Source organism: Pinus tabuliformis, chromosome 5_2 (genome assembly GCF_031772625.1).
Source record: "Pinus tabuliformis cultivar Carrire ecotype Pingquan chromosome 5_2, CPIR1, whole genome shotgun sequence".
In the NCBI taxonomy this organism is placed as follows: Eukaryota; Viridiplantae; Streptophyta; class Pinopsida; order Pinales; family Pinaceae; genus Pinus; species Pinus tabuliformis.
The window spans coordinates 215,086,324-215,158,412 of NC_142306.1; positions in this window are offsets into that span (position 1 = coordinate 215,086,324).

Below are 72,089 nucleotides of genomic sequence, written 5' to 3' on the forward strand. Positions count from 1 at the left end.
ATTTTGGTTTTGAAGTGATACTTCAGAACCTTTATTGACTTTGAGAGATTCCTCCTCAGAAATGCTTGGTTGTTGAACACTTGTAGAAGGTTGATCTAAGATTCTACCTGATCTAAGTTGTACTTCATTGAGAGGAACAACCATATAGGTAGGGAATGGTTGACCTTCCATCATGTAAGCATTTTGAGGGTTCCTATTATTTGGATTTGGTAATGGCTGAGAGGGAAGTTGATTTGATTTCTGTTGGGAGTGAAGTGCTAGTTGAGAATTTTGATTTTGTGGAGGAGGTTGTTGTTGTTGAGGGTATGGCAATGATAGTTGTTGACCTTGGTTTGGAAGTTGTGGAGCTTGCTGATTCTGAAATGATGGAGGATATTGATAGAATTGAGCAAATCTCCCATAAGGATTTTGCATGCTTTGCATCCATGCTTGGAAAGCATTTTGAGGTTGAGGCCAAGGTTGTTGCCAAGGATTCCAATTTGGTTGGGATTGAGAATTCATAGAGTTGTTAAACCCTTGATTCTGTTGCCCTTGCCAAGGTCTCCTTGCAATAAAACAGAGAGATTCAAGTGTATCTGGATCCTCTTGAAAGACTGCTTTGAGGCCAGGAATTGAAGGACAATCCTTGGTCTCATGAGTTTCTGAGCAAATTACACATGTCTCTACAACGTGTGCATCTAAGGGACATTCCCTTAAAGCATGTTTCTTTCTACATTTCGGGCAAAAGATAGCCAAAGCCTCAGCTTCTGCTTTTTGTTTATTGTGAATCTTAAGGGTATCAAGTTGTTCACTAAGACTCCCTAAGATGTCAGTTTTAAATTCATCAAGCATACTGCCGATTTCAGCCCTACTCACTGATCCTGTTGCAGATTTATTTGCCCTAAGGAGAGAAGGATCTCTAGGCCCTTTTTGCGTTTTTGATTTGCCCCTTGAGAGATGGATACAAAGTTCTGCTATGTCATTGAGAGAAAGTTGAGAAATATCCCCTTTCCCCATCATGTTTAAGATGTCTATCCATTCATCCCTGATGGCTTTTAATAAGAGGGCTTTTAAGGTCTCTTCAACCAAGGTATTCATTTTTTCTCTTTTCAAGTTATATTGAAATCTTTCAAGTAAATCTTCTAGACTCTCATCTTCTTTTTGTATCATTTTAAAAACCTCGTCCTTGTGATTAGTAGGCATGCAATAGTCTAAATACCTATCCAAAAATGTATGTTTCATCTCATCCCAAGTCCTAATGGATTGAGTGAGTAACCCCATGAACCATTTCAAGGCTTGATCCTTCAGTGTTGAAGGGAACAACTTGAGTTTCTGAGAGTCATCCAGGTAGTCATAAGTTCGACACACCACTTCAAACTCAAATAAGAATGTTTCAGGGTACTCAGTCCTTAACCCATGGAAGTTAGGGAGGACAGATGGTGATATGTTTTTCATAGCAGCTCGGGAATCCTCATTAACAATGGGAAACCCAAATGAATTATCCCCATTTCTATTTCCTCCTCCAATGGGACCTCTACCTCCATTATTGTTATTGTTGTTTCCTCCTCCTCCTCTACCTCTACCTCTACCTCCTCCTTCTTCCTCTGCCATGATGATTCTCCTAGGGATTTCAAAATCTTCTGGTTCCTCTACAAAAGGTGAATGAGAAGAGATTTCTCCTTCTTCTTCAGATGATTCCAATTCCTCAATTACAATTGGTCTTCTTGTAGGAGAAAGAGAAGAGTCTCTTCCTGGTTCAAACTCAATAGAAGGTGTAGGAGAGTCAACTCTTGGCTCTTGAATTCCAGGAATTCTAGGACTAGGAGTTTCGGTTGGAGATAAGGGGGGTGTCTCTTGTCTATCCCTTGAAGCATATGGACTTGTAAAAATTGAACTTCGAGCTCTAGCTAAAAACCTTCCTCTAGAATCTCTAGCTCTATGCATGTCATTTTTATTTTCCTTCAATTCAAGTTAATAGTTCTTTTTCTGATCTTCCAGTTCACTCCAGGTGCAAGAAGAGAGCATACTCAAGAAACTACCAAATCAATAACTTTCTCTTTTCTGATCCTCCAGATCACCTTGCAGTGCAAGAGGAGAGCATACTTCGATAGGTTATCAACTTCTTTCCTTGAATTTTTTTTTTTATGTTTTTTTTTTTAAGAATATGGCTACTTAATTTCACTTCCCCGGCAATGGCGCCAAAATGTTTAGTCAATTTAGTGTTCCTAAATTGATGTCATTAATTGTCAACCTGGGGCTCGTAAGCTGATGAAGTGAAGGTGTACTATATGTACTTAAGCAACCTCTTAAAGTTTTTGTCGTTTGGGGGTGTTGTTTGTGGGTGATTTATCTTCCTAAAATGGAGTGGTGATTTATAAACAGATGAGTGATGGTGTGTGTAAAGTGAATTCTAGATGAGTGAGAGTGTGTGATTAGTGATTTTTAACTACTTGCTGAAAAGGAAAAGCTTGAATGAAATAAATAACTGGAATTAACTTGAAAGAAAAGAACCACTTTTTAATGGCATTAGACACCATTCATGTTGCTGCAAAATAAAAGGTAAGAAAATCACTTAAAAGACCAATGATAAAGTTTATCTCTTCCTAACTCTCTGCCTCTAACACATAGTACTGTGTAAGACACGATTAGGAAGTAGCTAAAGATAAGTCTAAGAAATGATAAAAAAATGAGAAAATCTACTTTAAAGACTAGTTATGATATTCAGCTCTCTCTAACTCTCTGCCTCTAACACATAGTACTGTGTAAGACACGATTAGAGAGTAGTTAAAGATTAGTCTATAAAGCACCCAAAGCCAGCTGCAAGTTATTAGTATTTTGATCTCTAAGAGATAGACAATTTATGATAAAAGACATCATTCATATGTTAGCAAACCACTTTGAGAAATAAAGCTAAGAAAAATCAGCTATGAAAATAAAATAAGGGCAGCAACTTGAATCTGTCAACTAAAACTAGCACTAGATATTTAAGCAAATACACAAACACAAAATCAATCCCGGGCTTAAAAAAACCTGCAAAAGAACAATGTTGATCAGCTAAAAAGAAAGGCTGGAAATGAAATAACAAGAAAGGAAATTACGTTGTACATGTTTCAACTAAAAGAAATGCTGAAGAGAAATAAAGAAATGCTGCACATAAAATACATAAAATACTTTACAAGGCTAACATGAACAGGGGCCCTCCATTCATATCATCCAAAGAAAACTCAGAGAATTGTAAACTTCAGAACAGCACTGTTTCTATTACTCCATGTGTAGAAACATACAGTTCAGAGTGCTAGAACAACACTATAAAAACAGAGTTTTCAAATGCTCTAAAATAACAACAAGTTCATAAAGTTCAGCAACTAAAAAGTAACCTTCAGCGTATGCAAACGCTTAGTTTTATAGGCATCTGAAAGACGGCCTAATGCGTACAGCTAAAACTGGAAAACTAACTAACTGTCATGTGTAATTAAGGAACAAAACACGTCATAATGCTGTGTGGATGAGCTGGAGGTTCTGGTCGATATGGGCATTGAATCCAGAGTTGGATTATGTCCCCCACGGTCTGCATAAGACGGACAAGTCACCTTTTAGACTGACGTGACCTAGCAGCTTACGTATCACCGTTAAGCTACCTTTATTGACCGTAACTTGACCCTCGTTGACCGGAGGTACAAATGACATGGATGGTTGAACGGATAGCACAAGAACCTCGAGCACCTTGATTCCTAAGTGCCCATGTGGCTCATCTGGCAAAATGACACGTGGAACCTTTAGTTTAACAAAAAGGCTGCGGGATCATCAGATGGCTGCGGAATCAGCAGATGGCTGCGGAATTCCTGTAAATACATCAAAATCTAAACAAAACAGTCACACATTAGCAAAATCCCTAAATCATGCTTAATGCCATCATATGTAATGATCTGGTTGAGTTTATGCAACAAAATGGAGCAAAAGGGAGTGATGAATGAGGGAAAACTATGGAAAATGATGGACAACCAAGTGTAAAGTGGAGACTCTACAAGACCCTAGAGAGAGAGGTAGCATCTGCCCTCACTGCCCTCAGCACCCCAATAAAACCAAAACAAAAGAGGAAGAGGCAGACATCAATGTATTTTAGGGTTCGAAAAAGCACACAGATAAAAGCAAGAAAACCACAACCACCTTCAACAGTGCCCATTATAATTGAAGATTCACCCACTGTCAAAGGGGAAGAATCGCCCTCTAAAATCCCCATCACATATGAAAGAGTAACTCCCAGATATTCCACCTGGAAGGAAAGAGTGCAACTACAGGACTCAAAAACAGTTCTACAGGAGGCACAGACTATTCTACAGGAGACCCTGACAAAGCTACAGGAGACTGAAAAACTTGAGAAAAGGGTAGAATAATAGCCAAAGGGGAAGGAGGAAGCTACAGAGCCACAAGAACTTGACCCCTAGCCTAGTTTGCGCTCTTACTACAATCTTCTTGAGGGGGGAAGAATCATTCCACAGAAATTTTCAATCCCACTTTTCTTTGAGTTGGAGAAAGAAAGAATAAGGAGCCATATATGGATGCAAATCACCAAATCCAAGGGGGTAGAGGATATTGGCCACATGGAGAACAAGCTTAGAGAAATGGGCAGGGAGTTAAGTGTTGTAATACATAGAGAGGAAATCACAAGAACTCACTTGGAAACAGAAAATGAGTTGCTAAGAAGATAGCTGCAAGAAAAAGAGATACAATTGGCATGCATGGCCAGCTGGTCTATGGAGGCAATGCAGTGAAAAACACTAGCAAAATCATATGGATTATACCTCAAGGACCAATGCCTACAGTTTCACATCAAGAATTTGGCATAGAGAGGCACAATGCCTTTTGAGGATTACAGACAGTTCATGGACCTATGTGACCAAATCTCTTCAGAAGACAAGGCAAAAATAGCAGAGTTTTATTTTCATAACATGGCCGTCACAGACATGAATGTGTGGGACCCCAATGTTAGGCTAGGGTACCTGCAACTAATGGCCATGGCATCATGGATGAATCATGAGGTATTAAGGACAACAGAGATAAGGAAGTTGATGATAAAGGAGTAGAATGAACCCTTAATGATCAGATCTAAGCCATCAAACCCCATGGCTCTCATCAGCACACACCAGCTGCTTGCAAATAATCCTCAAATTTCCCCTAAGTATATCAATGATCAGGCTTAGGTCATTACACATTTTGAGGATATGGAAAGATTACTTGGGGATGACTGTATTCATGCTTGTATGAGGAGGTGGAACACACTACCATGCAGTTTATAGATCAAGAAGTATCACTCCCCAACAAGGATTAAAGAAGCATTAAGGAGAGTGCCACTATACAAGCACTCTATGCAGAGTTTGAAGGTCAATTGGATTGGCCTCAAACTGATTCCCCTACTGCTGCTAGGCCTACTAGAGGGTAGAAAAGAGGAAGAAGAGCAACAATAGTGGGAAGAGGTGGACAGAAAGGTAGGGTTCCATGACAAAGAAGAAGAGCTCACATCATAAGCATGGGATGTTAGGGAGGCCATCAAGGATGAGGAGATGGACTAGTTGCTCAGAGGATGAGCAACACATTCAGTAGGGGGTGATGATGAGTCCCATAAATGGGTAATTATATGAGCTCATTTTTCCTCCTAACTTAGCTTAATCCACATTCTCTTAGCTTATTGCATGTTTTTTTATTATATTTATGCTTCTAGAGTGAGTTGGGTTGGTTATTATGCCATGGAGTCTAATATGTGTTTAAAGCAATTTTTTGCTGAATTTTGGAGACAAAGTCAAAGATTTAATGGACAATTGGCAGAAAATATTCGAAGAAGACAAGGGAGAAGATTTATAGGAGGGTATCCCCCTCATTTATGACTCCCAACTTTGAATTCTCCATCATGCAGCTCGGAGCACAAACAACCACATCAATGCACTAGGAGGCAGCCGAGCAAGTGGAGGATAACTTCTGTTTATCTCAAGTTTTAGGAGCCAGGCCTCCCTGATTTTAAGGAAGTTATTGGGATCTTCAATTGTATAAGTAGAGAGGCCTAGGGCCTCAATAGGAATTTGGTCAAATTTTCGAATTCTTGTTGCAGCTTGGCTCTGCTCAATTTCGAGCTTACTTTTGTTGATAATTTCATGTAATCCTATTATTATTTCGATAATAAATATGAGATCCTTTTTGAGCTAGCACTGAGTTACCTTAGAGGGCTGAAGCTCTTGTGTTAAGGCCCAATCCAAGCAGCCAATATCCTCTTGTTTTGTATTTATATGCTTTGTTTTAGTTTATGAATTAGTTGCTGTTAGATAAATCGCTTTCTTGGTTAAGAATAGGTTGCTTTTGATGATTTAGAAGGTTGTTTCCATTTGAGTTTTCTATAGCAGGTTGAATAGTGATAGAAATAAGATACAAAAAGGCCATCAATAGAGCCTTGGCCTCCTTTCCTCCCTTTGGGACCATGAACCGAGGCCAAGACCCTCTTGCTACCACAAAAAACACAGATTTTCCTTCTCCATAGGATTTCTAGTGTTGCGGTTTGTTAGAAGATTAATGATTTGCTTTAGATCTATTTCACCATGCTCATTTCTATCTTTGCGATAAGTTTCCTACCATGCTTTCTTTCCATGTAGCATTTCTTAGCATTTACTTTCCTAGATAAGAGTTTAGACTAGCTTGATACAAAATTCTGTTTTTTTATGTATCTAGTTCCTTGCTTGCTTAATCTCATTGCTTTATTTTCAGTTCTCTTGGAGCAAATCTCTCCTCACAACAAGTCAGCCAATCAACCATCACCATCTCTCTTTGATCTACATTCCATAGGTCGCCCAAAGTTCCTCACAAATCTGTCTCAGTTTTCTACACTTTTCCCATAGACTTTCCTCTTTTTCCTTGAACAAATCCGACCATCTTTCTCTCTCCTAGTCATTCTTGATGGACCCTAAACACCTTAACACATCACCCTAGCCTTCAGCTACCCTTTATTCCCACTTTCCTACCTTCAAACCCTCCAAAAATGCTCTCAGCATCCTCCTATAGACCACTTGTAGACCTCATGTAGGTCCCCTGTAGCCTCCTGTAGATTTTCCTATAGGATTCTTTTTGAAGTCCGATTGTGGGAAAAGCCTCCAAAAGGCCACCTGAGACCTCCTAGGACCATCCACACCATCCTACACCTTTGTAAATCCCAAATTACCCTCCATAGCCACCTAATCACTGTCACATTCACAATCAAATAAATTACATGCATGACAATTTCACATAAAGATACATAAAAATCCAAAAAGATGTTTTTTGCTCATTTACTTCTAGAAATAGCTTGAGTAGATGTTGTTTACTTCCTGAGTAGGTAATGGCATTCATTTAATGATTTTTCATCTCTCTTTCTACAAAAGTAGGATTAGTTGGTTAAGTAGGGTTTGCTAGGTTTACTTTACATTTCAGTCTTCTTTTCCTTTCTGCAATTTGAGTAGCCTCTGTAGAGTAAGCTTCCTTTTCTTTCATCACATATAGAGCTTCTTCTGGAATCCATAGAAGTTGGCTTGAGCTCCTAGTGATCTTACGCCAGCTGACCAAGTGACAACCTGCAGTAAGAACTAGTACTTGTGCATACAGCACCGTCGCTTCCAAGTTTGTCACGAACTACCAGGTTGATAAAAGTAAAGTAGGAAGCCCAGGAGTTGCATCATTATTGCTACAATACTGGTGCTCACCAAGTTTCTCTCATGCCAATTAATGATTTACGTCATTGGCCAGTAATCAGGTGGTTTCTACCATGTTCGACTTATTGTTGGGAAAAGTATCCAATACGGAATGCCCCTATCCCACTCTAAGAGGTGATAGTGCCTTAGCAACAAACAAGGAAAGCTATCTGAGTATTCTTCTTTATGATATGCAAATAGAGAAAGAAGGATCTAACTAACCGGTGTCTTCCGCTAGTTTGTCGATCCAATCACTCCCTCTCTTTCGTTCGCTTCCCGCTGCCTGCTCTTTCACTGGTCCAGCTTCACACGGTTCCTGCAAGATCACAAGAGCAGAAGACTACACAAAAGATATAGATTCACATTCATAACTAGTTTAGGATCAGATATAAACTAAATATGCAAATATAACAAAACATCGTTGAAATACAAGCATATAGGAGAAACTCAAGTAACTTTATTGATATGATAAACAAGGTTCAAGAGGAGATACAACCAAGTGAGTCCCGATCCAGCATCTACCTCCCAGCAAAAGAATCCCTTCCTCTCCTCCAACAAAGCATAAATCACCCAATGTACTAATCTCAATCTCAAACCAACAACAATTCTCTGCAAAGTACAAAATTCCAGCCTCCTGAACCTCTGGGTGAGAGATCCATATATAGATGTGAGCAGAGAGGATGAGTCAACTCATGTTTTGACTTGTGGCTTCTCTCTGTCAGTTCTTGCTTCCACTTGGAGGTTGAGAACCTCTTACTCATCACTAGTCGAATTCATTGAGGCAAGTGTCATTGAGGAAGATTATGGAAGCTTCCAGGGTATTTACACCTCGTTGAATGAACCTGCCATTTGTCAATTCCCGCTCAGCGCACCCTGGTAGTGCTTCTACCTGCGTTGTAGTGCAAGTAGCCAGTGTAGACTTTGCATTTTAGCGCAGACAGTTAGTGGAGCTATTGAATTGATCCTGATTTGACCATTTCTGAGTGGTTTTTGGTGGAGAACTTCTGGGAGAAGCTGTCTTTGGTTGACCTTGTTCCTTTAGGGGTAGGAAAAACTCATTTAGGGACTTTGGATCCCTTGAATTATTGACATTTCATGCTCAATGTTGTAAGGCACAAAAATGTCTATAACAGTTGCCCCCTAAAGTATGAGGTCGTTTATCGGGTGAAATGCTTTATTAGGAGTGTTATCACAAAATCACTACTGAGGGCTGCAACCAAGCAAGATTTCATGTAACTATTTCAACCTATCTTTAGACCAAAGATTAGCCTCTTTGATCAGAGAGGGCTCTCTCACAAACTCCTGATAAAATCCTTCAAACAATAGATGGCTAACTCTTTATTTATTCATGAAAGCAAAGCTGGTTGGAAACACATCAAACTGGTTCTCATTGGGCTATGGAGTCTCATATATTAAGTAAACAAGGAAAACATAGTGATCTCATGGAAATCAAGGCTCTTTGCATTACATGTCAAACATACTCCATCAAAACATAGCTTGCTGAATACACAGGAAGTCAGAGCATATGATTATGAATTCTGAGTGATTGTATTACAACAAGACTATAAAAGAACATAAAGTATAAAACACCATCATTATATTTGAACATGACAATCCATCGAGAATCTTGAGAAGAGAATAACACTGTTTTACTATTACTGTCAAAAAAGGTCTTACAATGGCCCAAAACAACTCTGTTTTTCTATAGAATATCCAACCTTTTTTACATATGAGTTATTTCTATATATAGCCAATCAAAAAACTACTACCTGAGACTCCTCAACAAGCATGAAGGGAGCTTGGAATTCTGTCATTAATGACCTTAACTATATCATAAACAAGCTAATTAATTACAAGAGATATGGTGCTACGAAAACAGAGGACTCCATCACATTGGCACTTTAAGTCTATCTCCTCGTATACTTTGCTGCGTTCTTGGAGCTTGCCACCTGTAGCATTACAATAATAACCAAACCAAACTGAAAGCACATTCCATGGATGAACAGCCTCGGATGCCTGATGCACAGATGATTCATCAACCAATAAGAATATGAACCCTATATTCACGGTTTTTGCCTCCCCCTTGGTGTTCATGCATTAATGATCAAATTTCAAGCCATTTAATCCCTTGATAGTCCCGTGTGACTGAAGAAAACTAATGATCTGGCCATACCATAACTGGACAGGTGTACCACTTAACACCTCGGCAGCTCTATCATAACCCTAAAAATTTGGACATAAAGTAAAACTTTCAACAAAAGGCAAAACTTCACCTTTTCTTCGAATACTTACACCTGGCATCCTTTTTTAAACATCTGACTGACTTTCTATAGTCTCCATGCTGGCATTAAGTCATCTCTTTAAATATTTGCTGACCTCAGCATTCCAACTCAAGTTTTCAATATAAACAGTCATCTACAGCAGTTTCGTAGCGCGCTACGAAACTGCTGTAGGTCATTAAAATTAAACACATGAACCTTAAAGCAACAATAACTCAAGTCTGTGATTTCTCCAGTCATTCTATACAGGTGCAAGGACATCAAAAAGTCTCAAAAAGCTTTAAAAAGATGATAGCCAAAATATACCAAAATTTGGGAAGCACATTTCTCCTTTGATCATTTAGCTAGTTTGTCTAGCTTCCCTTTCAGGCTGATGACTTCTTCCTTTAACATCTTGTTCTCTGCTCTTAAAATTGCATTCATTTGTTTCATAATCTTTGCCTGCTTCAGAGCTGGCACTGTCCACACATATGCATCAGATACCGAGCTAGCCTGACTGATAAAACTTGTTTTACCTTTCATTACAGCTTTCTTATAACTTGTATATCTTACTGCCTTTTCTTTAAAAACATTTTGAACCTGAGGTATTTCTTCCTTTGTTGCTCCAGCTTGTTTCTTAATGGCAATCACATTTCCACTTTGACTGATAACAACCTTATTATCCTTGTTCTTGCTTTTAGCTGCTTGGACTATTTCAGAGAAGATTTCAAGTGCCTCTGTCCTAGGCATTTCCGAAGGTGCTTTCTCTTTCTGAGCTCTCTCCACTTCTTTAATTTGCCTTCTAGTCACTGGTCTGCGTGGTTTAAAGGCATATTCTTCACTTGGTTCTTCAAACTTTAACCTTTTAGAAGCCCTTGACTTTTTAGAACTTTCAGGTGAGGATTGTGTTAGATCAATATGCATTGGTGGTACCAATTGATCTTGCTCAAGTTCAAGTGGTTCAATTTGGATTGGATGATCTTGCTCTAGTTCAATGGCTTCAAGTAAGTCATTTAAACTACCCTTTGAAATAGGACTTTCTTCCACAGGGACTGACTTTCCTTTTTCTTTGCTTAGTTGGCCTCTAGTTCTCACCCTTGAAACCCTTTCAACTTCACTGGATTTAACTTCATCTTTTCTTTTGTGAGTCTTCTGTTTTGATGACTGAGGTGTTTCCTTAGGAGATGACTTAGGGATTTCCTTTTCAGATACTCTAGATGATTTTGGGGTTTTATCTACTGATGCTTCAGGTATTTCTTTAACTGCTGACTTAGGAGTTTTCTTCATTGATGCTTCAGGTGTTTCTTTAACTGCTACAGACCTCTCTGATTTCTTTGTTTTAGCTTTGGGCTTCTTATGGTCTGTTACTTCTCTTCTAATTTCAGCCAAAGTAGTTTCCTCACTCCTTTCTTCTCTTTCTCTTACAGGTAATGGAGTGAGGCCTGTTTTACTTGGGAAACCGGCCATAAACACAAATGAATCCCAGTCTTTACCAATTTTTTGTAAACTATCCAACACCAGCAATTTTACTAAACCATGATGAAAAAGGGATGTTTCATAAGCATCTTTCTTTAACTGAATCTTATCACACATTTTGCTAATACTCCTGAACAAGTAAAAAGGTATGTCTATTGAACTCTTACCAGTGAAGTGTAACAGAAGCTTGAAGTGGTAGGAGTAAACTTTATTGTACCTACCCTCACATGTCAGGTACTTCTGGATACATGTCAATAGCATAGCATAATTCTCCTTTAGATAGCTCCTTGGGACAGCTTTAGTGAGATCTTCATCTACATAAGGTGCTTTCAAAAACTCCTTGCATGGACCCATGTCAAACTTGAAGTTCTTGAACCATTCTTGGCCACCCCTCGGGATTTCTGTGACAGTGGAAATAACTTCAGGGGACACCGGAAACTCCAACATGGCCACCTTCGAATTCAGTCCCGTGAAGTTTAATGCGAAAGCCTTGGTCACTTCTGCATGTCCACCCTTCAATTTTTCACAAAATCACCAACAACCAGCACTTCGAAATGCCTTTGCTACCTCCTCATCCCTGAGAGTAATATCTAACCCCTCCGGCTCTGTTCTCACACATTTACCAGAACGGTGTTCCTTTCTTTCCATGCTTCTTTGAATATTTTTACACAAGGGACTGATGGTGGCTTGCAGCACGAAAACAATCTTCAGCTTTGGAGAGCAGGCTCGCTTGCAGTAGTCCGTTTTAAATCAAAGCTTAAGCTTTTCATATAGCAAACACGTTCATATGATATGAAGGACTCATTACGAAATGACCACTTCCTATAACATCCTCTAAACTGACACACAATTACATGACTTCGGACCTTATGGCAAAATAATGGCTTATCATGACATGGAGAGGGTGTGAAATGACAATCATGAACGGACTTGTGACTCATTACTCTCGGATTAGACATTCAGAGAAAAACGCTGCAAAAAACCCTGAAACCCCGATTTCGTAGCGCGGGTAGTTCAAATTTAACAGGATGCGCTACGAAATCGCTGACAAACAGAGCGCTACGAAAACACGAAAACATTATTTCGGAGCTAAACTGACCAATCACACCCGCGCTGCGAAACTGCGCAAGTACCAAAGACATCATACCCGCGCTGCGAAACTGCGCAAAGTACCAATGACATGACATGCTTTAACTAACAATGATGGAGGGTGTCTAATGATTTTTCCTTTACACGAATTCACATCAATAACTCTTGAATTTCAAATTTGAAATTGACATATACTAATAAACCTATTTACAAGACCTCAAGACTTTATAAAAACTTATGGACAATCTTATATACATGAACTATAGTTCCTAGTGATAACAGTGGCTCCACTAGGGATAGTGTGCCCCTGTGGTACACTAAGAACACGTAGTACCAGTGCCTTATCCATTTATTTCACTCACATCTGGCTGACAAGCATTCCTCTCAAACTTTGTGGGCCTTCTCCTCGGGCTAAAGTCTTCTAGTTCAGCTTGTCACTTATTACTAACACAAAACACTTCAAAAACAATGATTATTTACAATGATCATGGGTTACTTGGCAGATTTTTCACTGATAATAATGCTTTAAGAACCTGCCATTGACAGGCCCACCAGCATACTGTGATCCATCAACTTCTTGTAAAATATAAGTATTGTTTCCATGGAAAGCAGAGATTAAATATGGCCCCTTCCATAAATTCTCAAATTTGCCATGTTTGCCCTTTTCTTCAATCTTGGCTTCCCACTTCAAAACTTTGTCATCAATCTGAAAGGTCACATCTTTAATCTTCTTGTCAAAAGCCCTCTTGACTCTATTATGATTTTGTTGATAATCTTCAAACACTTCATTCCTTTTTTCTTGTAATGCTATCAATTGATTAATCCTCCGCTGTATGGCATTTGGCTCTTCTTCAAGTCCTTGAATTAATTTCATAACTGGGACACCAAGAGACGTTGGAAAAATAGCTTCTGCTCCATACACAAGTTCATAAGGTGAGGTTCCAATAGATCTTTTAGTGCATATGCGATCAGCCCACAATGCATACTTCAGTTTCAAGTGCCAAGTTTTCTTGTTTTCTTGCAGCAATTTTTTGATAATCCTCACAAGACTCTTATTTGAACTTTCAGCTAGACCATTGCCTTGTGGATAATAGGCTGTTGAGTGACCAAGAGAAATATGGTATTGGTGGCAAAAGTTTATCATTCTCTTAGACTTAAAAGCCTGAGCATTATCTGTGATAAGCTTGAGTGGACATCCAAACCTTGATAAAATATTGTTCTCTAAGAAGGAAATAATGACTGCATCATTAGCTTGTCTAGTTGGTACTGCCTCTATCCACTTTGTGAAATAATCAGTGGCTGTAAGTATCCACCGATGTTGGCCTGATGAAGAGGGATGTATCTCACCTATAAAATCTAGCCCCCACTGCTGAAAGGGCGCTTCTACATAAATAGGAACTAGAGGCATAGGCATGAGCTTCCTTTTACCTTCAAACAACTGACATTCATGACAGGCTGCAACATTTTTATAAATATCTTTGAACATGGTGGGCCAAAAATACCCAGCTCTCAATATTTTATTAGCAGTAGCCTTCCAATAATGGTGACCTCCACAATCTCCCTTATGAAATTCCTCAATCACCCTATCAGCCTCCTCTTCAATCAAACAACTTAATAGAATTCCGCCAGCATCCTTCCAAAATAAATTCTGCTCATAAACAAAGTATCTAAGGGATTTCAGCTTGATGAAACGAGCTCTAGACTTGGAAAGATTATCAGGGGCTCTGTTGTGCTGTAGAACAAATGAAACATCCTTATACCATTCAGATATCAGAAATTTTTCATTAATTTGAACCAACTCGTCCTCTTCTTCAAAAATTTCTGATATTTCTGCATTAAAATTAATGTCACTGCAGTCTAGATTTGAGTGAGTTAGCAACTCTGCCAACCCTTGACCCTTCACCAATTTAGTTGGCCTAATTTCAATATCATATTCCAGCAATTTGGCTATCCATTTCCCTCTTTTACCATCCGGGTCTGCTTGTGTGAGAATTTCTTTAATAACAGCACTTGGCACAAATGCAATAATATGAGAATGAAGCACATAGATTCTAAAATCTTTGATTGCCTTTACCAAAGCATATGCTTGCTTTTCTAAAATGTTATACTTTAATTCAGCATTTGCCAATGTTTTACTAAAGAATGAGATAGGCTGCTCAGTACCTTGATTTCCTTTCTGTAAAAGAACTCCAGCAATTGTATCCTCAGAGGCATAGGTGAATATTAAAAACTCCTTGGAGAAATCAGGGCTAATAAGAACCGGCGCTTGAGTGAGTGCTTTTTTAATTTCTTCAAATGACTTTCTTGCCTCAGCTGTCCACTTGAAGTCTGCTCCCTTCTTTAGCATTTTTGTGATGTGCTTAACCACCTCAGCAAAGTTGGGAATGAACCTCCTAACAAAATTAACTTTACCAAGAAAAGACTGAACTTCTTTCTTACTCCTTGGCAAATCCAGCCTTGAAATAGCACTAACTCTATTTGGATCTATCTTAATACCTTCTTGAGAAATGATATGCCCAAGCAGCTTACCAGAAGTCAAAGCAAAGATACTTTTAGTTGGATTCAAAGAAATGCCGAACCTTCTACACTTCAACAATATCTTTTCCAGATGCTTTAAATGATCTTCCTCTCTCTTTGAAAAGACCGTGATATCATCAAGGTATACCACTACTGATTTATCTTTCTCCTCTGCAAAAGCAATGTCCATAGCCCTTTGGAAAGTCGCCCCTGCATTCATGAGGCCAAAAGGCATCTTAGCATACATAAAGGTGCCCCATGGTGTAGTAAAAGCTGTCTTCTCCTGATCCTCTGGATGAACAAGGATTTGATTGTATCCTGAAAAGCCATCTAACATTGACATTCTTTGAGAGCCTACAATATTCTGCAACATAAGATCCATTTTAGGAAGAGGATAATTGTCTTTCAGTGAAGCCTTGTTCAAATTCCTAAAGTCTATGCAAATCCTTATTTCTCCGTTCTTTTTCCTAACTGGTACCAAGTTGGCTAACCAATTTGAAAATCTGATAGGAACAATAATCTTTGCATCAAACAGCTTCTTGACTTCTTTCTCAATTAATGGCATTAGCAGAGGATTTATTCTTCTCAATTTTTGCTTAAAAGGTTTCTCATTTGGCTTGATGGGGATTGTATGTTGTATAACTGAGGAATCATATTGTTTGAGATCAGTATAATTCCAAGCAAACACATCAATAAACTTCTTCATTAGATCAATGTACTTAACCTTTAGATCAGCTGATAAAAATTTTGAAATTTTGATCAATTTAGGCGCTACTAAATCACCTAGATTGCAGTTCTCTATCTCCTCTTCATTTGCCTGCAACCTTGGCGCCTTAAAGACATCATTCTGATCAAAAAGCTTCTCAAGTGGAATCAGACCTTTAGGAATAAGATTATTTTGCAGCTGTAACACCTCAGACTTTCCTTTTGTTTCTACTAACATGTTTTGCTGATCAATTTGACAATGCTCAAATTCTCCTTTCAATTCTATGAAACTTTTCACCTGCTGGTCATCTTCAAAGACTTGCCAATTTAATATATTATCAGGGATTACTGGCCTATGGCGGACTTTGACTTCATAACTATCAGAAGCATGTTTGGGGATGACAAAAAGACTAGCTGCTACAGCAAGAGAATCTGCCATGGAATTCTGCTCTCTGGTTTTGATATTGAAAGTGTATGATTGAAACTTTTCCAACAATTCTAACACCAAGTTCCTATAAGCTCTCATTCTTGCATCTTTTGTTTGATAAGCACCTTGAACTTGCTTTATAACTAACTCAGAGTCTCCATAAACAGCAATGTTCTTTGCCTTAAACTCAATCAAATTTTCTAAGCCTAAAACCAAGGACTCATACTCGGCCATGTTATTTGTGCAATCAAAATTGAGCTTATAAGACAGAAACTTACTTTCATCAGCTGGACTCATGATCCAAATTCCAGCGCCAGCACCTTCCTTCCCTGCTGCTCCATCAAAATACAAAGACCAGCAACCAGAAATATCTTCTTCATTACTTTGCTGCATTTCTTCACACTGATTTTCTGCTCTTTCTTTCTGTGATTCTTCTCCCACTGATTCATTAAATAGAATAGCTGATCCCAAACCTGTGTCACAAGAATAAATTGGAAAATTCTGTGGTTTATCCTTGCTACTCACCATATATGCCATCCTTGTTTCACGGTATAATCTTCTCTGCTCTCCAAATACTGGAATAGTAGCATAAGTCAAATCCATTTGCATAGTACCTTTAATTTTGGCTGCCCATGACCTTGAGAGTAGTATTCCAAATTTAGGTGGAACATCAGCCACAACAATATCCATGACAGTAGTTTTAGCTGGGATTTGTGTGAGTGCTACAACCACATCCTTAATTAACCCAATACAATGAACCCTCTTTGAATCAAAAGAAAATAAGTCTTTATAAGGTCTGGTCACTTCCAATCCTAACCTTTCCATAATGACTTTGGGCATAAGGTTATGAGATGCTCCTGAGTCCAACATGGCATTATGAAGGGTCATCTCATGTATATTGATGCTTATATAAAAAGGAGGAAATTCATCATTCTGCTCATCTTCAAGCCTTGGGCCTAAACAAATGATAGGATTGTCTTCTTGCAAATTTAAAATATCAGCTCCTCCTGGGGGAGAATTAAGCATTTCCACAATCTTACTTCTATACTTGTTTACCTTCAAAATTTCATTAAATGGGACTGATATTTTGATTTTAGCAATCTCATTTTCTATATTGAACACAGGAGTAGACCTCTCAATTTCCTTAGGGAGAACAAGAGTTTGATTATCTTTCTTCTCAATAGGAGCATCACCTTTTTCTTCAGCTTGTTTTGGCTTTTCTTTTTTGTCTTCCACTGCTTTTGAAACATTCTTCTTAGGCTGACCCTTATTTGCTGTAATGGGGACATCTCTATTTCTGAGATTGTATTGCTTTTGAATTTCAAATATGGCATGCTGATAACCCTTTAAGAAATCTGAAGGTTCTTCCTCGGCTTTTTGTTGGCTAGACTCATCATGTTCTTCTTTTGTTAGAAAGATCTCTGAATCTTCTTCACCAAGGCAATGAATAGATTCTTCAGGTTCCTCAGGCTCTTCCTCTCCATCTACCATATTTTGCTGAAACGAAGGTCTTACAGGAGGATCAGCTTGTTGATTTCTATTCTCCCTTGGCCTTTGTTGATTTTGTGGCCTTCTAAACTGAGGATTTCTAAACCGAGGTTCTTGTTGTGCTTGAGGAGCAGCAGTATTCCCAAGTGCTAATTGGTCCATCAATTTCTCCATAGTCTTCATCATGGTTTCAAATTTATCCTCTTGAGCAGAAGTAGAAGGCCTTTCCTCTTCCTTTATCTTAGTCTTAGCCATCTTGGACTTTTTAGCAGCAAGTATATTCACCTCTACTTTGATAGCATCATTTTGCATGTCAGCCAATGTAGCAGACTCTCTTTCTCTGAGTAAAAGAGAGAAGTCAGAATCAAAGGACTCAGCATATCTTAATTGTGCCAAAGCTCCAGGAGGTTTCAAGTGAGCTGGAATAGAATTATAAATCTTGTTAAACCTCTTAGAAAAATTTTGAATAGTCTCATCTGGAGTTCTTCTTAAATTATTGTATTCAGTGAGAGCCTGAACTGGATTAGTTCTATTTCCCCATTTCCTCAGAAAGCTATCTTCAAACTCAGCCCAACTGTGAATGCTACCAGCTCCCAAGGCCTTGAACCATTTCCTGACCTCTCCAATGAAAGACTGAGCAAACAATCTCAATTTGACATCTTCATCATCCACTTCATACCTATCAATAAAGTCATTGAATCTATCCACATGCTCTTCAGCTGTAATGTCCTCATCTCCTCCCCATGTTGGAATCCTAGCAGCATATTTATTTGGTAAATCATGCAGAACAGCAGGAAGAGCCAAAGGAGCATACCTAGCAGGTACGGCCATAATGAAAGGAGGAAGAGTGACAATAGGTATGTTATGACCAGAACTAGTATGAAATGTGGCTTGAGGGCTATTTGGACTTGCAGAGGCAGAGGACAAAATATGAGTACGAAAAGGACTATTAGGACTTTGTAAACAACTAACAAAAGAACTCCAATTTGGGAGAGGTAAACCAATCTTTGAGTTGAGCAGAATTTCGAAAGGGTCAAGCTCCTTGAGCTGTTTTAAATCTTCTTTCTCTAATAATAGCTCAGAAGAAACAATTTCCCAAAACTCCTCTTTATCTTTATGTGAAATTAAAGAAGAAGTATCAATACCTCTCTTTTGTAGATCCAAAATAATACCAATTAATTCTTCTTCATTTTCAGACCTTAATATGACCTCTTGAACTTTATCATCAACAAGTTTATTCTCAGGACTTCTAGAAAACTCAGTAAATAATGACTTTGAAATACTTGAAGTACCTGGTATATCAGAGAATCTTTGTTTACTCCTTGAGATGATATTAGGATTTTCCACAGGACTAGGTGGATTTGGATCAGGGTTACTCCTTGTGTACCTTCCTTTCGAAGCCACCTTTAAACTTTTAAAGAACAACTGGAGTCACCAAGGTAGAATGCAGCCTCGAAAATCATTTGAACTCCTGCTACCTTCAGAAATTCAATCTTAAGCTCCCGGCAGACGCACCAAAATGTTATCACAAAATCACTACTGAGGGCTGCAACCAAGCAAGATTTCATGTAACTATTTCAACCTATCTTTAGACCAAAGATTAGCCTCTTTGATCAGAGAGGGCTCTCTCACAAACTCCTGATAAAATCCTTCAAACAATAGATGGCTAACTCTTTATTTATTCATGAAAGCAAAGCTGGTTGGAAACACATCAAACTGGTTCTCATTGGGCTATGGAGTCTCATATATTAAGTAAACAAGGAAAACATAGTGATCTCATGGAAATCAAGGCTCTTTGCATTACATGTCAAACATACTCCATCAAAACATAGCTTGCTGAATACACAGGAAGTCAGAGCATATGATTATGAATTCTGAGTGATTGTATTACAACAAGACTATAAAAGAACATAAAGTATAAAACACCATCATTATATTTGAACATGACAATCCATCGAGAATCTCGAGAAGAGAATAACACTGTTTTACTATTACTGTCAAAAAAGGTCTTACAATGGCCCAAAACAACTCTGTTTTTCTATAGAATATCCAACCTTTTTTACATATGAGTTATTTCTATACATAGCCAATCAAAAAACTACTACCTGAGACTCCTCAACAAGCATGAAGGGAGCTCGGAATTCTGTCATTAATGACCTTAACTATATCATAAACAAGCTAATTAATTACAAGAGATATGGTGCTACGAAAACAGAGGACTCCATCACATTGGCACTTTAAGTCTATCTCCTCGTATACTTTGCTGCGTTCTTGGAGCTTGCCACCTGTAGCATTACAATAATAACCAAACCAAACTGAAAGCACATTCCATGGATGAACAGCCTCGGATGCCTGATGCACAGATGATTCATCAACCAATAAGAATATGAACCCTATATTCACGGTTTTTGCCTCCCCCTTGGTGTTCATGCATTAATGATCAAATTTCAAGCCATTTAATCCCTTGATAGTCCCGTGTGACTGAAGAAAACTAATGATCTGGCCATACCATAACTGGACAGGTGTACCACTTAACACCTCGGCAGCTCTATCATAACCCTAAAAATTCGGACATAAAGTAAAACTTTCAACAAAAGGCAAAACTTCACCTTTTCTTCGAATACTTACACCTGGCATCCTTTTTTAAACATCTGACTGACTTTCTATAGTCTCCATGCTGGCATTAAGTCATCTCTTTAAATATTTGCTGACCTCAGCATTCCAACTCAAGTTTTCAATATAAACAGTCATCTACAGCAGTTTCGTAGCGCGCTACGAAACTGCTGTAGGTCATCAAAATTAAACACATGAACCTTAAAGCAACAATAACTCAAGTCTGTGATTTCTCCAGTCATTCTATACAGGTGCAAGGACATCAAAAAGTCTCAAAAAGCTTTAAAAAGATGATAGCCAAAATATACCAAAATTTGGGAAGCACATTTCTCCTTTGATCATTTAGCTAGTTTGTCTAGCTTCCCTTTCAGGCTGATGACTTCTTCCTTTAACATCTTGTTCTCTGCTCTTAAAATTGCATTCATTTGTTTCATAATCTTTGCCTGCTTCAGAGCTGGCACTGTCCACACATATGCATCAGATACCGAGCTAGCCTGACTGATAAAACTTGTTTTACCTTTCATTACAGCTTTCTTATAACTTGTATATCTTACTGCCTTTTCTTTAAAAACATTTTGAACCTGAGGTATTTCTTCCTTTGTTGCTCCAGCTTGTTTCTTAATGGCAATCACATTTCCACTTTGACTGATAACAACCTTATTATCCTTGTTCTTGCTTTTAGCTGCTTGGACTATTTCAGAGAAGATTTCAAGTGCCTCTGTCCTAGGCATTTCCGAAGGTGCTTTCTCTTTCTGAGCTCTCTCCACTTCTTTAATTTGCCTTCTAGTCACTGGTCTGCGTGGTTTAAAGGCATATTCTTCACTTGGTTCTTCAAACTTTAACCTTTTAGAAGCCCTTGACTTTTTAGAACTTTCAGGTGAGGATTGTGTTAGATCAATATGCATTGGTGGTACCAATTGATCTTGCTCAAGTTCAAGTGGTTCAATTTGGATTGGATGATCTTGCTCTAGTTCAATGGCTTCAAGTAAGTCATTTAAACTACCCTTTGAAATAGGACTTTCTTCCACAGGGACTGACTTTCCTTTTTCTTTGCTTAGTTGGCCTCTAGTTCTCACCCTTGAAACCCTTTCAACTTCACTGGATTTAACTTCATCTTTTCTTTTGTGAGTCTTCTGTTTTGATGACTGAGGTGTTTCCTTAGGAGATGACTTAGGGATTTCCTTTTCAGATACTCTAGATGATTTTGGGGTTTTATCTACTGATGCTTCAGGTATTTCTTTAACTGCTGACTTAGGAGTTTTCTTCATTGATGCTTCAGGTGTTTCTTTAACTGCTACAGACCTCTCTGATTTCTTTGTTTTAGCTTTGGGCTTCTTATGGTCTGTTACTTCTCTTCTAATTTCAGCCAAAGTAGTTTCCTCACTCCTTTCTTCTCTTTCTCTTACAGGTAATGGAGTGAGGCCTGTTTTACTTGGGAAACCGGCCATAAACACAAATGAATCCCAGTCTTTACCAATTTTTTGTAAACTATCCAACACCAGCAATTTTACTAAACCATGATGAAAAAGGGATGTTTCATAAGCATCTTTCTTTAACTGAATCTTATCACACATTTTGCTAATACTCCTGAACAAGTAAAAAGGTATGTCTATTGAACTCTTACCAGTGAAGTGTAACAGAAGCTTGAAGTGGTAGGAGTAAACTTTATTGTACCTACCCTCACATGTCAGGTACTTCTGGATACATGTCAATAGCATAGCATAATTCTCCTTTAGATAGCTCCTTGGGACAGCTTTAGTGAGATCTTCATCTACATAAGGTGCTTTCAAAAACTCCTTGCATGGACCCATGTCAAACTTGAAGTTCTTGAACCATTCTTGGCCACCCCTCGGGATTTCTGTGACAGTGGAAATAACTTCAGGGGACACCGGAAACTCCAACATGGCCACCTTCGAATTCAGTCCCGTGAAGTTTAATGCGAAAGCCTTGGTCACTTCTGCATGTCCACCCTTCAATTTTTCACAAAATCGCCAACAGCCAGCACTTCGAAATGCCTTTGCTACCTCCTCATCCCTGAGAGTAATATCTAACCCCTCCGGCTCTGTTCTCACACATTTACCAGAACGGTGTTCCTTTCTTTCCATGCTTCTTTGAATATTTTTACACAAGGGACTGATGGTGGCTTGCAGCACGAAAACAATCTTCAGCTTTGGAGAGCAGGCTCGCTTGCAGTAGTCCGTTTTAAATCAAAGCTTAAGCTTTTCATATAGCAAACACGTTCATATGATATGAAGGACTCATTACGAAATGACCACTTCCTATAACATCCTCTAAACTGACACACAATTACATGACTTCGGACCTTATGGCAAAATAATGGCTTATCATGACATGGAGAGGGTGTGAAATGACAATCATGAACGGACTTGTGACTCATTACTCTCGGATTAGACATTCAGAGAAAAACGCTGCAAAAAACCCTGAAACCCCGATTTCGTAGCGCGGGTAGTTCAAATTTAACAGGATGCGCTACGAAATCGCTGACAAACAGAGCGCTACGAAAACACGAAAACATTATTTCGGAGCTAAACTGACCAATCACACCCGCGCTGCGAAACTGCGCAAGTACCAAAGACATCATACCCGCGCTGCGAAACTGCGCAAAGTACCAATGACATGACATGCTTTAACTAACAATGATGGAGGGTGTCTAATGATTTTTCCTTTACACGAATTCACATCAATAACTCTTGAATTTCAAATTTGAAATTGACATATACTAATAAACCTATTTACAAGACCTCAAGACTTTATAAAAACTTATGGACAATCTTATATACATGAACTATAGTTCCTAGTGATAACAGTGGCTCCACTAGGGATAGTGTGCCCCTGTGGTACACTAAGAACACGTAGTACCAGTGCCTTATCCATTTATTTCACTCACATCTGGCTGACAAGCATTCCTCTCAAACTTTGTGGGCCTTCTCCTCGGGCTAAAGTCTTCTAGTTCAGCTTGTCACTTATTACTAACACAAAACACTTCAAAAACAATGATTATTTACAATGATCATGGGTTACTTGGCAGATTTTTCACTGATAATAATGCTTTAAGAACCTGCCATTGACAGGCCCACCAGCATACTGTGATCCATCAACTTCTTGTAAAATATAAGTATTGTTTCCATGGAAAGCAGAGATTAAATATGGCCCCTTCCATAAATTCTCAAATTTGCCATGTTTGCCCTTTTCTTCAATCTTGGCTTCCCACTTCAAAACTTTGTCATCAATCTGAAAGGTCACATCTTTAATCTTCTTGTCAAAAGCCCTCTTGACTCTATTATGATTTTGTTGATAATCTTCAAACACTTCATTCCTTTTTTCTTGTAATGCTATCAATTGATTAATCCTCCGCTGTATGGCATTTGGCTCTTCTTCAAGTCCTTGAATTAATTTCATAACTGGGACACCAAGAGACGTTGGAAAAATAGCTTCTGCTCCATACACAAGTTCATAAGGTGAGGTTCCAATAGATCTTTTAGTGCATATGCGATCAGCCCACAATGCATACTTCAGTTTCAAGTGCCAAGTTTTCTTGTTTTCTTGCAGCAATTTTTTGATAATCCTCACAAGACTCTTATTTGAACTTTCAGCTAGACCATTGCCTTGTGGATAATAGGCTGTTGAGTGACCAAGAGAAATATGGTATTGGTGGCAAAAGTTTATCATTCTCTTAGACTTAAAAGCCTGAGCATTATCTGTGATAAGCTTGAGTGGACATCCAAACCTTGATAAAATATTGTTCTCTAAGAAGGAAATAATGACTGCATCATTAGCTTGTCTAGTTGGTACTGCCTCTATCCACTTTGTGAAATAATCAGTGGCTGTAAGTATCCACCGATGTTGGCCTGATGAAGAGGGATGTATCTCACCTATAAAATCTAGCCCCCACTGCTGAAAGGGCGCTTCTACATAAATAGGAACTAGAGGCATAGGCATGAGCTTCCTTTTACCTTCAAACAACTGACATTCATGACAGGCTGCAACATTTTTATAAATATCTTTGAACATGGTGGGCCAAAAATACCCAGCTCTCAATATTTTATTAGCAGTAGCCTTCCAATAATGGTGACCTCCACAATCTCCCTTATGAAATTCCTCAATCACCCTATCAGCCTCCTCTTCAATCAAACAACTTAATAGAATTCCGCCAGCATCCTTCCAAAATAAATTCTGCTCATAAACAAAGTATCTAAGGGATTTCAGCTTGATGAAACGAGCTCTAGACTTGGAAAGATTATCAGGGGCTCTGTTGTGCTGTAGAACAAATGAAACATCCTTATACCATTCAGATATCAGAAATTTTTCATTAATTTGAACCAACTCGTCCTCTTCTTCAAAAATTTCTGATATTTCTGCATTAAAATTAATGTCACTGCAGTCTAGATTTGAGTGAGTTAGCAACTCTGCCAACCCTTGACCCTTCACCAATTTAGTTGGCCTAATTTCAATATCATATTCCAGCAATTTGGCTATCCATTTCCCTCTTTTACCATCCGGGTCTGCTTGTGTGAGAATTTCTTTAATAACAGCACTTGGCACAAATGCAATAATATGAGAATGAAGCACATAGATTCTAAAATCTTTGATTGCCTTTACCAAAGCATATGCTTGCTTTTCTAAAATGTTATACTTTAATTCAGCATTTGCCAATGTTTTACTAAAGAATGAGATAGGCTGCTCAGTACCTTGATTTCCTTTCTGTAAAAGAACTCCAGCAATTGTATCCTCAGAGGCATAGGTGAATATTAAAAACTCCTTGGAGAAATCAGGGCTAATAAGAACCGGCGCTTGAGTGAGTGCTTTTTTAATTTCTTCAAATGACTTTCTTGCCTCAGCTGTCCACTTGAAGTCTGCTCCCTTCTTTAGCATTTTTGTGATGTGCTTAACCACCTCAGCAAAGTTGGGAATGAACCTCCTAACAAAATTAACTTTACCAAGAAAAGACTGAACTTCTTTCTTACTCCTTGGCAAATCCAGCCTTGAAATAGCACTAACTCTATTTGGATCTATCTTAATACCTTCTTGAGAAATGATATGCCCAAGCAGCTTACCAGAAGTCAAAGCAAAGATACTTTTAGTTGGATTCAAAGAAATGCCGAACCTTCTACACTTCAACAATATCTTTTCCAGATGCTTTAAATGATCTTCCTCTCTCTTTGAAAAGACCGTGATATCATCAAGGTATACCACTACTGATTTATCTTTCTCCTCTGCAAAAGCAATGTCCATAGCCCTTTGGAAAGTCGCCCCTGCATTCATGAGGCCAAAAGGCATCTTAGCATACATAAAGGTGCCCCATGGTGTAGTAAAAGCTGTCTTCTCCTGATCCTCTGGATGAACAAGGATTTGATTGTATCCTGAAAAGCCATCTAACATTGACATTCTTTGAGAGCCTACAATATTCTGCAACATAAGATCCATTTTAGGAAGAGGATAATTGTCTTTCAGTGAAGCCTTGTTCAAATTCCTAAAGTCTATGCAAATCCTTATTTCTCCGTTCTTTTTCCTAACTGGTACCAAGTTGGCTAACCAATTTGAAAATCTGATAGGAACAATAATCTTTGCATCAAACAGCTTCTTGACTTCTTTCTCAATTAATGGCATTAGCAGAGGATTTATTCTTCTCAATTTTTGCTTAAAAGGTTTCTCATTTGGCTTGATGGGGATTGTATGTTGTATAACTGAGGAATCATATTGTTTGAGATCAGTATAATTCCAAGCAAACACATCAATAAACTTCTTCATTAGATCAATGTACTTAACCTTTAGATCAGCTGATAAAAATTTTGAAATTTTGATCAATTTAGGCGCTACTAAATCACCTAGATTGCAGTTCTCTATCTCCTCTTCATTTGCCTGCAACCTTGGCGCCTTAAAGACATCATTCTGATCAAAAAGCTTCTCAAGTGGAATCAGACCTTTAGGAATAAGATTATTTTGCAGCTGTAACACCTCAGACTTTCCTTTTGTTTCTACTAACATGTTTTGCTGATCAATTTGACAATGCTCAAATTCTCCTTTCAATTCTATGAAACTTTTCACCTGCTGGTCATCTTCAAAGACTTGCCAATTTAATATATTATCAGGGATTACTGGCCTATGGCGGACTTTGACTTCATAACTATCAGAAGCATGTTTGGGGATGACAAAAAGACTAGCTGCTACAGCAAGAGAATCTGCCATGGAATTCTGCTCTCTGGTTTTGATATTGAAAGTGTATGATTGAAACTTTTCCAACAATTCTAACACCAAGTTCCTATAAGCTCTCATTCTTGCATCTTTTGTTTGATAAGCACCTTGAACTTGCTTTATAACTAACTCAGAGTCTCCATAAACAGCAATGTTCTTTGCCTTAAACTCAATCAAATTTTCTAAGCCTAAAACCAAGGACTCATACTCGGCCATGTTATTTGTGCAATCAAAATTGAGCTTATAAGACAGAAACTTACTTTCATCAGCTGGACTCATGATCCAAATTCCAGCGCCAGCACCTTCCTTCCCTGCTGCTCCATCAAAATACAAAGACCAGCAACCAGAAATATCTTCTTCATTACTTTGCTGCATTTCTTCACACTGATTTTCTGCTCTTTCTTTCTGTGATTCTTCTCCCACTGATTCATTAAATAGAATAGCTGATCCCAAACCTGTGTCACAAGAATAAATTGGAAAATTCTGTGGTTTATCCTTGCTACTCACCATATATGCCATCCTTGTTTCACGGTATAATCTTCTCTGCTCTCCAAATACTGGAATAGTAGCATAAGTCAAATCCATTTGCATAGTACCTTTAATTTTGGCTGCCCATGACCTTGAGAGTAGTATTCCAAATTTAGGTGGAACATCAGCCACAACAATATCCATGACAGTAGTTTTAGCTGGGATTTGTGTGAGTGCTACAACCACATCCTTAATTAACCCAATACAATGAACCCTCTTTGAATCAAAAGAAAATAAGTCTTTATAAGGTCTGGTCACTTCCAATCCTAACCTTTCCATAATGACTTTGGGCATAAGGTTATGAGATGCTCCTGAGTCCAACATGGCATTATGAAGGGTCATCTCATGTATATTGATGCTTATATAAAAAGGAGGAAATTCATCATTCTGCTCATCTTCAAGCCTTGGGCCTAAACAAATGATAGGATTGTCTTCTTGCAAATTTAAAATATCAGCTCCTCCTGGGGGAGAATTAAGCATTTCCACAATCTTACTTCTATACTTGTTTACCTTCAAAATTTCATTAAATGGGACTGATATTTTGATTTTAGCAATCTCATTTTCTATATTGAACACAGGAGTAGACCTCTCAATTTCCTTAGGGAGAACAAGAGTTTGATTATCTTTCTTCTCAATAGGAGCATCACCTTTTTCTTCAGCTTGTTTTGGCTTTTCTTTTTTGTCTTCCACTGCTTTTGAAACATTCTTCTTAGGCTGACCCTTATTTGCTGTAATGGGGACATCTCTATTTCTGAGATTGTATTGCTTTTGAATTTCAAATATGGCATGCTGATAACCCTTTAAGAAATCTGAAGGTTCTTCCTCGGCTTTTTGTTGGCTAGACTCATCATGTTCTTCTTTTGTTAGAAAGATCTCTGAATCTTCTTCACCAAGGCAATGAATAGATTCTTCAGGTTCCTCAGGCTCTTCCTCTCCATCTACCATATTTTGCTGAAACGAAGGTCTTACAGGAGGATCAGCTTGTTGATTTCTATTCTCCCTTGGCCTTTGTTGATTTTGTGGCCTTCTAAACTGAGGATTTCTAAACCGAGGTTCTTGTTGTGCTTGAGGAGCAGCAGTATTCCCAAGTGCTAATTGGTCCATCAATTTCTCCATAGTCTTCATCATGGTTTCAAATTTATCCTCTTGAGCAGAAGTAGAAGGCCTTTCCTCTTCCTTTATCTTAGTCTTAGCCATCTTGGACTTTTTAGCAGCAAGTATATTCACCTCTACTTTGATAGCATCATTTTGCATGTCAGCCAATGTAGCAGACTCTCTTTCTCTGAGTAAAAGAGAGAAGTCAGAATCAAAGGACTCAGCATATCTTAATTGTGCCAAAGCTCCAGGAGGTTTCAAGTGAGCTGGAATAGAATTATAAATCTTGTTAAACCTCTTAGAAAAATTTTGAATAGTCTCATCTGGAGTTCTTCTTAAATTATTGTATTCAGTGAGAGCCTGAACTGGATTAGTTCTATTTCCCCATTTCCTCAGAAAGCTATCTTCAAACTCAGCCCAACTGTGAATGCTACCAGCTCCCAAGGCCTTGAACCATTTCCTGACCTCTCCAATGAAAGACTGAGCAAACAATCTCAATTTGACATCTTCATCATCCACTTCATACCTATCAATAAAGTCATTGAATCTATCCACATGCTCTTCAGCTGTAATGTCCTCATCTCCTCCCCATGTTGGAATCCTAGCAGCATATTTATTTGGTAAATCATGCAGAACAGCAGGAAGAGCCAAAGGAGCATACCTAGCAGGTACGGCCATAATGAAAGGAGGAAGAGTGACAATAGGTATGTTATGACCAGAACTAGTATGAAATGTGGCTTGAGGGCTATTTGGACTTGCAGAGGCAGAGGACAAAATATGAGTACGAAAAGGACTATTAGGACTTTGTAAACAACTAACAAAAGAACTCCAATTTGGGAGAGGTAAACCAATCTTTGAGTTGAGCAGAATTTCGAAAGGGTCAAGCTCCTTGAGCTGTTTTAAATCTTCTTTCTCTAATAATAGCTCAGAAGAAACAATTTCCCAAAACTCCTCTTTATCTTTATGTGAAATTAAAGAAGAAGTATCAATACCTCTCTTTTGTAGATCCAAAATAATACCAATTAATTCTTCTTCATTTTCAGACCTTAATATGACCTCTTGAACTTTATCATCAACAAGTTTATTCTCAGGACTTCTAGAAAACTCAGTAAATAATGACTTTGAAATACTTGAAGTACCTGGTATATCAGAGAATCTTTGTTTACTCCTTGAGATGATATTAGGATTTTCCACAGGACTAGGTGGATTTGGATCAGGGTTACTCCTTGTGTACCTTCCTTTCGAAGCCACCTTTAAACTTTTAAAGAACAACTGGAGTCACCAAGGTAGAATGCAGCCTCGAAAATCATTTGAACTCCTGCTACCTTCAGAAATTCAATCTTAAGCTCCCGGCAGACGCACCAAAATGTTATCACAAAATCACTACTGAGGGCTGCAACCAAGCAAGATTTCATGTAACTATTTCAACCTATCTTTAGACCAAAGATTAGCCTCTTTGATCAGAGAGGGCTCTCTCACAAACTCCTGATAAAATCCTTCAAACAATAGATGGCTAACTCTTTATTTATTCATGAAAGCAAAGCTGGTTGGAAACACATCAAACTGGTTCTCATTGGGCTATGGAGTCTCATATATTAAGTAAACAAGGAAAACATAGTGATCTCATGGAAATCAAGGCTCTTTGCATTACATGTCAAACATACTCCATCAAAACATAGCTTGCTGAATACACAGGAAGTCAGAGCATATGATTATGAATTCTGAGTGATTGTATTACAACAAGACTATAAAAGAACATAAAGTATAAAACACCATCATTATATTTGAACATGACAATCCATCGAGAATCTCGAGAAGAGAATAACACTGTTTTACTATTACTGTCAAAAAAGGTCTTACAATGGCCCAAAACAACTCTGTTTTTCTATAGAATATCCAACCTTTTTTACATATGAGTTATTTCTATACATAGCCAATCAAAAAACTACTACCTGAGACTCCTCAACAAGCATGAAGGGAGCTCGGAATTCTGTCATTAATGACCTTAACTATATCATAAACAAGCTAATTAATTACAAGAGATATGGTGCTACGAAAACAGAGGACTCCATCACATTGGCACTTTAAGTCTATCTCCTCGTATACTTTGCTGCGTTCTTGGAGCTTGCCACCTGTAGCATTACAATAATAACCAAACCAAACTGAAAGCACATTCCATGGATGAACAGCCTCGGATGCCTGATGCACAGATGATTCATCAACCAATAAGAATATGAACCCTATATTCACGGTTTTTGCCTCCCCCTTGGTGTTCATGCATTAATGATCAAATTTCAAGCCATTTAATCCCTTGATAGTCCCGTGTGACTGAAGAAAACTAATGATCTGGCCATACCATAACTGGACAGGTGTACCACTTAACACCTCGGCAGCTCTATCATAACCCTAAAAATTCGGACATAAAGTAAAACTTTCAACAAAAGGCAAAACTTCACCTTTTCTTCGAATACTTACACCTGGCATCCTTTTTTAAACATCTGACTGACTTTCTATAGTCTCCATGCTGGCATTAAGTCATCTCTTTAAATATTTGCTGACCTCAGCATTCCAACTCAAGTTTTCAATATAAACAGTCATCTACAGCAGTTTCGTAGCGCGCTACGAAACTGCTGTAGGTCATCAAAATTAAACACATGAACCTTAAAGCAACAATAACTCAAGTCTGTGATTTCTCCAGTCATTCTATACAGGTGCAAGGACATCAAAAAGTCTCAAAAAGCTTTAAAAAGATGATAGCCAAAATATACCAAAATTTGGGAAGCACATTTCTCCTTTGATCATTTAGCTAGTTTGTCTAGCTTCCCTTTCAGGCTGATGACTTCTTCCTTTAACATCTTGTTCTCTGCTCTTAAACTTGCATTCATTTGTTTCATAATCTTTGCCTGCTTCAGAGCTGGCACTGTCCACACATATGCATCAGATACCGAGCTAGCCTGACTGATCAAACTTGTTTTACCCTTCATTACAGCTTTCTTATAACTTGTATATCTTACTGCCTTTTCTTTAAAAACATTTTGAACCTGAGGTATTTCTTCCTTTGTTGCTCCAGCTTGTTTCTTAATGGCAATCACATTTCCACTTTGACTGATAACAACCTTATTATCCTTGTTCTTGCTTTTAGCTGCTTGGACTATTTCAGAGAAGATTTCAAGTGCCTCTGTCCTAGGCATTTCCGAAGGTGCTTTCTCTTTCTGAGCTCTCTCCACTTCTTTAATTTGCCTTCTAGTCACTGGTCTGCGTGGTTTAAAGGCATATTCTTCACTTGGTTCTTCAAACTTTAACCTTTTAGAAGCCCTTGACTTTTTAGAACTTTCAGGTGAGGATTGTGTTAGATCAATATGCATTGGTGGTACCAATTGATCTTGCTCAAGTTCAAGTGGTTCAATTTGGATTGGATGATCTTGCTCTAGTTCAATGGCTTCAAGTAAGTCATTTAAACTACCCTTTGAAATAGGACTTTCTTCCACAGGGACTGACTTTCCTTTTTCTTTGCTTAGTTGGCCTCTAGTTCTCACCCTTGAAACCCTTTCAACTTCACTGGATTTAACTTCATCTTTTCTTTTGTGAGTCTTCTGTTTTGATGACTGAGGTGTTTCCTTAGGAGATGACTTAGGGATTTCCTTTTCAGATACTCTAGATGATTTTGGGGTTTTATCTACTGATGCTTCAGGTATTTCTTTAACTGCTGACTTAGGAGTTTTCTTCATTGATGCTTCAGGTGTTTCTTTAACTGCTACAGACCTCTCTGATTTCTTTGTTTTAGCTTTGGGCTTCTTATGGTCTGTTACTTCTCTTCTAATTTCAGCCAAAGTAGTTTCCTCACTCCTTTCTTCTCTTTCTCTTACAGGTAATGGAGTGAGGCCTGTTTTACTTGGGAAACCGGCCATAAACACAAATGAATCCCAGTCTTTACCAATTTTTTGTAAACTATCCAACACCAGCAATTTTACTAAACCATGATGAAAAAGGGATGTTTCATAAGCATCTTTCTTTAACTGAATCTTATCACACATTTTGCTAATACTCCTGAACAAGTAAAAAGGTATGTCTATTGAACTCTTACCAGTGAAGTGTAACAGAAGCTTGAAGTGGTAGGAGTAAACTTTATTGTACCTACCCTCACATGTCAGGTACTTCTGGATACATGTCAATAGCATAGCATAATTCTCCTTTAGATAGCTCCTTGGGACAGCTTTAGTGAGATCTTCATCTACATAAGGTGCTTTCAAAAACTCCTTGCATGGACCCATGTCAAACTTGAAGTTCTTGAACCATTCTTGGCCACCCCTCGGGATTTCTGTGACAGTGGAAATAACTTCAGGGGACACCGGAAACTCCAACATGGCCACCTTCGAATTCAGTCCCGTGAAGTTTAATGCGAAAGCCTTGGTCACTTCTGCATGTCCACCCTTCAATTTTTCACAAAATCGCCAACAGCCAGCACTTCGAAATGCCTTTGCTACCTCCTCATCCCTGAGAGTAATATCTAACCCCTCCAGCTCTGTTCTCACACATTTACCAGAACGGTGTTCCTTTCTTTCCATGCTTCTTTGAATATTTTTACACAAGGGACTGATGGTAGCTTGCAGCACGAAAACAATCTTCAGCTTTGGAGAGCAGGCTCGCTTGCAGTAGTCCGTTTTAAATCAAAGCTTAAGCTTTTCATATAGCAAACACGTTCATATGATATGAAGGACTCATTAGGAAATGACCACTTCCTATAACATCCTCTAAACTGACACACAACTACATGACTTCGGACCTTATGGCAAAATAATGGCTTATCATGACATGGAGAGGGTGTGAAATGACAATCATGAACGGACTTGTGACTCATTACTCTCGGATTAGACATTCAGAGAAAAACGCTGCAAAAAACCCTGAAACCCCGATTTCGTAGCGTGGGTAGTTCAAATTTAACAGGATGCGCTACGAAATCGCTGACAAACAGAGCGCTACGAAAACACGAAAACATTATTTCGCAGCTAAACTGACCAATCACACCCGCGCTGCGAAACTGCGCAAGTACCAAAGACATCATACCCGCGCTGCGAAACTGCGCAAAGTACCAATGACATGACATGCTTTAACTAACAATGATGGAGGGTGTCTAATGATTTTTCCTTTACACGAATTCACATCAATAACTCTTGAATTTCAAATTTGAAATTGACATATACTAATAAACCTATTTACAAGACCTCAAGACTTTATAAAAACTTATGGACAATCTTATATACATGAACTATAGTTCCTAGTGATAACAAGGAGGATCCGAAGTTCTTCTAATGCTGGGAGGAGACCTGTAATAAGATACAATACAATACATTATTTTTCATACTGCTTTCATGATCTAGCTGAGGCGGGTATTCCCATGCTCAGCTTTATAAATTCATTTCTCTGTACATAGAACAGACAATCGTCTGATGGTAGACTGATGATTTTGATGGAATCATCATCCTTTTTGGTAGGATGATTATCTGCTGCAATGTTGTACATGTCCATGTCTTTATTTTTCCTAAATATATATCGCAGCCCGGATGGATGAAACTAGATCCGGGGTCTTCAATCTCGTCCGATCTTCGCTGTAAGTACAAGTTGATCCATGTGAGAAATGTTCTTAAGTCGAACATGGAAAGACATCGCTTGATTACCAGTCAATGATGTAAACTGTTAACAAGCGCGAGAGGAATCACCGATAATGATAATGACCCTGAAGGTACTGCAGTACAATTCACGTGGTGTGAATAAAGGACTTGGCGTCGAACACCACGCAAAATCTTTCGGTCGAAGGTCATTGATGTATACCTGTCACCGGAAGTGAGAAACTTGCCATTGAGGCATGCAAGCTTCAAAGTACTGAAGGGTGTGTTCCTAGATCAACTTCTTGGATAATGAGCTGATGTCGACAAGAAGCGATCCGTCAAAGGAGGGCCTTAATGTATCCCACATCAGTGACACGGAACGGAGCAAATGATTTTGATGGATGTGAAAACGATCTGATGATATATGGTTCAGGGTGGCGGTCATGAAAGGATGAAGGATAATGTATGGTAGTGGATGGGACACGGTTGACTTCTCTGGATGACTTCTCTTGAACATATCGGTGACACTTGTGTGATGGATTGGTAGCATTTACCCCAAAGATGGATGGTATGACGAGACCATGGTGATGTGACCGGTGAATGAAATAACCCAACCCGACTCAGGCACGGAGTGGAAGTGTCATATTCAAGAGCGACTTGCTACCAATAAAAGTTCCTTGAGTTTCTTCCCAAGTTTTCCCCAGTCATTTCTGACCAGTACCTCTTTATTTTTGTCAAGCTTGAGGAGGATAACATATGCTTGTTCTATAATTTGCCCTTCGGGCAAACCCATCGCTATGTTTTAACAAGCCTAGCGATAGTGAAACTCGTTCTCGTCTAAAGACAAGTTTGTCGCTATTAATGCTTTTTAACAAGTCTAACGACAAAGATAACTCGGTCCTTTTCAATTTTAGAGAGTCTGAAAAGGTACGTAAAGATAACTCCAAAGTTCCTTTTTCGTCATCTAATCCCTTAAGTCCGAAAAAGTATAAAACAATATAGAAGGGATGGATTTTCGATAGTTTTAACGAGCCGAACAAAACAAGCGCTCGATCTTTTTGTGCAATAATCCCTCAGGTCCAAAAAGATTAAAATCTAGAGGAGGGATAGCCTTTCCGGTCGGTTTGACGAGCTAGAAGGCGAAAACTCGGCAATCTTTTCATATTTTACGAGTCAGATGAAAAGAGCTTAAAGAAGACTCGTCTTTTGAGGAACGAGTGATGAAACGGGTTAGCAGCTGGTTCCAGGTAAGGCTTGGAAATTTCCAATCACGGCAATGTCACAAGGATGGCTAGTGAAATCACTCTTCGCAGCTGTTCCTCAAAATGGGTAAACAATCAAATGGAGGTGAATGATCAGCCAATGGAAAAGTGGAGGTGATGGTGCAAACACGACCAAGGCTTTAATGGCTGATAATTTACATTCGCAGTGGTCATTTACCGGGTAGTTCATTTTTTAACGACCTTAAACGCGGATTGAAACACTTGCTTGATCTTATGTTTATTTTTTAACGAGCATGAACTATGTGCTAAAACTGCTCGATTTTATGTTTATTTTTTAACGAGCATGAACTATACGATAAAACTGCTCGATTATCCAGTCATATGATAAGAATGTCTCAAATAAAAATGACAACTTCTAGATTTTTGCCCCACATCCTTTCTTTATGCAAGTTAGGAAACGACTAATCCCAAAAACGGATAAATAACCGCTCTTTACTTGCACTCCAAAAGGTTTGCATGCCCCCAGGTATAAAGTACGATTTCAAGGTTACCCCTACTTCACTTCCGCCAAAACATTTGTTTTACCGAGAGAGGCCTACCTCTTTCAGGTTACCCAAAGATTGTCCTATTCACAGAGCAAACAAAACACTTCTTTGGCGATGTCTACCGAGATAGACAAAGGTGAGTGACTCTGTTCTGTCAAACACATAACTTTGACAAAAGAATCTTATTCTAGAATAACCCTCTTCCAGCATGGGCGGGGTACAGACTAGTCATATTCTCCCGCGGAAACCTACCCTATACCCAAAGTTTTCCTGCCGAAGCAGACCAGGACGCATGCCCCCTGGGTTCCAGTCGTATCCTTCCGAATCACTCGCGCTCATCGGGAGGACGGACCGTGGGTTGAGACACTTCTTGCGCGAAGAGACCATTTAGGGATGGTACATGACTATTTGCGATGCGTGATCCGGGAAATGAAAGCTGGTCCACGAGCTTGACCACTCTTCCTTCGTGTGGAAAACACATTACTCTAAAGAGTGAGGAGACGATGGCTCCCATGCAATATATATAGTCTCGTCCAAGGAGTAGGTTATAATCCTAGGGTCCTTGAACGACCATCACGTTCATTTGAACGGTCTTCCCTTTCAATGTTATCGGCACATATGGGAGGATCCCTAAAGGTCGACTGGTTCCTTTATCGAAGCCTGATAGATTTCTCATTTCAGGCAAAAGCGCTGGCAAACCAAGCGCTTTCCAAGCAATAGAGGAAAGGATACTCACAGATGCCCCCTCATCAATGATTGTGCCAGCCATTACCATTCTGTATATTTGAACGATAATTCTGAATGGTATACTGGCTGGCAACCGGGGTTTGCCTAGTTGGTTCCAGTCGAAGGACACAACCAGGTTGCTTGGTGGTGGGACCGAATAGACGGCCGGATATCGCTCTGACGAGCTTCCTTCCTGCGATAAAGGAATGGGTGCATTGCCCCCATGTTCGTCGGAGTCTGTGTTGATGAAGAGAATCTGGATGGTGTCATCCTTATCCCCTTCAGTGATTGTATCATTCGAAGATAAATCCTCTGAAGGCAATACCGGGTCAACTGTCGTCTCGACCTTTTGACTTTCATCTGGCATGCATTCAGTCGGTTTATCCTCAATGATAGACGCTTCAACTGACCACTTGAGCGGGCCCGCTGGATTTTCAACTAACGAAGGACTTGGCAAGAGTCTTTGATATCCAGGAGGAAGTCGTAACGGTGAAACTGGACGATCTTCCAAGACTCTTTTGGCCTCGTCTAAGAAGGGACAACGGTGGAGGGCATGGTTGCCTTCGCATAGTCTACAGGGAGGTCTAGCCCTCCCTTTTTGTCCAGGGACTTCACTTTCGCTAGTTGACGGTGTACTTTCAACATGGCTATCAGAGGTTGATGACACCAGATTGTGCAAACGGGGAGACCAGTCCCTTAGTATTCGAGGGACGCAGGGACAATCTCGGTGAAAGTGGTCTCCCTTGTAGATGACACATGGCGATCTAGGCCCGGTCAGTGCTGTGTGTGGATTTTCATCAGATGACACTTGTTTTCCCTTATTTGCCTTTGGCTCCTTCTTCTTTTTATCTTTCTTCTTCTTTTCCTTCTTCTCCTTAGGAACTTGCTTTTTAGTTTTACCAGTTCCGTCACGCGAAGAGGAAGGGGAAGAGGAAGAATTATAAGAAGTAGAAGGTTGATGGGAAATCCTAGACTCGTCTAATTGTTGATTCGACTGTTCAGGAATAGTGGTGTTCTGAACGACATTGGTTGAGAAGAGCCAGACCGGCAGGCCAATTGTCAATCCTGGAAGCGACAATGTGGCCATATGGGGCGCACCAACATCTCCCCAAGAGGAGAAGGGACTAGGATTTCCACCAAGGGGAATTCCTTGGTTGGTGGGCTCCATTTTCTCAACCTAAAGATCAACGCAGGAATAAAGGGTGATTGTTCCGTTTAAAATAAATTTTTAACGACGCTTAGACACAACTTGCTTTTTCAATTTTAAAGAGTCGAGAAAAAGCTAAAGATGACTCTAGTCTCCTTCGATGTTTTAACGAGCCCGAAGTGACAAATGCTCGGATGGACTTTTTTTGTTATAGAGTCTGAAAAAGGCCAAAAGGAACTGCTCTGGAGTTCTAGGTAGAGGGTGTGCCAAACTTTTCGCAAAACCGCAGAATAATTTTTAGGGTACGAGCGGTCAATCTTCCTGAATGTTGTGTTCAGTGCATTGTGATCAGTAGGGCGGCCGACACGGCTTCCTATGGATAAAGGTTATATTCCTATAGGGGTCTCCCAATATATACGCGACGGTACGTGGGAGCACAATCCGTACTGGTACTAATCGTCCCTCAGGAGGAATCACCCAACCATCAGTGAGGCGACCAGTGACCAGGTTTTACGACGCCGGAACACGTCTCTAGCCTAGACCTCTATGTTGTGCGTTATGTTGCAAAGCGTTGTTAAGTTCATTCAATTTATTTTAGGTTGATCTTTTTAAGAAGTTTTCCTTTCTGGATCACCACGAGATGTATGATACAATTCCTAAATGCAGTCTAAAGATGATAAGCAAGCTTTATATCTTTTCAACAATGAAAATCCTAGCTACAAGGGGAAAAGAAAGACACCATCTTTTCTCAAAGAGCATAGAGCACACAGTAATGCACTTTTTCCTAAATCAACATACAAACTGTCAAATGCAAATGCACATATGCATGTATTTGTTTTCGCTTTCTTAATATTGATGCCTAAAAAGAAAGCTGTTATATAAATTTGAATTCGATTTCAAGTGAAAACACAAACAAGTTCCTTTTTCAAAATCAAAAAGACGATTACGACACTTTATGATTTACTTGTTTCGACACTTTGAAATGCATAAATTCAAACCAAAAGACAAAAGTAAAAGCTAAATCAACTGTGAACAACAAACAAACTCACTCCTAAGATCAAAACGACACTTACGACAGGTCTAGATCTAGGGGCGATAGTATGACTAGTTTACTTTTGTAATGGGGAACTGCAAATGATGTAACAAATACACAAAGAAAAAATACAGTTTCTTTATATAACTAAGGCGGAATTGAGGCAAAGAAAAGGGGTTTCAGATAGGTACACTAACTGATAACAGGTTGCAAAAACAGAGATGAAAACTGAGCAAAAGGAAGCAGGGAACCACAACTGCAAAAGGTAAAGACTGATCAGCGCACCCTCAACACAGAGGTTTTGACATTCAGCGCAGGTAGCCTTCACGGGACCTGCGTTGAAATGCAGAACCTCTTCACAGAGTCTGCGCTGAAGCAGAAACGAGAGTTGTTTCTGGGTTCTGGGTTACGGTTTGCAAGTTTTTCTACAGTTTTTGGCCGGATAAAAGCTATCAATTAGGTACAATTAGGAGGATGATTTATAGGAGGACTAATATCTATCACAAAGGGCTGTTAGAGCACTTGTGAATCAGCTTCTCAGATCATAAACAGGCCCAGTGAGAGGGCTAGAGTAGCTGATCTCTACTTTGCATTTGTAAATAGCAAATGCAGTTCGATTCGGCACTCTTGAGTTTATGGAATGAATAGCAATAGAAACACAAGTAAACCAACAAGATACTCTCCCCAGTGGAGTCGCCAATTTGTTGTTGGGAAAAGTATCCAATACGGAATGCCCCTATCCCACTCTAAGAGGTGATAGTGCCTTAGCAACAAACAAGGAAAGCTATCTGAGTATTCTTCTTTATGAGATGCAAATAGAGAAAGAAGGATCTAACTAACCGGTGTCTTCCGCTAGTTTGTCGATCCAATCACTCCCTCTCTTTCGTTCACTTCCCGCTGCCTGCTCTTTCACTGGTCCAGCTTCACACGGTTCCTGCAAGATCACAAGAGCAGAAGACTACACGAAAGATATAGATTCACATTCATAACTAGTTTAGGATCAGATATAAACTAAATATGCAAATATAACAAAACATCGTTGAAATACAAGCATATAGGAGAAACTCAAGTAACTTTATTGATATGATAAACAAGGTTCAAGAGGAGATACAACCAAGTGAGTCCTGATCCAGCATCTACCTCCCAACAAAAGAATCCCTTCCTCTCCTCCAACAAAGCATAAATCACCCAATGTACTAATCTCAATCTCAAACCAACAACAATTCTCTGCAAAGTACAAAATTCCAGCCTCCTGAACCTCTGGGTGAGAGATGCATATATAGATGTGAGCAGAGAGGATGAGTTAGCTCATGTTTTGACTTGTGGCTTTTCTCTGTCAGTTCTTGCTTCCACTTGGAGGTTGAGAACCTCTTACTCATCACTAGTCGAATTCATTGAGGCAAGTGTCATTGAGGAAGATTCTGGAAGCTTCCAGGGTCTTTACACCTCGTTGAATGAACCTGCCATTTGTCAATTCCCGCTCAACGCACCTTGGTAGTGCTTCTACCTGCGTTGCAGTGCAAGTAGCCAGTGTAGACTTTGCATTTCAGCGCAGACAGCTAGTGGAGCTATTGAATGGATCCTAATTTGACCATTTCTGAGTGGTTTTTGGTGGAGAACTTCTGGGAGAAGCTGTCTTTGGTTGACCTTGTTCCTTTAGGGGTAGGAAAAACTCATTTAGGGACTTTGGATCCCTTGAATTATTGACATTTCATGCTCAATGCTGTAAGGCACAAAAATGTCTATAACACGACTACAACCCATTTATTCGCATGGTGAGATTCCTACTTTGGTTTGATCGAGACAAAGATGAAGCCCCTGGGTTTCGTTTGATAAATCAAGGATGCATGGAGTTATTAAGTATTCATGATTGTAAACATGATCCTTTCTATATGGATGGTTGCATCCATGTCATGGATCCATGTATTGTTATATGCTTACACTTTAAGCATACTTACATCAAAGATGTTAGATATATTGTATTATTTGTGATTCGCAGGTCTCCTGACGATGATTCTCTAAGTCCTTGCCTTTTCTTGTAAAGAATTTCAACCATCACTTCCTGTTCCGACTTCATGCTTTAGGGGGCATCTGTTATACAATATTTTGTCGCACTCCGAGTCTCGTATCCTAAAGTGTTTCACTTTGTGTCGTCAATGTTGTAAGTGTCACAAAGTGATGAAAGTTGTCACAAACAATTTATTCAACATGAAACATGTTTGGAACATCCCTAAAGAAAAGGAAGAAAACTTTCCTTGAAATCATTTTGAAGAGGTTGTCAAAAACCTTGTTTTACAAGCCCAACGCTAATTTTATCAGGCAAATTTGTGCTATTCACCTCCAGAATTACACATGTTTAGCGTTGTTAATGCTACTTTTATCAGGCAAATTTGCATTGGTCCTCTTCAAGATGTTTTTCCCAAAATGGAGGAGAATCTTCCCTCACTAGAAAGCTCAAGAATGACGATGTGGTTTCATGTAGATGAATATTGGAACGAGACCTCCCATTCCTGGCCCTAGATCCTCTTTCCATGGATCTCTCCCTTGAGATGTGGAACTCCTCCCTCTTTTCATGGACCCTCAACTCCCTCTCCTTTCTTATAAATGAAATCCACACCATCCACTCATGGTTGGTTGGTTGACATCCTAGTGTTGAATTGTGCCCAAATTTTGCCCATTTGCAAAGGAGAAAAGATGTTTGAAGGCTAAGGCTTGGACTTGGAATCTCACTTGAAGGAGGCTTCCAACATCAAGGCTTCATTGGTTGTAATTCTCCCTTTTTCATCTATTAATAATAAAATATATGTTTTCTTTCCATAAATGTGTCAACTATTATCCATTTATTGTGATGCTCCTTGATTTGTTACATAATTTATATTAGAAAATGTTATGCTTTGTATAGTTTTGTTGTTTCCACTTGACCTTTCTTACAAGAACTCATCTACACTAGCGAAGAGGAGATCGTGAGCTTGGAAGCCAAAGAGTCAAGGTCGACATCAAGGGTATTAGCATTAAAGAGAGGTAGGAGATCTATATTCCTTTTCATTTTCTAGTATGAATTAGGAAAGATTGCATGTAATTATATTTTTTAGTTGCTAGATCCTCCCATAGGACTAGAGGGACCATTTCTATCCGCAGAAAGGATTGCCTACACAACAAGTCTAGCCCTAGGAGTTTCCTGAACCAAATTTGTTTTTAAAAGTTTGTGCCCAAGTGCTAATCAAAATTCTCTTGAGGAACTCAACCCTAGTTTCATTGGGCCAAAAAACTCCATACAATGATTATAAAGGACCAAATAAGTCTCACTATGATGAACATAAAGGGTCGAGGAGGTTAGCCTATTTTGTGGCTAGGACACTATTCTAAGAGAAGGCTAAGAACCTCTGCTAATAGGTGTCCAAAGTAATTCAAAACCAAGAAATCACAAATCTAAAACCAAATTTCTTATATATTTGAAGCAAAGGAGTTGTTTTTTCAAATTTGAATGTAGTCTTTAACAGTTGTATAATTTGAAAGAGGTTTTATTGTATCCATGCCTTTGAAAAAAAATCTATATTGAGAGTTGAATTAAATAGCAAGGTTAAATTGAAGATGCTATTGTTCTAGATATATATTTGTGAATGATTGACCTGGTCTCAAGAAAGCTTGACCAAGACATAGAATTGAAAGTGTGGTTGAGCTGCACAAGGTATTATATCTACAACTAGATTGAGAGTCCTCAGGGAAAAATTTATTAATGTTAATCAGAAAATGAAGTTCATGTAAAGAAGGACAACTTGTATGACCACAATGTATACATAATGATAAGTGGTTAAAATATTTAAAGTTGCTAATGAATTTTCTCTAGAATCAAAGGGAGTTAATCTCTAATTGACCCTCACCATTGTTTGAAGAAGTGAATCTTAAAGGATTGAACAATGAAGAAGAGGCCAAGTTCCTCATCAATTTTGAGGACTGAAATCCTCTTATAAATATCGAGTCATTTTCATATATGAAGGAAAAATTGTTGCTACAAGATCTTAAAGAGTCCAATCTACTTGAAGTGTCAATAGAATTCATCTAAGATTTATAAATATCTTTGTTTTGTGCCGACACCTCTAACTATGTGAATGAAACCCATGGACAAAATTTGCAGATGACTCCTCTATAAAATAAGTATGAACCATGTTCATCCCACTTGAAGGTTATTGATGGAGTGAGTTCCCTTCTGAGATGCTATATAGGACACTAGAATGCCATAGCCTTTGAAGACATGTTACTTCCATAAGGTATTCCTTGGATATTTGTAACTATGGTTCGACCTACAATATTTTGTCCTTGATGATGATAGTTGGAGGGTGTTGTTTCTTTACAATGCTTATTAGTAAAAGGGAAGAACACAAGCCTTATAGAGACCATATGGGGTCAATGATATTTATACCTTTTCTTATACACTAAATTGTACCATCCATAATTGAGTGGCACGGGGACTCTATGAGACATTATTTTCCACTTATTTTTTTGACATTTGGAAATGGAGTTGATAAAATTGTCCCACCTATATTAGCTACAACAAAAAAAGTTTCACATGACAAATCTTGAAGAAAATTTGGAAGGCTAAGAAGTCTTGGATAAGAAATCCCTATGGTTTGTGGATAAAACCCTAGAGCTAGACCTAGATCAAAGACTCCACTAAATAACAAAACCCTAGCTCATGAAAGTGTTAGTGCCTAGATTTACCTCAAACTAAAAAGGTAAGATTCTAGATCCACATCAAACCACGCTCAACCTCGTAGCTAGCCCTACGAGGACAGGAGAGGGCTCTCTCCGAGTCAATCTCAGCAAATTATGATCGATGAGGGCTTGAGATGACTGAAGTATCTTTGAATGTTAGGCTAGGTATGAAGTGAAAGGATTTGATTTGATTTTTTGGAAGTTTTGTTGGAATCAAGGGAAAGGAAAATTTGGGTCCGGGGATGAAGGCCAATTTTGCAGAGCTCTGATTGGGGCAAGAAATGCAATCGTTTTGATGCTTTGATTTGTAAAGATGGAGGTTTCAGACTGGTGAGAAGCTGAAGAGGGCAAGAGGGTATCAAGAATCCTCTTCAAACTGAAGAAAACATTGAAAATTAAACAAAACTGAAAGGCAAAGCACAATAAGCTAATGAATTCTACCTCTGTCACTCATTTGTTTAATTTCAGAAGAAAAAGAGAAAATGAAATGATGCACATAAATATTAGTGAACTCACAAATTACATAGACAAGAACACCATCAAAACAGAGAGCCACAGGGATCCCAAAAAGTGCTGCAAACCCAGGTCTTTCCTTTGCCAAAAATGCGGAAATCAGATGTACAATGGAGTGCCAAGCAAATCCAAGTGTCCAACCCTGAAAATGACTGAGAAATTACATGATATAGACAAGCCTAACTCCTTCCCATGCCTCTAGGGGTCGAGCTCATAATTATAGGAGCTGTTTCAACCATATCTAGACAAGGAACTGAAAAATAGGCAATGAAACAACTTGCCTCTATATAAAAGGAAACTTATTCATTCAGTTGTTTTTCACTTTTTAGTGAATGAATCTGATAAAACAAGTAAATATGTGCCAAATTACATCATTTTCATGAAATTACATAAGGTAGATCAAGAGTTACATGAAAAAGTGAAACTAGTCAAAACTTGGCGAAATTCTGAGCTGAAGAGTAAAAAATAGGCCAAATTTCCCTATGCGTCACGCCTGAAATCTGTATGCGTAGCAAAACTTTGAGGCTGATTTTTAGGGCCTTCCCGAAGTCCAAATTGATCACATGATAGCTCGTTGGAAAGCCCTGCCTATCTACATTCCAACCCAAGTGGAATTTCTGGATTTGGATGTCATTACTGCCTCCAAAACTTCAATCTCCCAAGACTGCTTCCTGTGAGTGCAAAAGGTGGCAGAGAGGTCATTTATTGTGTGTTTTTGACCCTTTAGGCAACCCATAACTTGATGAAATCCTTAGGTAATCCATGAGCACCAATAAGTTTTGATGAAAAATCCAAAAATGTAAATTTTTCCTCTAGAGGATCTCCCAATTATAAGCATGCGCCAAGTGGCGCTACGCGTTGGGCAGAAAAATCTGTTTTAGACCAAAATTGACAAAATTTTCTCCAAATTTGTTGAAATTTGGACTGAAGGTCCATCATCAAGTATCATGCTCAGCCAACGAGGTTTCGACAAGATCATGTCCCTTCACACCTCCTTGATGCCTTCTTCATCTACGTTGCCTGAGGTGAATATGAAGAGTTTGATGTCTTTGACTTTTGTTGCCAAGGGGAAATAGGGACAATGGGTATAGTGGAATGTCAAGTGAAATTAAAATACAATAACAGTCACTTGAGTTTGTTTTAGGAATGTAGGGTTTAAGGATTTAGGAATTTTGCAAATGATATGGGAGATGGTAGGTAGTAGGGATAGGGATAATAGGATTTAGGAACAAGTAATATGAGTAATTTTATAAGGGAATAGGGAAAAAAGGGGAGGCACTGTATGATGATATGACAGCGGTGGGAAAGGGAAACACAGATGAGAAATGGAATTGAAGTGTTTTGGTACCAAAGTCAGATTTTGACATTCTAATTCAAACCCTAAGGGAGCAGTTTTTGATATGAGTATAGGGTTTAAATTTTAACATTCAAATTCTCCAAATGAACCTTCTAAACCACAGCAAACACTATTCAATGTCCATTGCAATATGATTTGACTAACACGGAGCATAGGAGATTGAGTTGTTTAAATTTATGGAACAGTGGCAAAGTTTTTTATGTGTCAACCCTGTGTGCTGCACACTCTATATGCGCCACACACGTTCAAAAAGAACACTACAGTGGATGACTCTATGCGCCGCGCACTTTAGATGCGCTGCAACCACCTCCCAACGCGCTGCGACTGTAATTTCATCAACAGTTCAGCCTTCAAAACACAATTTCGCCCTCCAACTGATTTCTCCATGATTTCTCTTGGCTCCTAGCTGACCTTTTCTATGCCAATGAATCGTGAAATAAATGAAAATATCTTTCATGGCATGGGCTTCGATTTTTTATTTTAAAAAACCCATTGTTTGAAGACTTTAACACTTTTATAAGAGAACTTTGTTTTGCTTGTTTCCTTTTGATTTTTGAGCTGATAATGAATCTCTTTGTCTGTTCTACAAGGATGGATGACATGGTGTTTGGCAAAGGCGACCAGGGTTGTGCCTGAAGAATTTCAAAACCGAAAAACTTTGAAAATTACATGGCTTTTATTAGAAAAGACGAAATTTGGCGATTTTTCTTCAAAACAGAGTTTTGAAGAAAAGTCAAGATCAATCATTTTAATGATGAAATTTTGCGATGAAAACTTATTTCGAACCTTCTTCATATTCCTGTTGGCATTATTGGACAATTTGAAGACAAAATTTGCAAAACCCTAGACCTAATGACTGAAATGACTCTTGGCTGACCAAAAGACCATCCATGATGACTGTAAAATTGATTTGATGAACTTTGATGGTCAGACACAAACCAGCAGGTACATGACATGAGGGAAGTATGGAGACAAGACCCTTCCATCAGAATATCGATGCTCCTAATGGAATGTAGATGATCGAGCTGAATGAGATGCTTAAAATGAAATGCAACAAAAGAGGTTTTGATCTCTGACGGAGGGCTGAACAGACCGACTCTAACAGTGGCTCCAATGGGGATGGTAGCTCCTTGGAGGTGCCAAGGACTGCAGATCTTTGGGAGAGCAGACAATGCCTCCATTCATTGGGAAATGGAGTCAAAAACTTCAAAACACCCAAAAACCAATTACTATGAAACTTTGACTCAAGAATCACTGAAATTGGGCACTCAACTGAAACTATATTTAAACTGACTGAAACAAAAAATGACTCAATACTGACTTAATTGAAACAAGTACTTACAAAGCTTTTAAATGGCAGCAGACCATCTAGATTTGAGAACTTCAAATCCTGATGAATACCACCTGCCTACTGATGAAATATGTACAATCATGTGTAATGAGCCTTCCAATGTAACCAATCCAACAAATGGCTACTCAATGAAATTCTGCTCTCACTTTCCCCGAGCAGGCAAAACGATGTACATGTAGGCAACTCATAATAACCACTGAAACCAAGGCTTATGATAACAAACCAGACAAAATTTATCTTTTCTAATGCTTGCAAAAGAATGCCAAAGGGATCTTGATAATATTGAAGCACTAGTTTGTCTTGAGATCCAACAGCAAAAATACAAGTACTCCCATCATTCTGATCTGAAAGAACAGTGGGTTGATGATTGATAATAACTGACTTGAATTCTGGCTTATTGTGTCTCTGAAACTCACATTCCTCAATTTCATGGTCAAGGTCATTCTTAAACAGAAAACAATCTTCAAGATCATCAAACATGACAACCTTATCATCTTCATAAAAGAAAATATTATATGTTTGCTGATCTATAAAGCTAATTACAAGACTATCATCATTTTTAAAAGAGGAAGAAGTTTCACCATCACCTTCTTAACCATGTGCACACTGCAGATCTGCGTTAACTTGACTTGTAACATGACCTTTCAAGAGTTGATCTATCTCATCTTCAGATAGAGGAGATAATAATTTTTGTTTCCTTTTTCTCAAGTAAGTATTGTCTTCTTGAAATCTAAACATGAAAAACCTGAATGACAGTCCTCAATTCCTTGATCTTCGAAAAATTGAAAACATTGTTCATCATCTTCATATGACATGGCAATCAAATCATCATTTACCACTGAGTTATCGAAAGAATATTTTTCACTTACTTGAACAAAGATCTCATCTTGTTTTTCATGAACTAACTGGATTACCTCCTCATGAAGGCTTGGTTCCAATGAAATTAGAACACTTGGGTCAATAACTCTATCTTCTTCATTCCAGATGATCTCAACATCAGAGCTCTCCTTCATGGGATTTAGACCAAGGTACTCTTGATCATCACGATCTAAATCTAGATCTGAAATAGCCGACTTGACTCTATCACATTCTAAAATTGAAACTTAACTTTCCTGCATGCTGACTTCTTCTATGGACAGATCTAAAATAAAACCTTCTCTTTCATCATCTTCCACCGTTCTTAGATCTTGATCCTACTGCAAATTTTCCTGATCATCTTGATAGTATCACTCTCTTTATGCTGCTGAAATGGATTTTCATACAGGGCTTCCATGATCTCATCATTCATGAAGTCATCATCTTCATAAACTTTCTCAAGATTTTCAATAAAACTATAAGCATGGTTGCAACAGTTCTGAACTAAATTTAATGATGGATAAGACTCTTTATACCTTTCAAAGAACATAGTATGAAAATCTTTCAAACAGTAAATACAAGCAGGCGGCAAACTTTCATACCAAGATCAGGCTTCACCTTCCAGAGTGGCCATGAATATCTTCATCAAGCAATCTTCAAGAAAATCAACCTTCAACTTGCGAATATGCATGTGAAATCTAACCAGATGTAAAGCAACATCATTCTTATTATCATCTTTAAACATAGGCAAATTCCTTTGCCAATTTACCTTTGGAATTTTATTTGGAAAACCTGGAATGTGATCTCGGCTCATGGGAGCATACTGGTGAGCAAGAAAATCCATTTTGATAACAATGAATTGACCAAGAAATTTTTCAGGCTATTGATTCTTGAAGGGTAGAGTCGCCATAAAAATTCTGAACCTTGAGATTCTTCGACACTGGAGTCGCCAGGTGAATGATTTCAGCCTTGTTGTGTCTAATCATTTTCCACCATCAACAATCAGATCTGAACATGATACATGTTACTAGGGCAATTTGCAAGTTAGATATTCCGCTTATAAGACTAGACCAGAGATTGACTGAAGCAACTTCTATCTACTTGCACTAATGCAAAGCAAAAGTGTTCTGAAGGCTACCTGGCTAACTTCAGGCTCTGTCTGTAATCTATAAAACAAAGAACACTAACAAACAAATAAAATTTTATTCCCTGTTATGGTCGCCACTATGTTAATGCCTAGATTTACCTCAGGCTAAAAAGGTAAGATTCTAGGTCCACATCAAACCACGCTCAGCCTCGTAGCTAGCCCTACGAGGATAGGAGAGGGCTCTCTCTAGGTCAATCTCAATAAATTATGATCGATGAGGGCTTGAAATGACTGAAATATCTTCTAATGTTAGGCTAGGTATGAAGTGCAAGGATTTGATTTGATTTTTTGGGACTTTTGTTGGAATCAAGGGAAAGGCAAATTTGGGTCCGAGGATGAAGGCCAGTTTTGCAGAGTTCTGATTGGGGCAAGAAAGGCAATCATTTTGATGCTTTGATTTGTAAAGCTGGCGGTTTCAGACTGATTAGAAGCTGAAGAGGGCAAGAGGGTATCAAGAATCCTCTTCAAACTAAAGAAAACATTGAAAATTAAACAAAACTGAAAGGCAGAGCACAACAAGCTAATGAATTCTACCTTTATCACTCATTTGTTTAATTTCAGAAGCAAAAGAGAAAAGGAAATGATGCACATAAATATCAGTGAACTCAAAAATTACATAGAGAAGAACACCATCAAAACACAGAGCCACAGGGATCCCAAAAAGTGTTGCAAGCCCAAGTCTTTCCTATGCCAAAAATGCAGAAATCAGATGTACAATGGAGTGCCAAGCAATCCCAAGTGTCCAACCCTGAGAATGACTGAGAAATTACATGATATAGAAAAGCCTAACTCCTTCCCATGCCTCTATAGGTCGAGCTCATCATTCTAGGAGCTGTTTCAACCATATCTAAACAAGGAACTGGAAAATAGGCAATGAAACAACTTGCCTCTATATAAAAGGAAACTGATTCATTCACTTGTTTTTCACTTTTTAGTGAATTAATCTACTAAAACAAGTAAATATGTGCCAAAGTTACATCATGTTCATGAAATTACATCAAGGTAGATCAAGATTTACATGAAAAAGTGAAACTAGTCAAAACTAGGCGAAATTCTGAGCTGAAGAGTGAAAAATAGGCCAAATTTCCCTATGCGCCGCGCCTGAAATCTGTATGCATAACACAACTTTTAGGCTGATTTTTATGGCCTTCCCAAAGTCCAAATTGAGCTCATGATAGCTCGTTGGAAAGCCCTACCTGTCTACTTTCCAACCCAAGTGGAATTTATGGATTTGGATGTCATTTGCTTCTCCAAAACTTCAATCTCCCAAGAATGCTTCCTGTGAGTGCAAAAGGTGGCAGAGAGGTCATTTTTTGTGTGTTTTTGACCCTTTTGGAAACCCAGAACTTCATGAAATCCTTAGGTAATCCATGAGCATGCATAAATTTTGATGAAAAATTCAAAAATATAAATTTTTCCTCCAAAGGATCTCCCAATTATAAGCGTGTGCCAAGTGGTGCTACGTGTTGGGCGGAAAAATCTGTTTTAGACCAAAATTTTCAAAATTGACAAAATTTTCTCCAAATTTGTTGAAATTTGGACTGAAGGTCCATCATCAAGTATCATGCTCAGCCAACAAAGTTTCGACAAGATCATGTCCCTTCACGCCTCCTTGATGCCTTCTTCATCTACGTTGCCTGAGGTGAATATGAAGAGTTTGATGTCTTTGACTTTTGTTGCCAAGGGGAAATAGGGACAATGGGTATAGTGGACTGTCAAGTGAAATTAAAATACAATAACAGTCACTTGACTTTGTTTTAGGAATGTAGGGTTTAAGGATTTAGGAATTTTGCAAATGATATGGGAGATGGTAGGTTTTAGGGATAGGGATAATAGGATTTAGGAACAAGTAATATGAGTAATTTTATAAGGGAATAGGGAAAAAAGGGGACGCACTGTATGATGATATGACAATGGTGGGAAAGGGAAACATAGATGAGAAATGGAATTGGAGTGTTTTGGCACCAAAGTCAGATTTTGACATTCTAATTCAAACCCTAAGGGAGCAGTTTTTGATATGAGTATAGGGTTTAAATTTTAACATTCAAATTCTCCAAACGAACCTTCTAAACCACAGCAAACACTATTCAACGTCCATTGCAAGATGATTTGACTAACACGGAGCATAGGAGATTGAGTTGTTTAAATTTATGGAACAATGGAAAAGTTTTTTATGTGTCAGCCTTGTGTGCTGCGCACTCTATATGCGTCGCACACGTTCAAAAAGAACACTACAGTGGGTGGCTCTATGCGCTGCGCACTTATATGCGCCGCGACCACCTCCCAACGCGCCGCGACTGTAATTTCGTCAACAGTTCAGCCTTCAAAACACAATTTCGCCCTCTAACTGATTTCTCCATGATTTCTCTTGACTCCTATCTGACCTTTGCTATGCCAATGAATCGTGAAATAAATGAAAATATGTTTCATGGCATGGGCTTCGATTTTTTACTTTAAAAAACCCACTGTTTGAAGACTTTAACACTTTTATAAGAGATCTCTGTTTTGCTTGTTTCCTTTTGATTTTTGAGCTGATAATGAATCTCTTTGTCTGTTCTGCAGGGATGGATGGCATGGTGTTTAGAAAAGGCGACCAAGGTTGCTCCTGAAGAATTTCAAAACTGAAAAACTTTGAAATTTACATGGCTTTTATTACAAAAGACGAAATTTGGCGATTTTTCAGACACGATCAATCATTTTAACGATGAAATTTTGCGATGAAAACTTATTTCAAACCTTCTTCATATGCCTGTTGGCATTATTGGACAATTTGAAGATAAAGATTGAAATGACTCTTGGCTGACGAAAAGACCATCCATGATGACTGTAAAATTGATTTGATGAACTTTGATGATTAGACACAAACCAGAAGGTACATGACATGAGGGAAGTATGGAGACAAGACCCTTTAGTTAGAAGATTGATGCTCCTAATGGAATGCAGATGATCAAGTTGAATGAGATGCTTAAAATGAAATGCAACAAAAGAGGTTTTGATCTCTGACGGAGGGCTGAACAGACCGACTCTAATAGAAAGGAAGGAAAGAAAAAACATGCATTAATGAATGATGATGATGATGGGGATGATGAGTTTGCATATGGATCTAAGAAGGTAAGGATAAAGAGGGAGTTGAAAATTCCCCTCAAATCCTTGAAACAAAGTATCATTACTTTATACCTCTCTCTTCCTTGATTATTATTGTTTTTCTATTAGTCAATCTCTTGTTGTTTCTTTTGTTGGGTTATAATAATTTCTTCCATGACCTCCTAGAGAGGGTTGCAAATACATCGTTAAGCTACCAAGGAATTTGAAATAGATGAAATCATTGGGAAGATCAAAGCAAATTTTGTGGCAAGAGATTCTCCCAAGATCGAGCATAAACTCAACTAAAGTGATTTGTGTTCAAGAGGGAGAAATTATATTGATGACCAGAAGAGCTCCTAGTTCAGAGGGAGCTATTGAGATTGCAACAAGATGATGGAGCTTAGTGAAAAGAGTCACCTTCACTAAGTGGGCCCGCAGGCTATTTTTGGCGCAAGTCTATTTTTTAGACTATGTCTATTTTTAGACATATGGATCATGTCTATGGATTGCAGGTTGCTGTTTATGGATGATTGATCAAGTTGGAAAAAATAGATGGACTTCTATTTTTTGATGAAAGTGTGAGTGATCACAGTGTGAGTGATCAAAGTCTATTTTTAGACTGGCTGTCAAAAATAGAAAAGTCAAATATTATTATCTCACAATAATATTTGGACTATAAACTTAATCTTATTCTCTTGGAGCACTTCAGTTTGAGCTACAGAGGTGGCACATGCAGCTGTCAGAAGGAAATACGCTTTTCTTATGAGTCAGTCGAGTTGTTGCATGCATGACTTCAGTTAGAACTCAATCAGTTGAGTTTGGTGGAGTTGATTGTGGAGTTGATGGAGTTGTGTTCAGTTTAGCTTTGGTAAACTGGTTGTATTTAGTCTAACTGGCAAATAGACTAGAGATGAGTTGGGTGAATTAGTTATTAATTAATTCACAAGTTATTAACTCATAATACAACTAATGAATACATCAGTTAACTCAGTTGCATGTCAGTGCATGTTCAGTTCAACAGGGACAGGTGGTAGAGAATAAGATTGCTATCAGTTGTGACTATAGTTGTGCACCAGATCTTGCACAATCAAGGGATTGAGTATGCCAATGAGTTTTCTCACGTATTTGCCCACATTATAGCTTGTGCTCACGTCCAACAAAGCATGAGTGACTATTTTGCAGGTGAAAAACGAGTTTGGTGAGCCATTCTCATCAGTTCTTGAGTAGGTATTGAGCAGTGGAGGCAGGCAAGCAGTGGAAGATATTTGGAGATCATATCTGAGCTGTATTGTGTGTAACAGAGGTGGAGATACTTGTGAGAAGTATTATGCTGTGTAATGTTACATGGTCTCAATCATTAATATACAGATAGTTGGGGTTTTTAGCGAGATGCTTTCCCCGGGATACATACTGTGTTAATGTGTGAATGCTCTTGATGTTTTATTGTTATTGATGCTGCTATATTGATGATCAACGTAGAGGAGCTTATGTATTGTGTATGTATTCCACAATAGTACATGATCATGATAATCTCTGTTGAATATGTGTTAAATTATTCAAAATTTCTACAGGAGCAAAGAGGGCAACAAGTTTGAAGGATGATGTGGAGGAAATTGTACCAAACAGAAGTTCATGGTAACTTCCAAGTGCATATATAAGACGAAGTATGCAGTAGATGGAAACAGAGAGAAGTACAAAGCAATATTCATGAGGATTCTCCTAAAAAGAGGGAGAGGATTATGAGAATAAATTTTCTTCAGTTTTCAAGTGCACTTATGTTAGTACTATTATTTCTATTTATTTATGGGATTACATCAGGTGGATGTGGAGATTTATTTCCTAAATGGAGTAAATGAGGAAGAATAAGTGTATATAAAGCTATCTCAGGGCTTTGAGGTACATGAGAGGGAATCTCATGTTTATAGACTAAAGAAGGCTTTGTACGAACCTCGGGCATGGTATTCTTAGATGAATGGATACCTGATGAGTCTATTATCATATGACTTGTTTCTAATGAGAGTATAAGGGCTAACGCGATAGAGGGAGAAATAATGGCAGGAGGATTTTCCTATATGATAAACGAAGCAGTGAAGCCCTGCTTTAGTGTCAGAGGGATTTGACCTCTGAGTTCAAGATGAAGGATCTTGGTTGGATATATTACTTCTTAGAACTATAAGAATGGGAGAATTCAAGTAAGCATATTATCATGATCCTTTAGACATTTGGGATGATGGACAACCACTCCATGGACATTTACATTGTAACTAATCTGAAGAAGCACAGTGGTAGAGGGAGTAGCCAGAATGCTACAACAACATCTGCTTCAATGTCAAGAAGTTCTAGTGATGGTTCTAGTGAAGGAAGCAACTATAGTGATATATAAATTCAAATTGGGAAAAGAGTGATGAAGATATGAAGAGCACATCAAGATGATGATTTGATTTGGATTATGCTTGGGTAGGAAGAAAACTTCTATCACACTTAGGATTGGAGAGGCTGAGTATATTACAACTATTTTAGTGAGTTGTGAAGCGACGTGGATTCAAAATCTACTCACAGGAATGTTTAATCAGGTGCACGAGATGACCATGATGATAGGTTGAAGAACATCGATATCATGGTACCACCCCATTTGGGACATTGTACATAATAGAGAAGTGAGGCTCCAATGCATTTCTATATATGAACATGATGCTAACATTCTCACAATGCCTCTGTCCCATGATGAAGTTTGTATACTTCAGGGATAAGCTTAGAATAGTTGAGAATGATTCCCTTTGTTAGATGGAGTGTTGATGTTATAGCAACAATGGGAAAACATTCTCCCTAGGTATGGATATTGATATGTCAAAGACAATGACCAAGGGCCATGTAATATGGCTAGGGAGAATGGCCCATAGAACATCAAGGCTCAGAGTGCTCCCCCAGATTTCCAATAGGTACTTGGATAACGGGTAGAGTGAGTACATTTTGCACCAGGAAGGTATGTTACCATTCATTTTGCTTGTAGGAATGGTAATAGCCCAAGTTTTCACCATAGGTTATAGGTGTTGAGAATGATGTTGATGCAGAATCCTTTCCACATGGTTATGTTATAGAACATGAGGTGTACGGATTCATCAACATAGCAAGCCCTTTCAACCTTTTATTGGGATGGATAAATTTTTCAACAAGATATCAACTGAAGAATTTATTATGAATAAATCCCTGGATAAGAATGAGTGTTGGATTTTGTATCTATGGTTAGTTAACAAATTGACCCTAAAAATAAAATGAAAAGAAAAAAATTTAAAATTAAAAGTGAATTTATTTTGCCCCAAAAAATCAAGTGAGCTCTTCAGAAAGGTCAATTCGGCCCATCATGTAGAAACACCAATTCATGCTCATTTCATATCTATATAAAGGCCATTCGACCTCTTCCATTGGACATCAATTCATATTGATCAAGTATTATATCTTATGTTCATCTATGCGAAGGAGAAAGGAAAGAAACAACCCAAAGTTTAACCAGGCTAGTCCAAGCATTGACCAATAATTTCATCTCTTTTTGACCTCTGTTTGAATTTGCATGTGTGGGAGAAGGCCAAAGTTTTTTGTGTATCTTTCCAGGTAGTAGTTGAAATTTCGAGGAAGGTGCAAAGGCCAAAAATTTAGGAGGTTGAAATTGTAGCAGGCCAAAATTTTAGGAGACCAAAATTTCTCAATTTTTACTAAGTTTGACCTGAGCTTTTTTTCTAGGAAGTTTTACTTTATTTGACTAGAAAAATCATATTGTATCTGTTGTTTAATTGGAAATATTCTCTAAGAAAAGGTTGTTGGGTTTTTCTCTAGAAGAGGGATTTCCTAAGGTAAAAATTTGTGTCTCTTGTGTTTGGTTGTCTCTTTATGATCATACTATCATTATTGTTTTTATTATTGACATCTTATGTGTAATTGACTAATGATAAATGCGAACATGCGAAGGATAAATTAAGAAATCATTAGAAGTGATTACCATATTATAAGGCCTAAAAAAATGAATATTAAATAGATTATCCATCACCCTTTGGAACTTGGAGATTTTTTGAGCCCAAAGGTCATGACGCTCCATTCATAGATCAGCTGGAATACTGAAAGTTGTTTTAAACTTATCTTCTTCTTTTATGGCCAATTTTTAGAATCCAGACTTGAGATCAAATTTTGAAAATATCTTGGCTCTTGGAATTTTTTTCACCAAGATGGATTTGTGAGGTATGGGATATGCGACATCTACAATAACTTGATTCAAAGATATATAATTAATCGTTACCACTCTTGGAACACCCCTAATTTGTTCAAAGTGTTTGTTAATATAGAATCCATAATAGTTCCAAGGAATTTTTTATTATTTGATCAATCCCCTTTTTAGCAACCCTTTGATTTCTTCTTTGCATATTGCTTGATATTTTTCATTCATTGGGATTGCTTTGCTTTTGTAGAGTTTCTCTTAATATGAGGACTTATATGGAAACTCAAAAATATATTTATTTCCTTCCCGAAAAGTAGTGGTATTTTCAGAGCATACCTCTTTCTCAAACTACGACTAGAGTTTTGTTATTTCTGATTACTAATTTTCATATTTGAGTTGATCTTATATCTATTTATTTATCTTCACTTGCTTCAAATCTTCAACATTTTGTTGTTTTTTCCTGACAGTTTATGCTATTTGGACCATAGTAGAGAGTTGGGGCATAGATATCAAAAGAAAGATAATTTGTGTACTTCATTAGGCATTTGTTGATCCTTTAATACTGGGTACACTGATAAAATATCTTGCTCTTCCTTCTAGTGTTCTCATGGATCCATGTGGCTCTACTATTGCTAAAAAAGGAGTCCACATCATGTAGGAAATAATAACTTCTAAAATTAAGAACTTCATATCTAGATATAAATGTCGAAAGCATAATGTAGGTTGAGTAACTTCATAATTCATTTGCATATGATTGATTGCCTAATCAACAACTGAGTGGCTTGTCTTATGCTAGTATATAGATGGAATCATATCTTTATGCGAGAATTTTAAATTAAACCAAAAATCACTAAGAGATTTTAATTTGTAATTTTTTCCCTAAATTTTGAATTTGATAAGCACGTGATATTTCTGATGTTGTATTTCCATTATCTTCATGCAATTTATCCCTTAAACTATTTGGGCATGACACATATTAGTATTAGCGTTTTATTCATTTAAGGGGACATCCTCCAAAGGTGGAGGTCCCACTTCAAGCATCTTTATTTGGTTTTTCAATTCCCTAATTTCTTGCCTTGCCCATAAATCGATTCTATATGCATCTTCTTCCTCACTTTGCTCCTCCATCCTATGTAACTTTTCCTTTAATTTTGTAACCTCCCTTTTACGACAATTTTTGCCTAAATAATTTATTGTCAAAGGTTAGGTTCTTTCATTTATGTTATGTTTAATAAATGATTTATATTCTTCTCAAAATGTGCATCAACAAATAGTGGTTTCTTACTTGTGGATTTTGTAGACTTGTATGGTTTTACAATAGCCTTCAAAAATGAATCTAGTAGTATAATATTCACGACTCCTTTAGGATGTGCTTTCATCAGTGAAAGCATTTGAACGTCTCGATATGATATTCCTTGTGCCATACAAACCTTTAATTTTTCGACTGGTATATCATCTTCAAAATTTGATTCTTTTATTCCTTCAATATTATTGCATCCTTCACAGGTGCAATCATAAATTTAATGATTTATGCATGTACAATGATTTATAATTAGCAGGGCTTCCTGTCCTAATTCTGAAATATCTTCTTAATCATATTCAAATTCAGAAGTTTCAGTGCTAGAAGAACAAAATCCTTCTTTCATTGCATGAACTTCTTCACTTTTTTATGAGAAAAGGGTGATGAGAAAAATGGTTTGTGTCATGCCTGTCAGACCCACATCTATTAAAATGAATAGAAGTGGGTTGTCCTCTCTATCATTTCTATTTTTTTTTGCTTTTGCTTTAGCCTCTAAATCTTTTCCTTTTCATTTATTTGAGGCTTCACCTAGTGGGATATGTTAGTAAGATGACTTGCTTCCCACACAACTACAAAGTAAGGCCTTGTTTAGCTTGATGTTTAAATGTTTTAAGTTTTATATCCTCAAGAGAATAATAATGAGATTTATGGAAATTTCTATACTTCTTTCTTTTTTGAGGTATTCTCTTGTGAAAATCTAGCCTGGATTTATATCCTCTTTTTGTGATTTTCTTTAAAATGGTCATAGCCTTTTTCCTCCTCCTTATAGGGTCATCGAAAGTGAGTCCATATTTTTCAAATTTGATTTACTATCTGGAAGTCTAGACAATTTTTGTGTAGAATTGTTGAATTTCATATTTTTACATAGGCAAACTAAAGCATTAGTGATGATACAATATATTTCACCTCAATTATGAAGTTCATAAAGTCGTTTAAATACATCTTGTGCTTTAAGATACTCAACAAACATACTTGGGATGGTTGTAAGATATACCTATTTCCAGAGAGAATTTTGTTGTCCTTTTCTTCATAACTTCTTTGGGTCCATTCTCTATGGAAATCCTCATGTTATGACATTTTCTTGCACTTCATATTCATCAAAATTAATGCATGCTTGATTGTAATATCTTGCTACGTTCCATACCAATGTGCATGGATCATGGTGGTTAATTCCCCAATCATATTGTTTTGGGTTGAACCATTCTCATGCAATGTTATTTCCCCAATTTCATCTTTCAGCGCTTACTTTACCATTTTCTCAATTAGCGTAGGGGATGATTCTGTTTCCCACCATTTTTCTAGGCTAGTAGTAAAACATTTATTATATAATTACATGTGTCTACCTCTATTTTCCCTTCCATGCACATAATTTTGTATGAAACATACATTCTATCTATCACTTGTCTAATCTACCCTACAAACATACCACCAATGTTCCATTAAGTATGAGGATTTCCACAAATAATGGACCCAAAGAATTTATGAAGTAAAGGACAACAAAAATTTGTTCTGAAAACATATATATCTTGTGGCCATCCCAAGTAAGTTTGTTGAGTATCTTAAAGCACATGATGTATTTAAATAGCCTTATGAACTACATAGTTGGGTTGAAATCTTTGTATCATCACTAATGCTTCAGTTGGCCTATGTACAAATATGCAAGACATCAAGTCTATACAAAAATTGTCTATAATTCTATATAGTAAATCAATTTGTGGAAAATATGTATTGACTTCGGATGACCCTATAAGAAGGAGAAAGAAGGCTAATATTATTTTAAGGAGAAAAAAAAAAGAGGAAATAAATCTAGGCAATATTTTCATAGGAGAATACCTCAAAAAAAGAAAGAAGTATAAAACTTTCTAGAAATATCATTGTTATTTTCTAGAATATATAAAACTTAAAAAGGTTTAAATAACAATCTAAATAAGCCCTTGCTCGTTTTGTGGGCAAGCAGGTCATCTTGCTAACAAATTCCCAATAGGTGAAGCCTCAAAGAAAGGAAAGGAAAAACTGCAGAGGCTAAAGAAACAACAGAAATGGAAAAGAGGACACAACCCACTTTTGTTCACTGTAATTGATGTGGGTCTAATAAACATGTCACAAAATATTGTCCTTGTCACCCTTTTCACATAAAAAGGGAAGAAGTTCACAGTTCATGTAATGAAAGAAGGGTGTTGTTCTTCCAACATTGGAACATATGACTTTGAATATGGTTTAGAAGATATTTCATAATCATAAAAGGAAGCCTTACTAATTACAAATCATTGTACATTCACAAATCAAGAAATTTATGATTGTAGCTCTGAAGGAATTAGTAAATATGAAGGAGCATAAAAATCATATTTTGAAGATGACATACCAGCCGAAAATTAAAGTTTTGTATGGCACATAGAAGTTTAGATGGAGACACCCAAATGTTTGCACAAATCAAATCACTTCCTGAAGGAAACATGAAAATTTCACTATTGGGTTCCTTTTTGAAGACTATGGTAAAAACCTACAAGCCTACATAATACATTGGTATGAAACTAATATTTTTTATGTGTCTTTTGAGAAGAATACTAAATAATTGATTAGATATAACAGAAATGAAATAACCCAAACTTTGACAAAGGTAAATAGGATGGAGGAGCAAAGTCAAGAAGAAGGTGTCTATAGAAAAAATTTATGGGCAAGGCAAGAAATTATGGAATTGAAAAACCAAATAAAGATGCTTGCAGCAGGACCTCCACCTTTGGGCGATGTCCCCTTAAAAGAAGAAAACCCTAATATTAATCTATTCCATGCCTAGAGATTTGAAGGCCTAAATTCCATGAAGGTAATTCCAATACGACATAAGAATATCATGTGCTTATCAAATTTAAAATTCAAGGAAAAATTTTCAAATTAAAAGATCTCATTGATTCTGGGTCTAATTTAAACATCTTATATAAAGATATAATTCCATCTCTATTCTGGCATAAGACAAACCACTCAGATGTTGGCTTAGACAATCAATATATGTGAATGAATTATGATGTTCCTAAAGCTACATTGTATTATGGACATTTCTGTATGGATAAAAAATTGCTTACTTGCAAAATTCCTTATTGCCTTCGTAATAGGAATTCCTTTCTTAGCAACAATAGATCTGTATGGAACCATGAGAACGCCAAAAGGAAGAGAAAGATATTTTATCATTGTACCCAACTTTAAAGGATCAATAAAATCACAAGCGAGTATAAAAATTATCATTCCTTTCATATCTATGCCCCAACTCTCTACTATGGTCCAAATGTGACAAACTATGAGATAGAAACAACAAAATATTAAAGAGTTGAAGCAACTGAAGACTAATAAATAGATATAATATCAACTCATAGATGAAAAAATGCAAGCAGAAGTAACAAAACTCCAATCGTAGTTTGAGAAAGAGGTATGCTCTGAAAATCCAACTTATTTTTGGGAAAGAAGGAAATATTTTGTTGAGTTTCAATACAAGTATGCATATTAAGGGGAACACTGAAAAAGTGCAATAATCCCAATGAATGAAAAATATCAAGCATTATGCAAAGAAGAAATCAAAGGGTTGCTAAAAAGGGGACTGATCAAAGAATAAAAAAGTCCTTGGAACTGTTATGGATTCTATGTTAACAAACACTCTAAACAAATTAGGGGTGTTTCAAGATTGGTAGTAAATTATTGACCTTTAAATAAAGTTATTGCAGATAACACTTATCCCATACCTCACAAATCTAGCTTGGTGAAAAAAATTGCAAGAGCAAAGATATTTTCAGAATTTGAATTCAAGTATGGATTTTGGCAAGTGGGCATAAAAGAAGAAGATAAGTTTAAAACAACTTTCAATGTTCCATTCGATCACTATGAATGGAATGTCATGCCCTTTGAGCTGAAAAATGCTCCGGCCAAGTTTCTAAGGGTGATGGGTAGGGTCTTTAAGCCATATTTCAACTAGTTGATCATTTATATTAATGACATTCTTGTGTTGTCTGATTCTATAGACAAACATTTCAAGCATCTAAGAATGTTTCTATATATAGTAAAAGATGAAAACCTGGTTGAGTTGAAGAAGGAAATGGAATTATTCAGGACTAGCATCAAGTTTCTTGGCCACACTATTTCTAATGGTCAAATCACACTATAGAATAAGGCAATCAAATTTGTAGAAAATTTTGATTAAATCACTGAAAAAACCCAACTTTAGAGTTTTCTAGGGAGTCTCAACTATGTTAGCCATTTTTATAAACACTGTGTAAAAGATAATAAAAATTGAATGAAATATTAGGCAAGAATCCTCCTCCTTGGACTCACAAACATACAAAAGCAGTACAAAACATTAAATCTAAGGTATAGGCTTTCCTATTCTTTATAAGTTGACGATGCATTGAATGAGATTGTAGAAACAAATGCAAGTGATATTGGTCAGGGAGCAGTGTTGAAATAAGAAAGAAAAGACAGAAAAAGAAGAAAAGAAGAAATAATACAATTTGCCTCTGGAATTTGGTTTGAAGTAGAAAATAATTATGTTGTTACTGACAAAAAATTTAATACATATTTGAATGCTATAAACACATTTGAAAATTTTCTAATAAATAAGTTGTTGTTGTTAGGAATTGACACAACAACAATGAATAAAGTTATGCACAAAGAGATAAAAAAGGTTAGTGAAGCCAAGTTTGCTCGATGTCAAGCTTTGTTTTCAAATTTTGGTTTTGATATCGAACATATTGAAGGTGGCCGTAATATCATTCTATATTTTTTTAGTAGAGACCATTTGCAGGCGAGCGAGTGTGGATCTCAAGCAAGTAGGAAAGTAAACCATAGTTACCAATATAAATCATCATTATATATATATATATATGTATATAGATATGTATACATATTTCTATAATTTTCTTTTTGTAAGTCTATCAACTATATAGAGAGAGAGAGAGATTATATCATATGAATATTGTTTTCTATTTCTAAACATCATGAGATATGTATTAACATTTTAATGTATAGAATGTGAATCATATATAAAATATTTCAACATCAACTATGTATATAATACATAAAACAAGTGAAGTAAAAAAATTATTAGAGTTAAAACATTGTTTTAGTGTGTTGTTCAAAACGAACATAGGTTAATCTTTAACCTTGGATCTACTAAGAACAACAAGAGATTTGATCCCTCTATACACTTGGTGCTAAAATTTAATCAATTTTATATATATATATATATATATATATATATATATATATATATATATATATCATTAACCTGAGATTAACCAATTAAATTAAAGTCTCTAAAAAATGGATAGCAAATTTCTTTGATCTATGAGTGGGTTATTTATTCAATTCCCGTGCAATACTTGTAATTGTAGGTTTTAAACCTATACAGAAAATTACCTGCATACGAATTCTTAAACAAAGAAAATAAGCAATGCGAGAGCATAACCCATAAAACACATATGCACAGAGATTTTTCCCTGGATCCCAAAACCGGGACTACCAGCTTGATTTTTCATTATGTTCCTTTCAATGTTACAATACATATTTATACATGTCGAAGCATCCAATACCATGGATCGAAAAACCATCACGTCCAATACCATGTGCGAAAATCATGCACAAAACCATAGGTAGGTTCGCCCAACCTAATATAGGGTCCAATTTTTTTTTTTCCCGGGGCGCTGCCCCAGACCCCGTAGAGGGGGCTACCCGCCCCCCTCAAACCCCCCGGATAGGGGGGGATGCCGCCCCCCCTGTGACCCCCCCCGCTACGCAATCGGCGCAACAAAGGGGGCTTACCGCCCCCCTCTAACCCCCCGTTTTACTACGTAGGTTAGTCGTGGAAAGAATATAACACAACCCAACAATCTCCCACTTGTTGTTTTCTTTCCACAGGGGGCCACAGGAGAGCTTAGTCATTTTTCCAGCCCTGAAACACCCATTGTTTCTCTACACCAAGAGAACTTCTCAGAGCTCACAGATTTTGTCAATGCATCTGTAGTATTCTTCAAAGTGTCCACCTTTACCAGCAACACCTTTTTGTCTTCTATCATATCCCTCACAAAGTGATATTGAACATCAATGTGCTTTGTCTTTGAATGATAAGCAGGGTTCTTTGCCAAGAAAATTGCACTTTGGCTGTCACAGTCTATTCTTATAGCTCCCTGTACTAACCCCATACTTGAACACAATCTCTGCAACCAAACTGCTTCCTTGCTTGCATGAGTGGCTGCCATGTATTCTGCCTCTGTAGTTGATAGTGCCACTACAGATTGTTTCTTACTCATCCAACTTACTGCACCTCCAAATAGGTTAAACACATACCCACTTGTAGATCTTCTCTGATCCAGATCTCCAGCCCAGTCTGCATCAACAAAACCATGAATATCCAACATTCTGTCCAATCCTGGTCTTCCTTGGTAGCACAAACCATAATCACTAGTGCCACGCAAATACCTGAAAACTCGCTTCACTGCTGTCCAATGCTCCTTCCCAGGGTTTGACATAAACCTGCTCAATACTCCCACAGCATGTGCAATGTCTGGTCTAGTACAGACCATTGCATACATCAGGCTACCGACTGCACTTGCATATGGAACACGGGACATGTCCTCTTCCTCTTCTTGTGTCTTGGGACACTGTTCAGCAGATAACCTCACACCTACAGGAATAGGAACCTTCACCGGTTTACTATCCTGCATATTAAACCTCTGCAATATTGTCTCGACATACTTCCTCTGGTTTAACCAGAGCTTCCTCTTTGCCCGATCTCTTTTAATTTCCATGCCCAAAATATAGTTTGCAGCACCAAGATCTTTCATGTCAAATTTGGAGGACAATTGGGTCTTCAAATCTTGGATAATTTCTTTGTCATTTCCAACCAACAACATATCATCCACATACAAGACCAGATAAATAACACGGTCACCAATTAATTTAAAATACACACAATGATCTGCTTTGCTTCTGGTGAAGCCAAGTCCCCGTATAAATGTATCAAATTTCTTATACCACATCCTTGGTGACTGTTTTAACCCATACAGAGACTTCTTTAACTTGCATACCAGTTCTTTCTTACCCTTCACCGCAAAGCCTTCAGGTTGCTTCATGTAGATTTCCTCTTCCAAATCCCCGTGAAGAAATGCTGTCTTCACATCCATCTGTTCTACCTCAAAATCAAAAGCAGCAACAACAGATAAAAGTAATCTAATAGAAGCTACCTTGGCAACAGGAGAAAAAATATCACCAAAATCAATTCCCGGCACCTGGGAATAACCTTTTGCTACCAACCGAGCTTTGTATTTCTCCACCTTTCCTTCTGCATTAGTCTTCTTCTTGAACACCCATTTGCTGCCAATGGGTTTCCTTCCAGCCGGCAACTCTACCAGATCCCAAGCCTCATTTTTGTGCAAAGATGCCATTTCATCAACCATGGCCTCTTTCCAGAGTTTTCCATCCTCTGAATCCACTGCTTCCTTCACAGTTCTGGGATCATCATCAGTAACAGACAAACAAAATTTGAACTGAAAGCAGATGGACTATACCTTTCTGGCTGCCTTCTTTCTCGACCTGATCTTCTAACACCCGGAGTTAGTGGCTCTTCATCTTTTGATTCCTCCTCTGCTGCAGAGTCTGATTCTTCCTCCTTTGGCTCAAACTCTATCTTCTCAGGTTCCTTTGGTTGGACTTCATGTTGAATAACATCTTTTACCTCTCTGAGCACCACATCTCGGCTGTACACAACCTTCCGTGTGACTGGGTTCCAAAGCTTATAACCCTTTAAACCATCCTTATACCCAATAAAGATGCACTTTTCAGATTTACTATCCAACTTGGTTCGTTTCTCCTTTGGAACATGTACATATGCATCACATCCAAATACCCTCAGATGTGAAAGAGAGGGTTTCTTACCAGTCCATACTTCTTGTGGAGTCTTATCTTCCAACGCTGATGAAGGTGATCTGTTGATCAGGTAACATGCAGTATCCACCGCCTCTGCCCAGAATTCCTGTCCTAACCCAGCACCACTGAGCATGCTTCTTGCCCTTTCCATCAACGTCTTGTTCATTCCTTCTGCGACTCCATTTTGATGAGGTGTATATGGAGTAGTCTTCTGCCGTGATATACCACGCTTCTTACAAAATTCTTCAAATTCCTTGCTGCAAAATTCTCCACCATTATCTATCCTCAGCACCTTTATCTTCTTCTCTGTCTGATTTTCCACCAGAGCCTTAAATTCTTTAAACCTGTCAAAGACTTCAGATTTCTTCTTAAGGAAATATATCCATGTATTCCTTGAGAAGTCATCTATGAATGATACATAGTACACAGACTTACCTAGTGATGGAACCTTCACAGGTCCAAACACATCACTGTGCACAAGCTCTAATATCTGTTTCGTCCTCTTACTACCAGAGGGGAAACTCACTCGATTCTGCTTCCCATACACACAATTTTCACAGAAATCAAAATCCAGAGAGCTATCATTCATACCTTCTACCATACCTTTACCATGAAGTATTCGAAGGCCCTTCTCTCCAATATGTCCAAGCCTTTGATGCCACAACATGGTCTTCTCTCCAGAGACCACTAGATTTTCTACTCCATTTTCAGGAACCATAGAACTATTGCACCCATCAACAACAGTGCTACCTTGCAGCTTGTACAGAGTTCCAATCCGAACTCCCCGCATCAATATCAGTGCTCCTCGAACCATCTTGCAGGTATCTTTCTCGAACACCGTCTTTACACCTGCATCATCCAACTTGCTTACAGAAATAAGATTTCTGGCCAATGCAGGAATATGTAGAACACCCGGAAGTGTTCTAACCCTTCCACCTTGCAACTTCAACTTTACTTTTCCCCGACCAATGATTCTAGCCTTCCTATCATCTCTTAAGAAGACATCACCACCATCGTATTTCTCATACTCACAGAACCACTCTCTATGGGGAGTGAAGTGAAAGGATGCACCTGAGTCAATCAACCATGCCTCATGATCTACATGTGTACTTGAAGAAGCCAAGTACACATCCCCACCTTCATCTGAGGTGGTTTTCGCCTCTGCAGAAGGAGCATCATCAGATCCCTTTCCTTTATCAGGAGCTTTAGATTTACAATCCCTTCTGAAGTGCCCTTCCTTTCCGCATTTCCAGCACACCACCTTTGTAGGTTTTCCTGGAGATTTAGATCTCCCTCTAGATTTAGATCTCCCACTCGATGACTTATTTTTGTTTCTGTTCTGGGACCGTCCTCGTACAGACAAGGCATCACCATTCTAGTTGTCCATATTCTTCCGTCTCATCTCCTCCGTCAGCAAGGCTGAGACTATTTCATCAAACTGCAAAGTAGTTGCATTGCTACCTATTGCAATAACCAGACTATCCCACGAATCTGGTAGAGAACACAATAGACTGATGCACTTATCTTCATCTGAAATTTTAATATCAACAGATAATAACTGACTTACCATAGTATTAAACGCATTCAGATGCTCTGTCACCGAGTCTCCATCTTTCATCCTCAGGTTATACAGCTTTTTCCGCAGGAACAATTTATTCACCAGAGACTTAGATTGGTACAAAGTCCCTAACTTGACCCACAAAGCCTTCGCCGTAGCTTCCCCTGATACATTCAACAATACTGAATCTGAGACACACAATCGTATTGTGCTCTTTGCCTTCCGATCCAACTTCTTCCATTCTTCATCGGTCACTCCCGATGGTTTAGTACCCGGATCTACCGCGATCCACTGATCTTTATCCACCAACAGATCCTCCATCTTGAGTTTCCACAACTCAAAATTCTGACCATTGAACTTCTCAATCTCGATCTTTCCACTGCTCGCCATCTTCTTTCACCACCAGAATCGATCTCGCAGATCTCCCACTGAATAGGGTCTACCACAGGCCCGAGCGAAACCCCTCAGCAACAAAGGCGTCCCCTTGAAGCCAAAACAGCTCCGATACCAAATGTAGGTTTTAACCCTATACAGAAAATTACCTGCATACGAATTCTTAAACAAAGAAAATAAACAATGCGAGAGCATAACCCATAAAACACATATGCACAAAGATTTTTCCCTGGATCCCAAAACCGGAACTACCAGCTTGATTTTTCATTATGTTCCTTTCAATGTTACAATACATATTTATACATGCCGAAGCATCCAATACCATGGACCGAAAAACCATCGCGTCCAATACCATGTGCGAAAATCATGCACAAAACCATAGGTAGGTTCGCCCAACCTAATATAGGGTCCAATTTTTTTTTTCCCGGGGCGCTGCCCCGAACCCCGTAGAGGGGGGCTACCCGCCCCCCTCAAAACCCCCGGACAGGGGGGGCTGCCGCCCCCCCCTGTGACCCCCCCGCTGCGCAATCGGCGTAACGAAGGGGGGCTACCGCCCCCCTCTAACCCCCCGTTTAACTACGTAGGTTAGTCGTGGAAAGAATATAACACAACCCAACAGTAATTACGCGAAAGGTGTTCCTATGATGGGTTTGGATGAGCAGATTCAACCAATAGTAGAGGCTTAATTTCTTCCTCCTCTATCCAACAATTTTTTAACACATGGCAAAACACAACAGTTATAAAGTTTGGTGAAAACACAAAAATTAGAAATTTTTAGCAATGTGCAATCCTTTTCCAAGACTATGTAATGACATCGATGATTTTGGAAATTACATCCAAAAAGATTCATTGCATATTTTGGAAATTACACGATGAGTAATACCTAAGAATACTAAATAAAATCACGAAAAGAAAAACATCAAATTGGAAACCTTACTCTTGTATAGTGCACATGGGTATACACATGCTTTTTCTATAGAGTGACTCTTTAATAAATCTTTATTGAATGACTCTTGATTTTTGATATCCAAACAAAGCCAATCAAAAGTTTAATATTTTTTAATGTTTAAAATATAAGTTATACAAAATTGAGATGAAGACACTCTAACAAAATATTGTATTCCAATGAACCAATTAACATTAAGAAGTTATAGGTCTTTAAATGATAAATGGAACAAAATTATATATACATTAAGAAATTAAAGGAAAAATAAGCATCACGACTCTTGATTTTTGATATCCAAACAAACCCAATTAAGAGTTTAATAGTTTTTAATATTTAAAATATAAGTTACACAAAATTGAGATGAAGACACTCTAACAAAATATTGTAATCCAATGAGCCAATTAACAATAAGAAGTTACAAGTCTTTATTTCTCCGAAAAATAATCTTTCCTAATTTTCAAACCAACCAACTAGGCCTTCCATTTACAATAATTAAAAGTCTTCTTCCCCAGAGGACAAATTTCAGACTAAGCCCAAATTCAAGGGCCTAGCTTCAATATTTTGGATGATCCAATTCACAACTTAAAGTATGCAGAGTGACCAAATGGAATTTGACCTCAAATTCAAAGCTTCAGTTTAGTATTACACAGATTTTGCAGTATACATGGTGTCTAGATGGATACTAACCCCAAAATCAAGGTCTTAATTCAACTATTTTGCAGAGCCCATTTTACGTCAAGTATCCACAGTGCCCACTATAATATACAACAAGCATCTTAAAACTCATATGTTCTTCATACACAACTAAACTTAAAAGTACCCAAACGCAAATATATAGAAATCATCAAGAACTATAAGTTCTTAAATAAGAGAGCACCCAAAACCACCTAATTTTGTTCAGACTTATGCTATTTTACCTACTCTAATCTATATTTTACCTTAATTTTACTTGTCATCTACCATAATGATATGTTGTATAATAATTTGAAGATGATTGCTCACTTAGAATCTCTTTGATTGATAAAGTAATGATCCCAAAACATACACGATCTGCGAGGACCACGACATCGTTGGGGCATTGGAGATGGAATTTGCATCATAGATCCAAGGATTGATGTGGATTTTTCTGGATGCCAATTAGCAACGAAGTATTAAACTAATTGGATAGTTTATCATGGAAATTATGGGGTATAAGAAGTTTTAAATGAAAGTTTCCACTAGAATTTGTGACCATATGCAGCTTGCTCTAGCATGCACTTACAAGAAGAAGGATCTGTTCTCTCTAATTCCAATTTCCTTTGTGATTCTCGATGCCCAATTTGTTTCATTGTGTTGGGTGTTTTTGTGCATATCAGTAGGAAGCATGGGCGATATTTTAGAAATTATGAATGAAGATGTTGTTGATCCCAAGTTTCCAATACCGGGGAAGAGGAATGTGTTAATAACGAGTGCGCTTCGTTATGTGAACAATGTTCCACACCTTGGAATTCTGATAGAAAATGTAGCTTGATTTGGCCTCATCACCAAAACCTATGCCATGTGCCTATGGAGTCGTCATCGTCATCCTTATCTATTGTAGTCATCGAGGTTCCTGGTATGGTGAGAGTCTACGAAGATGGAACAATTAAATGCTTGGTCCTCCTAGCTATACTTCCCCCTTCTTCACCAATGATTGGTGTAATTATGACTTATGTTGCCACAGTTTCATGTCTTGAAGACCAAGGCGAGGAATTTCTTCTCGTTGACGCTGCAATTTTTTTTTACTGTGAAACAAGTCCACGCATAAAACTTCTAATCCAATTTTTTTGTTTCTCTCAACTCCTAGGAAATTTTAGAACTTCAGTCTCAAGTCCCGCAGAATATATTGCAAGATTTTTACCGTGCCATAAAACTTTTCATCCCATTGATTGAATTTTTGTTTGAATTAATAGATCCAATTATTAATAGAATAATAAAGCCAAGGTTAGGATTGACTCAAAATTATCATTTTGTGTTTCATTTTCATAGAATTACTTGACGCAAACAAATACCATCCATGGTGGATTAGAAATTACAACTGTAACAACGAACTTCACGCTCTTAAATCATGGGGCATATTTTATTGATGCTAATTTCACGTGAATGGTATTGTGCATCTCATAATAAGTCAAGACATATGCATGTGTTAGTTGGGTAATGGAAATGGAGTAACTATATGTCTTCCAGTAGACCCGAACCTTAAACATGGGCTAACCATTAAATTATTTATTTCCTATTCATACAGGAATATTATATTTAACTTCAATTAACCTATTGCCTATCTTTGAAAAATGTATATTAATTTTCTCGAACTTCCAGAAGATTAGCAGCTGCACTTTTAACAGTTTTAAATACCTTTTAATAATAAAAAAAAAACAATAACAAATTTGTAGACTATTTCCCTATCTCCATTAAACTAAACAAAACAAATTTGCTGACTATTTCTATCTAACACCAAATGTCTTGCTGACAAATTTCCTACTAGATTTGAAGCTTGCATAGAAGTTAAACATCTCCATTTTAAAAATGGAACCAAAACTCCAATGAATGGAAGACATATCAGTGACATTTCGAAGGATAGCAAATTGGTGAATGGATGTTGGAATGATATAGGGTCGGCAAATATTTTGACAGAAATTGGGAAAGCGGGATTAGAGAGGCCAAACCCGTTGTGCAGCCTAGGGAATGTGCCATTGGCCTTATCGATCTTTATATAATATTTAATTTATTAGAAATAAGAGATTTTAATGTTTAGTGATTTAGTTTTTCAAAATAATCGAATTCCAAATATGTTATTCCTTTGGTGTACCTTTTCACATTTAGGAGAAATTGCTAGTTATTTCCTTGTTAAAGTTAAAATATATCATTTTCAGCTTTTAATTAATTAAAAAAGCACTCCATTATGTCCACTATATCCAAAATATCACACATTCATATTACTTTCCACTACAAGGAAGACGTCTAAATCCTTTACTATCTAAAATCATTTCAATGTGTGCTTTCAATAAAGTACATGAATATTAATATTAATATTGAATAAGTATTTTAATATCAATTTTGTACATATAGAGAAATAAAATGAAATATTTTTATGTTAATCATAAATGAACAAAATTCTTCAATTCTTATTAATCAAAGGTGGATTTATATTGTGATTCTTTAAAGGTTTAATATAGAATTGACAGGTAATAGTATATATATATATATATATATATATATATATATATATTTCTCTTTATGAATATGAAGGGGAATGTTAGTAACATTTAAATGTGGAGTATGTGAATCATAAATAAAATATTTCAATGTCAATTATGTATATACCAACATAGATCCCTTTTCACCACTAATATAGCGAGTGTTAAGAACAATTACATCCAAGGTAAAGGCTTGTCCTATTCTTTATAAGTTGACGACACATTGCATAAGATTGTAGAAACAAATGCAAGTGATATTGTTCAGGGGCGTAGTGTTGAAATAAGAAAGAAAATATGGAAAAAGAAGAAAAGAAGAAATAATACAATTTGCCTCTGGAATTTGGTTTGAAGTAGAAAATAATTATGTTGCTATTGACAAAGAAATTAATACATATTTGAATTCTATAAACATGTTTGAAAATTTTCTAATAAATAAGTAGTTGTTGTTAAGAATTGACGCACAACAATGAACAAAGCTCTGCATAAAGAGATAAAAAAGGCTAATGAAGCCAAGTTTGCTCGATGTCAAGCTTTGTTTTCAAATTTTGATTTTGATATCGAACATAGTGAAGGTGGACATAATATCATTCTATATCTTTTGAGTAGAGACCATTTACAGGCAAGCGAGTGTGGATCTCAAGCAAGCAGGCAAGTAAACCATAGTTACCAATATAAATCATCAATATATATATATATATATATATATATATATATATATATATATATATATATAATTTTATTTTTGTAAGTTTATCAACTATATATATATATATAGAGAGAGAGATTATATCCTATGAATATTGTTTTCTATTTCTAAACATCATGAGACATGTATTAACATTTTAATGTATAGAATGTGAATCATATATAAAATATTTCAACATCAACTATGTGTATAATACATAAAACAAGTGAAGTAAAAATAATATTAGAGTTAAAACATTGTTTTAGTGTGTTGTTCAAAACGAACATAGGTTAATCTTTAACCCTGGATCTACTAAGAACAAGAAGAGTCATTGTATGTCTTTCCTCAAATTTTTCACTAGAAAAAGGTTAATGTCTTGAGAGATTTGATCCCTCTATACACTTGGTGTTAAAATTTAATCAATTTAAATATAATATATAATAAAATAAAATTCTTTAACTTGAGATTAACTAATTAAATTAAAGTCTC